Here is a 72,089-nt window from a genome sequence, read left to right as displayed (position 1 = left end):
GCAGTCAGGTTAATTGGCTTCACAAAAAATTGACCTTAGACTGTAATTAAAGACATATGACTATGGTAGGGACAGTATGGACACTCAAAGCTTACTACAAGATGCAGTTACAGAAGCACCAGCGTTTACGTGCAAAGTGCACAAGAATACCTGCAGTGCATGAAGCTGCACTTTTTCAGTTTGTTGTCTGGCAAATGAGGATGCCAACCACCAGTGCCTGAAAAAGAAAGGGCGGGGGTGAAGCAGACAGCCCCAGCTTTACAGGCAAAATTAGTTGTGGGGACTTACAACTCTCTTATAAGACTTTTTGATTTTTGACTCTTGATTTTTGACTAATAAATATTATTATGGCTATGAATATTATGGCAAATCTTACAAATGTAAAGGCTGGTGGGACATAAAAAATTCATCTCCTCACGTGCCCACCTGTGACTGAGCCATCCAGGGTCATCCTCTGAACATAAGTTAGAAAGGATCATGCTGCATTAATTCAGTTTAATTTTACTGTCTAGGGAATTGTATCAGGTATCTGGTTTAATGTCAGATCTTTAGCATCTGTCAATCATCTTGAAGTGAAGTGCAGTATACTCTTTCATTTCAACAACAATATGCCAAACTAACTAAAATATACTTACAGAGAGAAGAAAAAAAAATAGAATATAATATTATCAGGATGTTTTTTATAGTTAAAATTACAACCCCGGAAAAGAGATGGAAGAACTCTTCTCTTACCCAGATCAGTCAAGGGATTGTTAAAAGAAAGTTTAATATAAATAAAACTGGAAAATGGAAAGTGTGTATAAATTAGGTAAGTAACAAATTAAGTAACAACATTTTAACCAACCCTCAGGATGGAATTTCATTCATAAATAGAGTTTCCAACTACTGTTAGCATTCTGATAATTGCCAGCAATGTTAGCAGTTTGGGTATCCTTGCATTTGTCAGACAGTAAAGCCGTTTTCAGACTGGTGGATGTCTGCACCGATGCACTTCAGGCTTAAATGAGCTTCCATTTAACCGAATAGGAGTTGTTGAGAATTATTTTGTTTATGCAGTTATAGTGGGGTTGCAGAGTGGTTCCTGGAATATGGTTCTGGCCATTTGGTAGCTTTTCCTGCCACTGCAAACCCAAGGACAAAGTGTGCAAATGCATTAATCTGCTGTGCAGTTTGTTGTTCCTTGGTGCATAGGAGCAGTTTTCTATGTGTCTGGGAATGGTTAACCGTGCAGTTTTCCCAACAAGTATAAAAGGAGCCCAAAGGGTAAACTACAACAATTGCTACCTGTCAAAAACTGGCCATAATTTGTGCAGTTGATAAATATACCAGTGGGAACTGTTTTCCTGTCCATCCAGCCCTGGTATACAGTATACACAACATTACAAAATACCACAGCTATGTTAATTACCTGTCTTTTCCCAAGTACAGCTAAGCAACTGTCAGAATGTTTGTTGCCAACTAATTCACATTTCATAAGAGCTGATTGACTCATAGTGCCGTCCCTTTTTATTTCAGTCTGAGCTTTGCTGTACAGGGGATTAAAAGACATTGATACCAGATGAATGCTATTTTTATTAAATAACAGCATGTGTTTTAAATGCCTGAAGGTTAACTGCAAAATTTTATTTTTGGGTATAGTTACCCGAAAACTGACAAAACCATGATAGAAATTATCAGCGCTGGCGCAAGCTCCTTATTACAGGGATTCTGACCCTTTCACTGCCTACAGCAAGCCATTCCCAGTCCAAGCCCACACATACAATAGCCAAACTATCTATGATCACTTTTACTCCTTCTGTAAGGTTTGACACCTTATCAATAGGGACATCTTCCTGGCAGAATTGATTAGTAAGTGTAAAATGCGTTGATTCAGCCTCAGACCCCTGTAATGGTGTCATTAATCTCTGTAACTGGTTTGCTATACACTAATCAGTGTCCCCATCATAGAGGAGAAGGAAAGGGGGGGGGTTCAACATCGTAAGCATATTCAGAGGATTTCCACCTAACCCCAGAGGGGAAGTTCCATCTTCAGAAGTGACACATGAGGTGTTAAGGTGATCTCCCAGCACAAGCGGTTTCAACTCCTGCTAATAATTCACGGAGAAATTCCCTAACAGGATCAATCAGATGCAGACAGATGGCAGCAAAAAGGCTTTTACATAGGAAACGGTAAGATTAGCAAAAGGATTATAAATAAACTCTGGTCCATTGGATATTGCTTCAAAGATGAGGAGCTCCAGAAATGCTGAAAAAATGCATTAAATATTTCACCTTTTTTGTCATGGCCATAAATCTAATGTAAAATCCCAGAACGTAACACCATGAAAGTTTTGCGTATGGTACCCCAGGCGCTTTACTGACTGAAAGCACAGCCAACAGAGATCAGGGAAAGTTCTGGGACTGCATTATGTATATGTTTTTTTTTTAGTCTGGGATCTGATTTAGGAATAGCCTGCTGCTGAGAAACAGTAGGGTAACATAGGGAAGACAAACATTATGATGAAAGTGTATCCTCCCCAGGCCCACTGTATCAAAGTGAGAATAACCCCTTGTTATTTATATTTGAATTAGGACATATAGACACTGTAAGGAATATATTTTGCTGAGTTTTGAATTTAAGTTGTTTTTGTGTTTTTGCTATATTTTGCAGATAATTGAGTTGTGTCGAAACTTGTTATATCCTCCTTATCAGTAGGTCAATATTTGCTCCATCCTTACCTTGAATCTTCTTACCTTGAAACTTCTTGCTCAGCGAAGTTGTTAATTAAGTTTCTTGTTATTGACTAACTACTAAGTGTCTTCCACCTTGTTGTTTGACTATATAAACTGTGATGTGATAATAAAGTTTTGAGACGTGATATAACTACATGCTTCAGCTGCTTGTGTGTTATTCACTGCTCCCAACGCATTGAAAACAGAGGTCATGATCTGGGTCAGGTCTGGGATCAGCAAGAAATTGCCTTAACAGACACCTTGTGATTTTACAAGCTTCTGCTGGGTTTTATACTAGATACCTTGAGGGGAAATACAAAATTATTAGATACTTTTTACACCCTCCACCCCAAAGCTTGTTAGAAAAGCAGAACGCTTGGAAGCAAGAGGAAAGCCATTTACTAGCACAGTCAAGAATAAACAGACTAAGGCATTATGGTGTGTGATCACATAGAATCTGTTAACACGTCCGCATTATTGTTTGCTGGCACAGGAGCTTGTGCTACCTGGCCCCGAGGTCCACTGCCCTTAATTCATCCTTTAAGGATCTGCCACCAACAGTAAAACTTAAACAAATGTTGAGCCCTTATCAGTAGCGACACAGCTTAGGAGAGAAAATCTGGGAGCCCAACCATGAAAACCACAATGAAAGCACCTAGCCCGACAAACTAAGAGCAGCATTTCAGGCCCCACTGAGCAAAACATAGAATTTACGTGCCTGCAATACTTTGTGCTGTGTAGGAATAAACAGGCTGCTAAAGAAAATAACCTGCCAGGAAAAAACAGGTCTGCATTCACAATTCCAACAAACTACGCAAATATTGAATGATTTAGTATGCAAAAAAGAACTGTAGTCCCAACTGTCACTTTGCATAGTAGTTTGGACACTGCAATGTGTAAGCTTTATTTCAAACCTTTTTCAGCCAAAGGTACATGTTTGTGCTAGTGGCATTTATGCTGCATTGTAGCCAAATTTAAGGCACTTTTAAACTTGCAGAGCCACATTCCACTGTAATCAATAACACTATTTTGCATCAATAACACTATTTGCGTAGGGTTAATCTTTTGACATTGTTTTAGTGGGTTTCCAACATACATACTTTTGTTCCTCTAAAAAAAATTAAATTTACTTACAGGGTTGCTGGTGTCTGATACAAAAGACAATAAAATGTCTGACCTGTATGGCCCTAGATATACTGCCATGTCTTACAAAATTGAAATTCCCATTATCAATTATGCAATCAATTTGGGGGCAGGTCTTGCCAAAGTACTAATGATTTATTGGTCCCAATAATGGGTAAAAAGGTTTTTAAATATTGCTATGGTAAAGATAATGTTAGGGTCGTCTTCATATTATCACTATATCAAGCAAATGCTGGCAATAAGGAACAGATCTCTATGTAACATAAGGCACCCTGAAAAGGTGTGATTAGAAGAACCAGCACACAAAATGTAAAAAATGCAATAACTTTTCTTTATTTTGTAAGCTAAAGACTTTGCATCTTTTTATAGACAAATATATTTTGAAAGAATATGAATAAAACATGTGACTGCATAAACAATATCTTGCGGGGATGCTTAATATGGCTGTGGAATGAAGTAAATACTAGTTATTATATAGGAAGTGGGGGAATAGAATGTGTAGACAATAAAACATTTCTTCTGTCACCCGTGAATGGTCAGAAGAGGAGGACAGGAAATCATCTGCATGGGATGCAAGCCATCAACTACCCTTTATGGAAGGTTCATTGAAGTATTTCTACAAGCTGTATAGCAAAACCTGGTTACATTATGCAGCTTCAGTTTTCTTTGCAGCTCTCAATATTTAGTAAGAAGACAAAGAGCTGTTACGAGGTTTGAGCTGGAAGACTTCCTTTTTAATGTTATTGCAGGCGTGAACGCAAGCTAGATGATGCTCAGTAGCTGCAGATCCTGCTCTGATCAATGTCTTATTGTCAAGTATCTCCTTATCTCTGCCTAAGGTCGCAAATCCAACATATCTTGTTAGTATTGGCCCGGGGTAAATGTCGCCTTACCCCTGTGCTCTTCTAAAGGTTAACACATCCATGTCATTTATTACCTGCTTATACATTATCACATACATCAGAAAAGTTACCTTTTTGTCATCATTTCACAAGCTACCTCCTAGCTAATTCTATTTATTGTCTTACTTTATCAAAACTCTACAGCAAAAAATCAACGTAAATGGAACTGTATACTCTGGGTCTACATCAATGCAGATAATGATTAAAACAATGCATTCCCACAGAGAAGAACATGTTATTATAACAAGTAAATTGCAGAATATCTGCAGAATCAAAGAACAACCACTTAGCTAAGTATATAGAAAAAATACTTTTAGTGTACTCTATTTCCTAACAAAATATTTGTGGGTGATCCTGACATTTTCTGTTTCCAGCTTGCACTTTCAACATTAATTGGTCTTTTTCACACTGTTGAGGCACTTTTTATGCTTTTCTTCCTGCACTTCAAACTATCCCAATCTAATAACTATTCACTGGTCAGCCATCTAATCTTTACATGGTTTTTGTTCCTTGCTCTGTTTTTCCTAAAGGTTTCTCCCTGTAACAACCTCCAACAGCACAAACACCGGTTGCATTGGTGTTATTGTCTTCTTTCTGTCAGTAATATAATTCTGATTTACTGATAGGAAAAGAATGAGCAAGTTTACAGAGAACAAGAATGAACTGGGGATCCTTGACACATTCACCCAGAGCGTTTTATCTACCATTTAGATTCTAAGTACATAAAGAGAACATTTCTCCAGAGAAAAAAGAAAATGAAGATAGGATTAAATCGTCTTTCTCAGTCTAGAATCTTCAAGAATCTTCAAGTAAAGAAAAAAAACAATCAATGAGTACTTTTACAATCATTTCTACTCGTTTAGAGCCATGGCTTGATCCTAAAGGCAAACCTATAGGTGGGATTACCACATTAAAGGCCATCTGAACTCTTTGTGTGCATTAAATTAAACATAGATTAGCCAAATGACATCCATCAATGACTTTCTAGGGTACACTTCAAACAAAAGCTACAAATCAATACCAATTCCATAGATCAAGGGCATTGGTGAATGATGTGAAATAGAAATCAGGTGTTTCTATAGGAAGACAATTCAATGTCAGCAAGACCTGGACAGCCTCAAGAGAACCCACTGCCAATGGATCAGTTTAATCATATTAGGAAAGGTCTTACAGGTAATTTCCGACTCCATTAGCCAAATAAAGTGTATGAAGCTTAATGATTTGGGTAAAAAATCTTGTGTTTCTCTGGAATACATTTTATTATAAAACTCTTTTGCACAGTTATAATTTTACCATGACTAGTCCTATGATTGCCAAAAACAGAATGCCTTTCCACTAACATCTCATTTAAAAGGGGTACACAACTAGTTAAACACGTGTTTATCTCTAAATAACAAGATTGTTCGGTGCAACCTTGGTGCAAATATTTTAAAAAGAGCAAGGTGTAAAAGGTGCAAAAGGGACTGAAATGAGGTAAGTTGTTAAGAGTAGAGGAAACTGTAGACAACTAGTTTTTAGATGCCTTGGCCAATGTTGGTCCCTCCTTTGTCCTCCTATCCTTAAAAAGGACTACTCTATTAGTTTAGGCAATTCTATGTGACAGGGTAGATCATTGATAGGTGCCTTTCCAAGGTGTGCTGTAGGACGTATACTTCCAAATAAATACAAATGATTCCCATATTTTTGTTACAAACATTTCATTACAATACAAATAGGCGTAGGAGTGGTTCTCCATTCTAGCTAGCGATTCCATGCACATGTACTGTTAAGTCCCTGTTCCACAAAATTGCTTTTTCTTGTAAACTGACCGGCAGTTTCTAAGGTTTTCTCCCGTTTAAGAACAGCCCTTCTTTCTGCTGTTAAGAGACTTTAACTTTACTCCAACGTTAAAGTAGAGCAAATACTACACAGAAATTGAAGGGACTGCTGCCCATTTTGAAAAGGAACTCCAGGCAACAAAGTAACCTTACTTTCCCAGTCCACTGACCTCCACTTGAACAATGTGCAATTGTCCTACATTTCTAGATAAATACCTGTTTTTTTTCAGGAATTTAATGTAACAGTTCAGGCTGCTGTAGGTATGGCCATCCTGTTGTTTGGCACAATAGAAAATGCCACGGGCTGTGGTGGCTGCATAATTATGCCCCCTACAGAACTGAGAACTGGAGGGGGAAATTAAATAACAGCTGGCCCCCCACAAGAAGCATCTGTTGAGGCTGAGGGTCATTCAGCAAATTCTTAAAAAAATACTGCCAGAGGAAAATACACAATGTTTCCTGCCAGCAGAACATGGGGCTGCAATGCACATGAATAAGCAGAGTCGGGATCCCACTGCAGCAAAAATAAGAATCAAAAAATCTAATCGTAGTTCTGCTTTCATTTCTCTCCCACTGACAAAATTACTTGGGGCCCTACACAAAGTAAATTAGTTTCTCTGTAATGTAGGAAACGTGCTGAGAGAAATACTGAGATTGTTGTTGCTGAATGTAGCCTCATAGCTGTATATCTGCCATGTGAGATCACCTAAGGCAGGGGTCAGGAAACTCGGGCCTTTAGGCCAGATACGGCCTAGCCGGTAGTTTGTTCCGGCCTAACACCCCCTGGTTGATCTGGCACAATGCTGGCCGGCAACCCACGGCGGAGCCGGAACAAACTCCCGGAGCCGGAGCCACCAGAGCCACATGCGGCTCAAGCCTCCGTGTGGTGGCTTCCTCCGCAATGCATATGGAGGTAAGAGAATGTTTTCTATTTACCCCGGCGAAGTGTTAACGCCAGCTGTGGTAAATAGGGAACATTCCCTCTCCTCCGTATGCATTGCGGAGGAGACTGATTTCCTTTCAGGGGCGGTCCTTCTCCTCTGTATGTATTGTGGACGAGAGGGATTTCCCTTCAGCAGGCATTCCTGGCGAGGGGCAGAGCCATTAGGACGGGACTTGAGAGAGAATCCGGCCTAGTGTGCTCCTGCCTACTCCTGAAATGACCTAGTAACCAAAAAAGTTTGCTGACCTCTGACCTAAGGTACTGCTGATTGTAGGTAATGTGAGATTTGGTGATCAGTACTCTTCTCCTTGATGGAGAAGAAGTGGTACCTGAAGAAATGCAGTGCTAGCTTATGCTCTAATATGAATGTGCTACCGCCATACTTCCTGTTGTTTCTTCATCCCTACATTAGTTTGTAACTTCACTGACTTCACCCTTGTTCTTAATCAAAGACAGAAAGTGTGAAGGGTAGGGGCTGAGCATGAAAGTCAGACAACCAGCATTTTTAGGACCAGCATTGGATTTTCTGTCTTTCCTTTACAAGTTTGTTTTTACGTAAACAAATAAAGAAAACTATTTATTATAAAGTAAATATTTTGCTGACAAGAAAGTAATTTACTGTTGTCTACAAGCACCAAAAGCCTCTATTAAAGAACACTTAAGAATACAATAAAAAAAAAAAATCATTTTCTGAACTGAGTTTGAACTTGCTGCTGGCTATTTATTGCAGCAACCTGAGGGCAGAAGAAAAGCCTTGGAAAACAAAATTTTAATCAATTTGTTTTTATTTTACTATAGTGGCACTTTCGAAGACACGCTAAGACGGAGATGGAAAACAGAATGGTCTTAATGCAAATGAGCTATTTCATCTGAATGGCAAGTCGCTCATTTTTACAGTTTAATCAAATGGATAGTTTACAAAAAAAAATGCTGGAATAGTTCCCAGAATGCAGTGCACACCGACTCCTCTAGATTTCCAATGTCCTATTAAGCTGCAGCAAGCAGTTTAAAATCGACATACTGCAATATAGGCTTACATGAATATCATCTTCCTCATGCATTTTGCATGATTACAGCATTACGGGTATATTAAGCCACATGTGCCTTATGTCACGATATTTACAGGACACTATTGGATATGTACAGAATAGTTTTACGGTCCAATAAAATAGGCTTTGTTTGTGAATTTTAACAATCTACTAGAATACAAGGCAATAACACTTCCAGTTTAATAGTCAGGTTGGAATATTTTACTGGTTTCTACAGGTTGCTGAAGATGTTCTAAAACAGTATTAAAAAATGTACACTGGATACTCATGCTGCCCTTTATTTTCATGAAGCCATGCAGGGGAACACAACTCCCAGGGTTTGGAATCATCTCCCCATCCATTGTATTCTTTATATGCAAGGTATGAATTAGTCTATTCCAAGGCACATTTCACACGAATATAGGCAAAGTCAACATTTAAAGCTAATCTCTCTTAGGTCCTAAAAAAAAACACTTAAAAAAAAACCACTTCATTTTATTAATATCTCTTGAGGACTTCAAAATCTCCAGTAGGTTCTCTGGCTTCTTTATATAGGTGCAGCTGCCAAGAGGTTTGGCATCAAGGGACTGCATAGACTAGCAAGCACATAATCACTTAGATACATATCACTGCAGGATAATAGTTGGTTGGTATTCTGTTTTTATACCATGTAAACTCGACTTTTATATTTGTGTGGTCTCATGTTTTATTCATTTTTTATATGGAAGTGTACTTGAATGTTGTAGACCATTGACAGATATAGAGATTTTCAACACTAAGCATTCTTTAGATTATGTAACATTACACCAATGTAAATGCCTGGCATCGGCCAGATATCGGGCGAGAATCTGGCGTGTGTACAGTCGGCGTCGTTCATCGTCCGTGGATCCATCGTCTGGCGGATCCACAAACGATGAACAACGAGCGATCCTAATGCAAGGGAAGGGGGAGAGCGCGCAACAGGGTGCCGCTCCATCGCTCTCCCCCTCCCCTCTCCATAGAGCAGAACGGTGCTGTATGTACAGCACCGTTCATGCATCCTGCAGTCCTTTGTCGTTGAAAAGGATCGTGAAAGATCCTTTCCAGCGACAAAAATTGCAGGTGTGTACGCAGCTTTAGACTATTGAAGGTAATCCACACTCCATTTAAAAGTATAAAATGCAGGAAAACCATTCAGATTATCAACCCTAAGTGTTCAATGGTTAGTAACAGATGGATGGATTTTCAGGACTGCAATAATTCTCATCATACTCCATGCAGTTATAGCCACACATTATATAGGTGATTGCTAAACTGATTGGACCGGCAAAGCCCTCTGTTAACAAGGATGTGGAAGTACAATTCTTAGAAAAACAAAGCACACTAAGTCTATTATCATTCCATAAGCAGTGAAAACCCACTCTGAAGGCCTCAAATCGTTGTCTCTGATTGCTTACAGAGTTACAGAATGCTTGTAGTATACACAAAACACGTTGCTGCTTAATATTCTTTTCTTGTGATATTGGCTTGAGGAATAAATGCTTTCAAGGCTGCATACATTAAAATGATAGTGTGTGTAATTTAAAGAGACCAAAAGCCTTCCTCCTTCCCTCAGACCACGTTATACTCACTTTCACAGCACTCACTTATGTTTCTCCTTAGTCCAGCACTACACAATGCTCTGTGATTCTTGGTATGAATAAGCAGAAGGGATGACGTCACCATTCAGCCAAGCAATGATTGTGTGAAGAAACATTGAGGTAGTTCTGTGAAGGTGAAGAGAAGAAGAAGAGGCCAAGCTTTAGACCCTGCCAATTTAATTCATATGGGCAAAATGACAGGGTTTCTTTAAATGTATCTAGTCAAAACATTTTTCTTCAAATATATTAGGAAAAAATACTTACAGTTTAGACCCTTCTGAATGTAGTTCTTCTTCGGCTTTTCATGGCTACTGCCAATATGGTCCAGCAGGCAAAACATCACTTCTCATACAGCATAGTCTGTCTAGCTGGCAGGGGATCCTAATAGTAGAAGGGACTGGCTCAGGATCTGGTGACAAGAGCAATTTAATTTCTTCTGGTGCCTTTTTCTTTGCTACTTTAGCCAATATCAATGGAAAAACGTGAGTTTTGGCACATAAAAAATCTTCTCTCACTATCTACATTATTTAATGGACTTTCAGATACAGATGTTCTGGTATAATCTTTAGCTCTAGTGGATGTTACCTAAGCCGTATTGAATTATGATTTATTTTATATCTAACATTCTGTACAGTAATTATTCTTTCTGATTTGTATTTGAGGCAACAGAACCAAAAGTCTACATGCAGAATTGGGCTTATTTCTTATTACAGCAGTTCATCGATGAGGACTTGAGGAAGTGTGGTTTACTAATAAATTAAGTAACTGCTGAATAAAACCACCACCAATTTTTTGCTTGGCATGGAATGGATTTTCTGCTTTGTGAGCTGCTGTCCTTTAAAGTTGGTGTTATTAAGCTTCATACTTTGATGTTGTACGTCTGTCAGGGTTCGCATACAGTCACTGGCCACTGCATTCAATCTTCATCAGTCTTGGTTACGTAGCCAGTTTCTGTTAAAGTTGAATGCTGCCAAAAGGTTTGTCTTGAACCTTGGAAGAGACAACCTTCATGCTTGGCCTGTTTGACTCAAATCTTGTTGCTTTGTTCAATTTTCCTCCTAGTCCTAAGGCCGGTTTTCATGTTTCCTGTAAAAGAGCAAAATTGAAACTACATGAAGTCAACGTTGAAAAATAAAAGCCTGCTGAGCATGTATGCTGAAAAAAATCTATATTTTATTAACTAGAGTCACCTTTTTTGAAGTAGGGTAGCAAAGTAAATTGCAAAAAACATGTTCCCACATAGAAAATATTAGGTTTTAAATGTTTCACTACTCGTCTATACAATAATTGTGTATTACCATGATTTTTGTTTACAGGCAAGCCTACCTGTCTGGTCAGAAAAACAAAAGGCTCATTACACAAGTGAATGATCATATATTAGCAGCTGTCAAGCAAGGATACAATTTGTATTCCTGAATACAGAGAATCCGGGTATGAATTACAATTACTGATGCACAATAGCTGAGATTTATTATTGTTAAACATGTACGCCCCCCCCCCCCAAAAAAATGATTAATAGATCATGTGCCGATATATAAAGGATGTTAAAACCTTTTAGGCAAATGTGAAATACCTCCAACATATATTGTCACAGAAAAAAACACCTAAGTTTTCCTTTAATAACAGGAAATAGGCTCTAGATTTATAAACATGATACGCGTCACTGGCATTAACATGTGCCCCAAGTTACTAAGCAACTGGTGACTATCATGCAGCCAAGCATAATTCTTCATGTGAATTAATTTCCCCCACATGAAATTGGTATGTGTCAGCTTCCCAACACTCATATCTATGCCACATTTCCTCTATGTCCCCTGGACTTATGCTGGCCAACAAAACCAGGACAAGTTACTAGTTTCTGCATAGATGGCTACAGTCGGGCTGTGTAGAAGTGTGGTCAAGAGCAGAGTGATTATCAGATCATCAAGGCATGACGATTCTCTTTGGTTTCCTTCTCTGTGCAATAAACAATACAATATGCTTCTCTTCTAGATGAGCACCAACATACCATCGGTAATTTCTACTGAATTTCTTTTGAATAATTTCAGTCTGAACAGAGTGCACCACTGCTTAACAGCACAGCCTGCATGTAAATATAGATTCTTCCCTGTACAACATGTCTATAACATTAAAACCCAACAAATTATTTGAAAGACTGAAAAGAGTATTACTTGTCTTTAAAGGATAATGTATGAATTCTTGCATTTTGCATCATCTTGCTTCTGTTTGTTTCACCTTTCATTGTTCACTGTGTTTTGCTCTTTCGGGCCTCTGACAGCTTCAAGCAGGATTTGCATTCCCAGAAAAATCTGTAGTGGTGCAAAACCTGCTTGATGCAGGTCAACTACAGGTTAGACGAACCTGTCATTGAATTTTGAATGAACTCAGAAGCATCTAAAGCTGATGTCAAACTGATTTCATTGACACAAGCCTAAAGCCTGTTGTCACAGACCCTTAAAGCAGAACTAAACACGTCATGATCACCTGTCCCTGTTCCGTTGCAGGGTGCTGCTATCTCCTTCAATATTCTCTTCCTAGAGAAGATATTTGATATTTGGCTATCTTGATTGCTTGGGCTGGCATGACATAATGCCTACACGCTTGTGGGAGTTAAGTTAATTAATTCCGGGCACACTCAGGGGAAGCTGGGATTTCCAGGTATTCTGGCAACCAAAGCAGAGCAGCCCAAAATATTTTGACAGACGGGTGGGAGTGATTATTGCAGAATGATCATGCATTTTTAAAAGGGAAACTTTAGTTCCACTTTAAAAGACAAATACATCATGCTCTCTTTAGGAACAGGCCATTGAACACAAGCTGGCCATTTAAAAATGTATACATTTTGTGAAATTACAGTTTCATTTTGAGCCTGTACATTTCTCAAAAAGACAAATACTCTTTACTAATAAAAAAAGTGTGGGGTCTAGTAAAGATTTTTAAAGGGCAATATAGATACCATAAAGGAAAACAGCAAATCCACAACTTATTCATTACAACACAAATTTTTATATGTATTGTACAATGGGCTGCACTATAAATCAGTTATGTTAGCCAGAAATGTTTCTCAGACCTCAAAGAACATATTGAAACCTTGTAAATAATGTAGAAATCTTCTAGTTTTTCAGGACTCCTAAACAAAATTGGAAAATATTTTGGAAAGGAAAAACATTAAATGTCAAGGACTTAAAAGAACAATAAAGCACCTGTATTCAATACAATCCTATAACAAGATATTTACTGGACAGTCACTATGAAAGTAAAAGTATTTTACAGAATTTCTTTAAACTCTAGCTGTTCTTCATGAGAGAGCCAAATACTCAGAAGCTGAAAACACCAAATATGAGAACAAGTACACACATTTATCAATTTCTCTTGCAGAGAAGAAATTAGGCAGAACAGTATCTTGCCTATAATATAGCTCTGAAATATTCTGCAGGGCTTTATGGAAAACACAACAGTCCTATACAACAGTCTCTTCACCAAAGTAACCCCATAGTTACACCCTATACACTACACTAAATTATTATATATTTATATAGCTCTGACATACACTGCAGTGCTGTACAAGAAAATGCTGAACCAATCTTATCAGTTTTTGTACCAAAGAAGCTTACATTCCCACCACACTATTAATATGTATTCATAGAACTGACATATTTTGCAGAGAGCATAAAAGTCACACACTGAAGTCACACACTAATATTTTTATATATTTATATAGCTCTCACATTATCCGCAGTGCTGCAGAAAAGATTGGTTATGCACATCAGTCTTTGCATCAAAGGAGCTTACACTTTATTATCCCAACACAGTCAGAGAAACTCTGGAGGCAGTTTTAGATGACATCCTATCAGTAAAATAATTATAATAATAATAATATTAAAGTTTAATGTTTCAGTTCAGATAAAAACATGTAATGGAATTCATCATAATTAGGATTTAATTAGTTTCATCATAACTACTTGCTGGGTTTTTATATTTTTTTTTCTTAACTATTTTGTCATCTTATTGTCGCTAAGAATATTATCATTCTAACAGGATTTTTCTGGGGCCCAATTTTGGTTTAAAATTGCAAGATCTTGTATGGGGAATCAGTATAGTGCCAACTAACCCAACTGGAATTTCCAAGGTGGTGTGGAAAAAAAACAAGAACTCTAGGTAGTGCTGTTTATAAAAAAAAACTGTTCCTATTACTAAAGGCTTTGTCAGAGAAGTAACACCCCTCTCTATATTAAACATTAGTTTGGGTATATGAAACTCCCAACAAGGTATGGATATATTTTGGTCAAGATTCACCATTCACCACTTTTATTTCCTACCTGCTACTGATATTTACTGCTTGACAGAGAAAGGCCATACTGGGAGAGAAAAATTGTGGAGGTATTGGTAACTTCTCTTAGCACTCTGAGACTGAATTAGGAGAATATGTATTGGTGAGGTTTTAAACATAGAACGGTCTGCTCTAGCCATGTGTGAGGTAATACCACATGCCATTACATACAGTAATGAAAACATAATTCAAATATATGGCGAACGTTCAGATGACTTAAAAAGCCGCCGCAGCTGTAGTTTTTACTCTGTGCCATAATTTACGACTCTTTCCAGAAGTTTGCGTTTACAATAAATTACTGCAATTGTGTTTGACAAGAGCCTGTTGCCAGTATGAAATGTCTTCCACCTACATGGAGCAAGTTCTGGAATATTATGTCACCGATAGTGGGAAGTAAAGACACAGATTAACGAGGGGGTTATTAAGTAGAGTTCTGAAAGTGACAATGTGAGCAGCATATGGAAAATAGATGCTTGTTAATGTGTGATATGTTTTAATTACTTTTTGAGCTTCTTCAGTAGGATAATGTGAAGGTCAGTAGTGGTGTACAAAATGTAGTAGATATTATAGAGAGAGAAAGGAAAAAAAGTTAAGGATAAAAAAAAATGAAACAAATATATTAATATTAGAAAATCAAAGCAAAAGAGAGACAGAATGAGCATGGAAGAAAAGTGGACATTTTTTCTTTGATAGAAAAGATAAAGTAAGAGAGTAAGAGAAAAACAGAAAGAAAAGCGTAAAGACACATATACAAAAACACACATTTACACAAATGTACATGCCATCTACTGGTCAGTATAAAATATGCAGCACAGGCATAGTCAGGAGAATCCCTGGACCTCAAGCATAAATCTGACTCTGTGCATGAAAACAATGCCTAAGCACAAAGTTTCCACTCTTCCTACCCAACATGTTTGTATGCAATTTTGTAACTACTTTTGTGATTTTGGTTACAACCCTGTCTGCTGGATTTGACGTTGACTTTTCCCCCAAGTTATCCTTACCTATGACCCTTATTGTAAAGTCCCGACCATAGCATCCTTTACAAACACCCCTGCCTCCTGTGCTTCACTTTGGTAACTCACCTGCATGTGTCAAACCTGAGCACAGCAGCCTGAGGCTGTCACATAACAAATCCAAAACCTTCTTTGTTGGGGACAAAGTGAAAAACAGAATAGAATAAGTATTCTAACTAGAATAAAAACAGTATACTTACCAGAATGTACAACACCAAAAATAAAAGTTTACACAGGATGATCAAAGAATAAATGGAAGGTCACAGGCAAGAAAATAAAGCTTTGAAATCATGGTCGAGGACACAACAGTTTAGCTGTAGTCTATCTATATAAAAAATAATGGTATTCAAATATAAGTATATAGCATGGCTATCTAGAAAGTATGCAAAATATCTTTAATAAAGATATTAGTTGTAAATTAGTAATAGCAACAAACTACATATATAGTACAGGTAGAATAGACTGTCCAAGCAAATGTTTTTGGCACTTTGATCAGTAATACCCTGTGATTGGATCATTGTTGAAGAATACTGTCAATACTATTTAACTGACCAATCAGTTTCTCTAAAAATAAGTGTTTGCCAACTAGAGAGTTCTTCTGGAGGTGGCAAGGGGTTACTTGGATATTTCAGGTCCATTTACCTGACACCAATTATCTAATTGGCAATCTTTCCACTGGCCAATAATGTAAGAAGCATTCTTCCCACTAATGTACCATGAACTGGGCAGATCATGGATGTTACCAGGGGTTCCCTGAGATCTTAAGTTATTTAAAAAGGTTGAGAAAGTCTGATCTTAACAGCATGAAAGAGAAACATCCCGACCTGAGGCTCGTATGCAATAGTTTTAACCGTAGCTGTATTATACTCAGCCTTTTTGGTGTCATCCTTTGAGCTTGTTAGTAAGATTAGTGCATTGTAGAGCATCCTTTCATACAGTTTGGATCATGTACATCTTGCAAATGAGGGTACTAAGACATCTGTAGCAGAATGTTGGTTTATGAAAATGTGAACTGTGTTTAAAATAGATTTTGAAAGCTTCTAAAGCAAACTATTGGAGCTTGGAGTCTTTAATATATGTGCCCTAGCCAAGCATGTTCATACTCCTTAAGAATTCAGTTGGCATCAAAGGGAAAACCTCAGAAATATACACATCTTACATGCTTTTGCATAGCATATTACATGCATTGATTAGTTTTACGCTGAGGGTTGCCTTGAATTTGAAAGGCCTGTGTACAAAAAGCCATAACAGGCATTCAAAGTGGCGTACTGAGTAGGGACAAGTTTTGCACGAGCTTGGACAGAGAGAAACCGGTCCTAAAATCAAGTGAAAAAAAACAGAGAGAACCTGAGACAAGTAGAGGAAACTTTTTACCAAGTGGGACAGAATTAACTATAAATGTTTATCCAAGGTAACTTAAGAATTGCAGACTTTCCAATGTGATTTTATGGACAAGAAAATCAAATTTGGTCCTGCAGAACCAGCAATTGCATCCTTGTGAGTCTGTGGAAAGGAAAATCATATTTCATTTCAGTTACAGCAATGCACCATTACGATCAGCAATGTATCACACAGATACCTGTAAAATGAATGCAGAGAGGCAAATGGGCAATATAGATGTAGCTGCAAGCAAAATCATTTCTTTCTCAGCAAGATCTCATATTTGAATACCAGGTTCATTACAAGTTTGATGCAAATAAATTAAACGTGGACAAAACAATCCAGCATCCCAACAGGAAATCTTCTTCATGAATAAATTGAATCAGTTTACATTATTTGGATGTGCTAACTGCAATTTAGTAGACCTTAAGGGCTGGGAAGAATGACAATGCAAAGAGTCACAATGACATTTATTCCAGTTTGGGATACTTGATCCCTAAATGGCTTGAGAATAAAGCCAAAAGCTCTGTTTTTTTTATGGATAATCATTTATCTCATACAGTGAAGGTAACACCTCTGCAAAGCCTTGTTGCTTAGCACAAAACACAGCATGTGTACTTTGTGGTGTTGTACAAGGTTTGCTGCTTACTACTGTAATAAATCATTGTGGTGGGTTTTACCACCCAATACTGCAGTATATAAAAAAGAAATTGAATAACTTGCATTGTTCATGCATTGCACAGTAACCAAACAAAATCACCAAGATCACTGGCATAAAAAGGAGAATACCAATTGTATTACACCAGGAGAACATATCAGTGTACACAAATGAGCAGGTTTTTAAATCCTCATTTGTCAGCTGTGGACATTCTAGTGTGTGCACCATCAAGCAGGCAAGATCTAGCGTGGCGAGGATTTCACGGCAACTAGTTAATCATTGGTAAAAATATTGATTTTCCAGGTGGAAATGGCTATTAGATGTCTGATATAAAACAACATATGGCAATATGAATACAACAGGATCTATATTTCCTATGGTTGAGAATGAAGTCCAGTCCAGATGTAGATCAAAATGCTGGCGAATCAGACAGTGAATGTATCTTCTATTAATTCAGCAAAGCTTTCAAATTGCATATCACAGAAGTAAAGTTCTAAGTGATTGACTTATTGATTGCTTTACAAACATGCACCATTGTACGCCCATCAGTCAGTCATCAAGCTCTATGGTTGTTGGCTACTGTTGATTGATAAAGTTGGTGTGCTAGAAGATACCATGATAAATAATGGTTTCCTGGATTTATTCTGCAGTCATATATTTCAAATTGTGACATGAATTCTGTATATGTAAAATGAATGAGATCTTGTGGGGGTAATATTTATGTGTTAATTCATTTATGTTGCACTCCATTCATATTTATTTTGGTAAATAAAGAATTGTAATTCTAGCCATGCATGTATTTTCCATGTAAAAAAAATAAACTGTATATTGGCAATAACAGAACCCCTTGGGAAATCATGCTGCAGTAGGCGTGCAACAGCTGTGAAGGGACTGAATATTCCAAATTTATATTAAAATATTAGTTTCAAGACATGGTTGCTGAATTGAAAATAGATTTTTATAGTATACATACTGAAAAAAAAAAAGATTATCAAATGTTCAGTTTGGGACACTTTAGCGGAAAATTATTATTATTATTATTATTATTAAACAGGATTTATATAGCGCCAACATATTACGCAGCGCTGTACATTAAATAGGGATTGCAAATGACAGACTGACATGGTTAAAAAATACTCCCCCTGCCGCTCTCTCCGCTCCTCCAATGACCTACTAATGACTTCCTCACTCATAACCTCATCACACGCACAGTTACAAGACTTCTCTAGAGCTGCCCCAACTCTCTGGAATGGTCTTCCTCGTCCTATTCAACTTGCTCCTACTTTCTGCTTATCTAAAAGAGTACTCAAAACCCATTTTTTCAAACTTGCTTACCCGTCTTCTTCTGTCTTTTGAAACCACCACTACTTCCCACCACTACATATCTCCCATCCTTTTGTGTGTGAAATTCTCCCACCTACTAGATTGTAAGCTCTTGGGGCCAGGGTCCTCTCCTCCTGTATCACTGTCTGTATTAGTCTGTCTTTTGCAATCCCTATTTATTGTACAGCACTGCGTAATATGTTGGCGCTATATAAATCTTGTTTATTAATAATAATAATAATAATAATATTAAAAACATAGTTTTTTTCTGTCTTTGTCCTATAGGGTTGATTTTCCTTAGTTTTCTTTCACATTCAGAGGTGATTTTCCAAACAGAAAACTATTTTCATGAGAACAAGTGGTCCGCATTTGCAAGAGTCCAGTTCTATTCTTGACCCAGTGACAATTCAAATTTCACGTTTTACTTCATGTTCCATCCCACTAAAGAATCAATAAAGTTGGGTTTAGATCAGTGTTTCTTAACCAGGGTTCCTGCAGAGGTTGCTAGGGGTTCCTTGAGCTCCAAGTAATTTGTGCCTTTCAGGTCCGTTTAAGCAGCACTAATGGTCTTTTTGGTTGTCTGTAAGGGTGACAATCTTCCCAATGGCCAGCAATGTAACAGGCATTCATACTAATGACCACCACACTAATGTACTGTAAGTTGTAGATATAGTGAATAAAATAGGGGTTCTCTAAAGAGATGAAAGGTATTTTAAGATGTTCCACTATGTTAAAATGGTTGGGAAACCCTGGGTTACATCTTCACATCAGGAACACAGTTTGAAATAAAAATAAAAAAAATAAAAACATTTCCTGCCTTATTAAGGTGAAATTTATAATATCATACACTATATCTATATCTATAGACTATGTTATAATTGTAGTTTAAGTACAAATAGGAATCAGGGTGATCTTCCTGGCTTGGAGACATTCTCAGTTATTCTTTGAGTGTCTAAAGTTAAAAGTATATTGGAAAGTAATTTAACTACTACCTGGGAGGCTCTTGGGTGCTTCTTAGGCTTAGGAGCCTTTTCGTGAAAAGGGAATGCGCAGTGAGATCAGTAAGTTTTTTTCCATCCTACGTCACCAAATCTCGTGCCTGGGTCGGGTGACGTAGGAAGAAGGACTCGGAAGAAGAGGTGAAGATGGCGGCGCCTGGCACGACAGCTCGGAGGGGGATGCCGGGACGACATGTGACCCGATGGAAGTCACCTCCGGACCAATCAACTGAGCTGCAGGATTGAAGGTGTTTTTTGGGCATTTTTCAGTTTACTTTCTATTTAAGACTACCATGTCCACAGCTTCCTATTGACATAAGGCATGTTAATGCATTCAATATTCTCTTCTGAAGAGTGACATTGACTAGATATATCAACAAAAGCCCTTTTAAAAGTAAGAACTTATATATTTAAAACTATAGGACCAGTCAGGTGCTGTAAAAATAGTCATCCTTTTCTTCAAAAATGGTGTACAAAGTTGTGCTTTTATAATTAATGCATTTCAAGCATGTCATTAACTTTGGTCCAAGTTACTTGTAATACTCATGTGATTAAAATCACTTAGGGCAACATTGAAAACAAAATATATTTCTCACATAAAAATCTGTATAACACCTTCGAGGCTTCACTCACCATAGGGAGGCCGGTAAACTCAGTGTAATAAATGCTCTAGTGATTGCTCAACATGGCATAATAATTAATGCTTGTAATTAAAAATAGATGAAGCTAAGCTTTCATGCAAATGCAGTTCAAATCTATACTAGATCCATATAATATGGTTACTGTTCTTTTTAAAGGGTAATGGGACTTTATGAGGAACACGGATATTTGCTGAGCTGTCCAGTGCTGATCTTCTTTTTCTACTTTACACTCTATTGTTCCTTGCATGGTTGCCTTTGGGTCGGAATACCAAACATTGGCTATTTGTCACATCCTTGGAAACATTTGTAATAAAAAAAGTTTTCATAGGAGTATGCATGTTCTGCAGAAATTCCTCTTTACACACTCACAGCTTCTAGCAGTTCCTGTTTTATCCCCTTGTCAATAGAACCCAATATGCTTTTGTCAGTTCCATCCTTTGAAAACTGATTTAAGCTGACATACAAAAGAGAAATAATCTAGCATGGAGATTCATTCTTGCTAACACTCAAGATAAAGATTTAAAAATCCACCTCTATTCCTGTGACATAAAAGTGTAACACTAGCTCTTTAGCTGGTTGTATCTGATGGAAAAATGGACTTCTAGCACTCCAATTTCTCGATTAGAATTTTCTTGAAAATTTGGGGGAGATTCAATAGAACTGGGGTGACATTTCTGTCATCTATATCAAATAAACAGAACTGCAGACCTGTCAGAGTGCTAATGCCATTTAGAATTATCGCACACCTTCAGAGTGAACAAAATAACTTGAAAGGACATCTAAGGTATGTGCTAATCATTATTACTGATTAAAGCCTCAAGTCTCCGAATATTTCCAGATCACCTTGGATGTCTTTGGATTGAGTATTAACATGCCTTTTCATGCCTGGGTTCCATAGCTGAATATTAGACACACTTCAAGATTTGCAAATGCTTTTTTTTCCAGTAATCCCATGTGATATGTGCATAATAGGTGTCTAAGTGCCTGGAGCTTGGAAATCAACCCTATTTCACTCCTGTTTTCTTTATTTCAGAAGACTTCGTTCAGCTGAGTTAATATTCAAATCTAATCTTTTGCAGCACCAGAAATGCTAAAGATTGCTGGTTATTAGAATCAGTATTAAAGGTATTATATGCTTGTATTGTGAGTTCAGCTTTTGACTTTCCTATTCATTATACTAACATTTGAATTATATGTCTGATTTTAAGGTAGCCATTAACCCTAACTAGATGAAATTTAGTTTTTAGTAAATCGTTATATATCATAGGCATCATCAGTTATTGTATAATAAAATTGTGTTTTGTTAATTTGCACATACTTAAATGCAAACCTAAACAGAGGCATTGATGTAGTCTGTGCACCTCTTATTCTGAAAACATTTGGCTTTCATGCAGATCCAAAAACTTCAATACTTTACAAATCACCAACAGACAAATAGGATTAGTCTAACTACAAGATAACTAACAAAATAATAAGTAAGGGGTCAGCAAAGTTAGCCTCAATATTTCCAGGATCAGAAAGAGGTAATCTGGGTAATTCTAAGTGCCCAATGAGGTGGCAATAGACGTATTTAGGTGCCTAGGGTGCTGCTGGAGTTTACATCCTTTCTATTATTACTGACTCACTCTTTTTGTCATTTGCCAAATTCTCCTAACAGTAAATGTTGGGCTTTTATTATACGTCTAAAAGCATAAAGAAGATCCTGACATGAATGGGTAAAATCAGGGTATTAATTTTGGTTGTGATGAGGATAGTTGCCATGGAGACACTTCAAAAACACTGAGAAATTCAGAAAATGTTATAAAGTATCTGCTTATATATCAGTAGTTGGCTACTCTCTGCATTTCATCCATGGAATGCTACACAAAAGAAAGAAAAGTACAGGGTTCTGTTTGTATGAATTGATGGCCCCTTTTTAGGTGGACATAATACAGAATCAATTGGTTCATTACTTTAAAATACAGACATTTTGGTTACAGCTACAAACATTTTCTAAAGTGCCTTGAAGCTGAGGATATAAAATGCAGATTTAGGGCCATTTCAGACTGGGGATTGACCACCATATTCTACTGCGGGCTGAACTGGGCTTCCAAGCTAATAAACCAAATGAGAAATCCTTTTGCAAAAGCGTTTGAGCTGCAGTTACTGTTGCTACTAAAAGCAACAAATTGCCTCTGACCACACAATTGCTTCTCTGGTGCAAGCACCACAAGGTAACACATGCGAGTGCATTAATCTGCAGTACAGTTTGCTACTTCTGAGTGCATATCAGTATTTTTTAACCACAAGCTTGAAATGTGCCCAGATGATGCCAGCCCACATTCTTAGTGTTGGATTTTGAGACAGTTTCGACAAATGCCCAGATTCCCTATCTTCTTTAGGGCTCCAAATTACTAATAAGAAAGAAGCAGGAACCGGCCCACCCTATGGATACATTTGCTTTAAAACGATACCCGACTCTAAAAAGTGGCTGAAGTCTTTTTCTAATGCAGTAAGAACACTGAGTCGTCTGGAGAACTATGAGGAAGATTGATTTATGTCATTGCCTGCAGTTTTTTTAACGTCAAACCCTTGGACTTCACTGAAAAAAACAGCAATGCAACTGCCAACTAAACAAGGGGTGGGCAAATTTTTTGGCTCAGGGGCCACAATGAGTTTTAAAATTTGACAGGTGGGCCGGACCAGTATCAGATGAATGGAGAGTGTTTGTATGAACTTATATAAAATACGTGTAAAAGCTGTTAAGTGAAAGAAAAAAAAACATTCAAATTACATTCCATTTTTATGAGAACAATGTTGTTGGTCACCCTTTTTATCCAGTGGACAATTTTGTACCAACATTTGAAGGGCCGGATTGAAGAGCCCAGCGTGCCGTAATTTGCCCATGCTTGAACTAAACAAATGACATACCATGTTTCCTTTTATTCCACCAAAGCATTCACATAATGTGCAGTGCAGGCTGGGAAATGTTGTTAAATTATTATACCTAGTGCACACACTCTTTGCCAGTTTTAGGGCCGACTACACAGTCATGAATGCTTTGAATATTTGCATATGTATAGACAATTAGACAAGGACGAGACAAGGAACAAAATATCTGGAATGTACAAGCCGTGTAATAAAGTTGCTGAGATGCTTGTGATAGGACACCTTGACTATAAATTTGCATTCTAGAACATCAATCTAATGCAGTGCTCTTTTTCATAGGGACAGTGCTTGTCTATCTCTTATAGCTTATATGTACACAAACCATAGAATAGATTGGACAGCACTGCCAGCTATGCTGCATTCATGTACTGGGAGATACAAACCATATGGGGGAAATTCCTTCAGTGTATTGCAATATAAGCTATTACAAAGTATATTTAAACAAAGATAACTTTGCTTTCTGAAGATAAAACATTTATGATGGGGAATCATCCTGCATGCCAGTAGTTACAAATTTTAAGTCCTCTGCCTGGACTACGTTGATGTCATTCTGAATTGTCTAGATTCTAATCTCTTTGTCATTTACTTTCAGATATGTGATTTGCTACATTATCTACTTTCTACTAAAAGATTTTGACTTGGAAATTAAGGTTTAGATCAGGGGTGCCCACACTTTTTTGGCTTGCGAGCTACTTTTAAAATGACAGTCAAAATGATCTACTAACAATAAAAACCTGGCCTAATAACTCTGTGTGCTGTAGGATTTATTTTGAAAGGCAGGGCTCTGGGATCTACTTGCGTTGCCTTTGCGATCTACCTGTTGGGCACCCCTGGTCTAAATGAACAGGTTAAAACACCGTTTTGTGCTATATTATTTCATAAATTTGTAATTCCCTCACCCCAGCCAGACTACATAACTATGACGGTTACACCTTTATTGTTGCAGCTTGCTTTCTCCCTTGCTTATTGGACTGCAAATATCACCTCCCTGCTGACATCCCTCTTGTGCAGGAATACTTCTGTAAACTGCCTAAAACATCTCCACCTCCAGCCCCTAGTGTCTGAACCATGAAAGAACATAGTGCCTGGTTGGATCATTGTTCAAAATGTACCTTTGGTCCACTTACAGCTAAGGGATTGTGAGCTAAAATACAAAAAAGCATTTCAGGCAGGTACAGCTTACTAACAATATGTTGTTTCTATAGAATGATCTAAAATAATTTAAGTTGCCAGGAGTTAGGCGTTGTTTTCCATACAAAGTACTGACTTTATTATGTATTTTTTTTTTAAAAGATTAGTGTAGCAGTGGCTGTCAGCCTGCAAATATTTACAGCTGGCTTTAATGCAGATTTACTAATTTCTGTATCTTACAATGTAATGGTGGTGTCCACTGCTGGATTAATGGGAGAATGTTTTCCATATTAGATTAACATATAAAATGCAATACATTTGCGGCACAGAATCATAATATTTACATGTTGTGTAATAAACATTTATATAAAACATATATTCAACATAGATATTTAAGAACAGTGTTTCTCAACCAGAATTCAGTTGAACCCTTTGGAGATTTATAGGAGTTTCTTGAGCAATGAACTATTCGTGCCTCTCAGGGCAGTTACCACTGGCACCAGTAATCTTTTTGGCTGTGAGGGTGACATTCTTCCTACTGACCAGCAATGTAAGAGACATTCCTCCCTCTGATCTCCACACTTATGTGCTGTGAGCTGGGGATATAGAAATTATAGCAGACCTAAGGTATTGTTAAAAAGATCAAGCAACACTGCACTAGAATAATAGTCATGAATAGTAAACCTGCGGACAATTGCAGACAATTATTATTATTACACAGTATTTATATAGCACCAACATATTACGCAGCGCTGTACAAAGTCCATAGTCATGTCACTAGCTGTTCCTTTGAGGGGCTCACAATGAAATGTCTCTATCATAGTAATATGGCAATAACACAGCCTAAGGTCAATATTGGGGGTATCTAATTATTCTAACTGCATGTTTTTGGAATGTGGGAGGAAACCCACAGAAACACGGGGGGAACCTGCAAACTCCATGCAGATAGTGTCCTGGCTGGGACTCGGCGCTGCAAAGGCCAGAGTTCTAACCACTGAGCCACTGTGCTGCCCAAATGTCTGTTTAGAGCCTACCCTAGACTCCAATCACATGAACAGCTGAAAACACTTTGTGCTACCAGTTTACCCCTTGTGAAACCATCATCTGCCATTAGGAAAACCTCTGTCTATATTTGTTTTTGGGAATAGCAAAGACATTTACATGGGCAAATGTATTGACATTTACACCTTGGATATCAAGCTCTAGAATACTGTTGCATGTGGTGTCTCTTCAGTGGCTACATCTGTATGGTGGTTGTAATGCAGGATAACTGCTGGATGTATGCCGAAGAACCAATGGAGTAATACTAAAGCATTAAAATAGCAGCAGTTACTGATGTTTTTTTTTAAACGTAAAGTACAAAGAAGCATTAATTTTCATGGTTTGTAGTCATCCGAAACTTTATAGTCTGGGGCAGTAGTGAAGTAACTTTAGACAAACTTGCTAATTATTTAGCAGGAATGTAACTGTCAATGGGGATAGCAGAGAGAAAGCTGCAGCTTAAAGAAAGGATATTTAGATACATTTGTATGTGTATTCTGATAAATGTCATGTCAGAAAGCAAAACTTTACTACAGTAAAATATTACACAGGTTCTGGTTATATATTTCCCCAGCAGAGTTATTATAGCTTTATTCCTGGTTTTTGTCCATGTAATCCACACAGACTTAACATGCCCTGTCCATCAAATGTATATAATACAAAATGTATGTTATGATTAACAATACATACCATAAATAATGAAGGTGGGCAGCATAATGGCTCAGAGGTAGCACTCTTGGCTTTGCAGCGCTGGGTCCCAGGTGCGAATCTCAGCCAGGACACTATCTGCATGGAGTTTGCAGGTTCTCCCCGTGTCTGTGTGGGTTTTCTCCCATTTCCTCCCACATCCCAAAAACATGCAGTGAGGTTATTTGGCTTCCCCCTAAAATTGGCCTTAAGACTGTATAAATGACATATGACCATGGTAGGGACATTAGATTGTGAGCCCCTTTAAGGGACAGTTAGTGACACAACTATGGACTTTATACAGCGCTGCGTAATATGATGGCGCTATATAAATACTGTGTGATAATAATATTAATAATAATTAAAGGTAAAAAGTGGTAAACTTTTTTTGTTTTGGTTGTCTTTTTAGCTCTTTTTAAAAAATGTGATTGTAACAGAGGTGGCTCTCATAATAAAGTTAAACGTATTGCCAACTATCCCTGCCAAGGGTTAATATTCTGCGTCTTGAACAGGCATAGCCTGCTATTGTGAGCAGTCTGTATTATGAAGCATGCTGTTCTTCAAAGCATGGCCATCATCACCTTTTGCCCATTTCCATTAACTATGTCCATTGTGAAGAGCCAGGCAATCAGACTGGACTGCACAGAACTTAATTTACTGCTGGTATGGTGGGGACAAAGCGTCCCACACAGAATGCAATTCTTCTGATCTTTGGCTCTTGGTTTTTTGTGCTGCATCCTCTATTACCCTATACATTTTCAATCATGAGTTTTTTTTTCCTTTATTTAATCTTGACATGTTGTGTCAAGGACAGAGGAGGTTAACCTTACTTTAATGGCAACTGTAACTTAGTAAAGAAATAAAATATGGAAAAACTGTTAAAAAACTAAGTTTGTGAATGTATACACATATCTGTCTTCTCACTCCTGTTATGATATGATCAGCCAAAACATTGAAACTACCAGCCTAATGCTGTGTAGGTTGCCCCTTTACTGGCAAAACAGTCCTAACCAATCAGACATGGACTCCACAAGATCTTTGAAGGTATCTTGTGCTACATGGTACGAAGACATCCACAGCAGATACTTTACATGACATTGCCTCCATTGCCTGCCATACAGTACCAGGCCATCTATATGATCACAAGACAACACGATTCATTGGTTCAGGGTTCCTTCTTCCATTGCTTAATTATCCAGTTCTGACACTTGCATGTCAATTGCAGGCAATAATAGCAATGGATAAGGTTCACATTAGCGCTTTAATAGGTCTGCAGCTACACAGTCCCATATTCAGCAAACCGCAGTGCACTGTGTGTTCTGGCACTTTTCTTTTATAATTGGCATTATATTTTTAACTATTTTAGCTAAAGTGGCTCTTTTGTAGGATCAGACTTGATAGGTTTGACAACACGCCCTAGCAATAAGGGGCCTATGACCCTGTTCTAAAATTCCCAGTTTGTCTACTTTTTATTGGTACTAACCACTACAAAACGAAGTAACCCTCAAAACATTTCCTTTTTGGAAATAAACTAAACCAATCCTCTAACCTTCACAATTTGGTCCTTGTCAAAGTTGCGCAGATCCTTAACCTTGCCCATTTGTCTTTGTTAAAACAAATCACCTTCAAAAACTGTTCACTTGCTGTCTAATAAATCTCAACCCTTGACAGGCACCACTGTCACTGGAAAATCAATGTTATTAACTTTACCTGTCAGTGGCTATAACAGTTTGGCAGATTAGTATATACTTTAATAAATTTTTTGGGCCTGGAGATTTCTTGTAGAACTAAAGCATATGATAAAGTGGTCAAAGCAAACCAGGGCAGCTGGATAAATTAAAGTGTCATCCAATCCTTGTTTTGACAAGCAGGTGGACTCATAGTAAATTAAAATTCTCTTCTAGCAGAAAGTCTTAACAAAGTCAGGACAAAATCTATTGAATTAAAAGTATTATATAAAAAATATGTTTAAAATACCAAAAGAAGAGAGGCATGTGATCAATGTATAAAAAAGCCATCTGAATGTTCTAAGGCTGCACTGTGTGAAGTTAGCTTTGTTTTGTGTTTTGTATTACTATAACATCTATGCTACAGTTTTCGTGCTACAGTCCAAAAACATAGAGGAAACCTACCCAGCTTGTGGACAGACTGGCCCTGAATGGTGTCTGTGGTAGGGGCATTGGCCTTACCAATGTGTGTAAATATATAGTTATATATGTGTGTATATATATATATATATATATATATATATATATATATATCTCCATAAAAACTAGTGAAAACAACTGACATTTGTGGCTGGCATTTCGATTTCAACTGCTGACTGAATTAAAGGAGCAGAATGCCTCCACACTGAATAATAACCACGTACAGCACTGCAGACATGGATACACTCATAATTGTTCTTCATGGTAACGCTCCTCTATTTGCAATTACTTTGTGAAGGAGCCAATGATTTCATGAATAGATGAAAGCTTTAAATTAACCGATGTGAAAATCTTTATTCTCAAATCCTGCATCTCTTCACAGTCAGGAGCCAATTTGCTCACTGTACAGTGCAATGTCCTGTCCCTGCTGCACAAGACTTCAGAATAAAATCATGGGAGTTTTGGCTGAATCGGTTATGTAGTCTCATTAAACGTTAGATGCTAACAATGGAACGCTGACAGCGGGGTCTGCATCTGTTGACATCCTAGGTGGTAAAGCAAAGATCTGGATGCCAAGCACAACAGGGAACAAAGTAAGATGCTTGAGAGGATCTGAAATGCCCCAAGCTGATCAGTCAGATTTTATATTAATCCAACAGTTGTCTTACAAAGAAAAACAATGATTCTAAAAGCATGCAATAGGAAAATGTAATGATCTCTAAAGGTAAAGTGACTATGTTGCATTTATTGTTGCATCCACCTTGTTTGAAGTGAATCCCAACAAGCATTTGCCATTAGTACTGTATATATTCTGACTCTTTTTGAATGTCTATTTTATTTTATTTTTCCAAATGTAAATCTAAGCTCTATCTAAATACACAGGTAAAATACATGTATAAGAATGCTTTTAATTGTCAAATGATTTATTCTTCTGTTCATCCTGCCCTGAGATTTACACAGTTCTGCCACACAACACAGCCTATCTGGGAGAGCGCAAACATGATTTTTGTCTGCTTCGTTTAGGTGACATTTACATGTCCTGTCCCTAGCCCTGCCTGTGATTGGATATTGAAAAGAAATGCAGAGAACTGAGAACTTATTTCTCTGTCACTCCTATCTCCCACTCTATAAGTATGCTAGCACTTAAAAACATAGCTGATTGGCTCCTTGTGCATCTTCTCTCTTACTCCCAAATTGAACTCTGCAGTACAGGAATTGCAATAGGCAGATAAGTTGAATTCATGTACTTACACTGCTTGTAAAAATACATTTATTGATGCACTAGGAAACACATGTCTGCATTTATTTGTGTTCTATCTCTCCCAATGTTTAATTTTAATTATAATAGGAGGTTATACAGAGGACAAGATCTACTGCTACAGTGAACTACCATTGCAATCATATTGTAACATTTACTTTAAGTCTTCAGGAACCTCCAAAATATCTGGGGGCTTATTGTGGGTCTGGATCCATAAAGTAGGTACTTCTGTGACACAGAATTTAGTTTGCATTATATTACAGACAGAATGTTCCTGTGCTGATGTGTACGACCTATCAATAAAATCTTGAGTTTTGTGGCTATCACCCAAAGAATCTTGGCTTACTTATAGGTGTAATAAACAGATTCATCTAGACAGTAAAAATGCTCCTTAATACTTTTTGCTCACGCTAAAGGTGCGTACACACTTCCAATTTTTATCGTTCCAATCGAACGACGAACGATCGATTGGGCAAAAAATCGTTCGTTAAAAAGTAACCAATGACGCCGACGAACGAGGAAAGTCGCTGGAAACGAACGACCGGACCGACGGATCGGATTGGACGACGATCGTTGAACATCGTTCGTGTGTACGGTCGTTCGTTGATCGTCCATGTTCAGAGCATGCGTGATGAACGAACGTCCGTTCACTTTCCTGTCGTGCACATAGTTCCTCTATCGTTCAAACGATCGTATCTATTGTGTGTACAATATCTACGAACGATCGTGTCGTTACCTCTATGTGCAGGATCGGTGCTATACGATCGTTCATATATATCGTGCAGGAACGTTCGTCGTTCGTTTTCCAACGATAATAATTGGAAGTGTGTATGTAGCTTAAGTATTTCCTTTTATCTGTGTAATTAGAGTGCTTTATGAATAGGGCTTTTACATCTCCTATTCTGTAATAATTTACTTTAATGACCTAAAGCTATTTCTGTTGTATTTTTTGTTGCTGTTTAGGTCAATAGTAGTCAGCTTCTTGGTCACAGGCTTTCTTCTTTCTCAAATGCAATCCCTTAGCAGCAGGGAATATGATGTGTAAACCCTTCTTGGGGACAACTAACATAAATGCCTATGAATGCTGCTGAGCATGTTGGCTTTGTATAAATATTACAAGTAACAAAAATTGCTCTTCTCATTTCAGAATTCTCCCAGGAAAATCCCCACAGGATGTGATCCCAGCATTATGACTCTTCTCGGAGGGGAAAATTCAGACTATGACTATAGTGCGCTAAGTTGCGCCTCTGACACCTCATTCAATCACAACTTCTTCACAGAAACTGAATCTTTAAAAGGAATATTTTACAAAAGGGCTAAGCTCATACAGCCAGGGGAGGACCTCTTTAAAAGTGTCCACCCAGATGACCGTAAGCACCATGCCATTATTAATGTTGGTGGAATTAGGTACCTGCTTCCATGGACCACTTTGGAGGAGTTTCCATTGACACGGCTAGGACAGCTAAAGTTGTGCAACAACTTTGATGAAATTCTGAGTATTTGTGATGATTATGATGTGACTTGCAATGAGTTTTTCTTTGATCGCAATCCTGGAGCCTTCAGGACTATTTTGACATTTCTGCGTGTAGGAAAACTGCGACTCCTGCGAGAGATGTGTGCACTTTCCTTCCAGGAGGAGCTTCTCTATTGGGGGATTGAGGAGAACAGTCTGGAGTGGTGCTGTAAAAGGCGATACATTCAAAAGATGGAGGAGTTTGCTGAACTCAACCTCCGGGAGGATGAGCTGATCGAAAATGACAACAATTCTGAGCCAGAGGATGAGAGTCGGTTTGACATGTGCATGCGACACCTCAGGGACATGGTGGAGAAACCGCAGTCTGGACTTCCAGGAAAAATTTTTGCTTGCTTATCGGTTTTATTTGTGACAATCACAGCAGTGAACCTCTCCATTAGCACTATGCCAGAATTGCGGGAAGAGGAGGAAAAAGTAAGAACTTTTGCCGATTTAGAAATTTACAATTCCATTAGAAATTACTGCTTTTAATAAAATGTGGGTAATCCCACAACACATTGCAAGATTATTAAATGTTTAAATGATTTTAGTGAGAATACTTAATAGGAAACAATCTTTAGCAATATACAATCAGAGTTTCACTAAAAGGCACCATACTAAAAAAAAAAATGAACAAAGGTTTCAATCAGCCCCTACCTAAAGTGGGCCAAAAAATATTGTATTTAGTATGACCACTAAGGAGGAAAATGAAGAAGTGGGTTGTCTCAAAAAATATAGTTTTTTTAGAACAACAGTCCAATAATGCCAGCCTATGTGTTTCCTATTTTTAATTTTGTATTAGGCATAACTCCAAAACAACTTGTGCTGGAATAGAGACGTAGAGTCGTGGTCATCAGAAAATTGTATGATGTTCAAGCACAATCCAATCATCCCACAATGAGCCTGATTTATTAAAGCTCTCCATGATTGGTGATGATAGACTGGAGACCCTGGGTAATCCAACAAACCTGGAATGGATTTCTTTAAAATCACTTGCTATTAGTTGTCAAATCTTTCCATGTTTTCTGGATCACCCAAGTCCTCCCATGATAGTCTATCATCGCCAGGCTTTGAGAGCTTTAATAAATCAGACCCAATGTGTTTTGGATTGAATTCAGTTTGAAACAAGAATGGCCTGGTCATATGAGTGTGAGAACATGAGTTGGGATGGACATGCTGCATATAATCCCGCCACTGGATTTTCTCATGGAAAATGGGTTTAGAATGCTTAAACTCGGCCCAAAGTGCATTAATCCATAGGATTTTACTTTATATACACTTTATCCTTACTGACTCGTTGCTGTAAGTTTATAATATTTTAGGGATGCATAAAGTGCTGACATGTTCCACAACACAATCCAGGAAACACTGAACCTTTTTTGCCAGACTCTGCCACGTTACACAGTAATGAATTTAACCACTATCTTGTTTTATATTGTTGGAGAAAATCAAAACACACGCATGACAGCTACATATACAAGGAGAGGGCATCAAAAGTCTTTATGGATAACAATAGGACTGAATTTGGGATCCAATTATTGGGGATTTACTGGGCTTCTACACATTCCTTTTTTAATTTTATCTTGCTTGCATGAATGAGTCTGTCTTAGATCAGTTACTGTTGAAACTGCTGTATTTTCCAAACACAGCAAATTAGTTTTAAATATTTTGTTCAGTCTTGGGTAATAAGTCTCCACAAACTGTACTGCATGGCCATTTTCAATGCCAAAGCTTGATTAGGGTTATTGGCAGATCTGCACCGTAGAGAAAGGCTTTAGCTCAGCGGATGTTCCCTTCCTCTCTGGCTTAACCAGACAATCACAATTAATCACACTGTACAGAGTACAAAAAAATCATCATTTATTGCCTGAATGTAAACTAGAGCCATCTGTCTTTAATTAATTGAAAAAACAAAGCTGTATAGCCAATGTTAAACCAGTGTACTGTTACCTGGAAAGAGAGTGTACAACAGTGTTCTACATCATTCTTAGGTCATCTTCCCACATAAAGGATTTTCCTTTTTGTTCCACTTTTCTCATTGAGTCCACACATGTCCCTACATGCTCAATTTGTGCAGACATCATGTAATGTTTGGTTGCATTTTACCAAAAATAAAAAAGCTGGAATAAAAGATCATGGTGGTAGGGGTGCCAACTGAGTTGTGCCACAAGAGCCTTTGCTGCCAGGCACTTTTCTGAGAAATGGTATGAGGAAATCATTACAATCGCTATCCAATACAGTGCTTATGTAGGATAAAAAATCTTAAATCTGATAGGACAGAGAGCTGTGAAATTGCAGCAAAGTTAGGGGTCAGTGGTTGCTGTTGTAGGTAGTTGGGAACTTTTGCCTGGAACTTGGGAACGTTCCATTCTGAATAACTTTACTTATGACTCAAAGTAATCCTAAACTGTTCTATTTTCTGTTGTTTTGGAAAATCGAGTTTGACAACCTCTGTAATATATAAAGTAGAGTTACTTACTATTATACTGTGATGTGTGAGTATATCATCTATTTCTAGCTTCCTAGGTTCCTGATCTTTATCACTATGGGTCTTCTTTTTAATTAATTCTTCACACTGGGACAAACACATTATTTATAATTGCCTAAGTTGAACTTTTAATGTGCTTCAATGATTGTTTTATTCAGAGTTAATGGGCCAGCGATGTCTTTTATTCCACAAGGTGAAATTATGCTTCATCGTGAGAGTTTTTTTTTAATTTATTGATATTTATATATACACACACACAATTTTGAAATATTTGATGATTCCACCTATCAAAATATCTTCAGTTGCAAATTGTTTATAAGTTTCCTTATTTAAAGGAAAAAAATTTTAAAAGATCAATTTCAACTTCAACTTTCAGACAGATGGCCTCACTTAAGCAAACTTTGATATGATGCAGAATTCCTAGTTGACTCAATGACTACAAGCTGCCCAGATCCTGAAGTAGCAAGCAGCCCCAAACCATAACATTTCCATCACCATGGTTTACCGTTGGTAAGAGGTTCTTCTGACACATTGTCTTCAGTTTGCACCAAACATGTCTACTGTTAATGGTAGCCAATATTAGCCAAGTAAAAAAATTATTTGACTGATCATTTCCCTATATTTTCAATGACAAAATGTATGCCTTGGCATTATGTTTATTGTGTTTTTCAAATTTAGTTTTGTATGCCATATAGGTTAAGGTAGGGCAATCTCTTTGGAGTGTAAATGAATGCCCTTTCACGCCAACTGCTGCTGGAGTTAGCAGCAGACTCCACAATAAAAATTTGGGGTTCTTGGAAACTTTTTTTAGCATCAACCTGTCAGCCCTTGACTAAATTTGTGGGCCTGTAGAGTCCGGGACAATTAGCAGTTGTTTGAAAAGAAAGTTATTTCTGAGGACCTTATAGGGTGCTTCTGATCACGGCATATTGGTACTACACATGATATGATGACATGATAGATATGTGAAATTTTAGGAAGACGGGTTACACCTGAACACTTCTTAAAGAGGCTCTAATCACTGACAACTAATCTGGAACAATTTCAGGGTCCTTTCACTTGTGACAACTTTTTTATCAGACAAAATATGACAATATGATCAACTAAATTAAACAATTGATATTGACCTGTAAAGCCTTCTTAAAAGTCCACATTAACATTACCTGGTTTTATTTTCTCATTGGATATCAATGCCATTGTTCCATGCATTGTACTGATAGGCACTGTAAGCTGTAACTTTCTTACAATCATTATATATTTCTCAGATTACTTCTTGCTAACAGTTCTGGCTTCAGTTCTCCATAGCAGTCGGTGAGATCTGAATCCTTGGCAAAAATGGCTCCTTGGCACCTCAACATGCAACAACAAAGGCAATTGATCCAGACAAATACTCCTAGAGTGGCACTTACATCCTTCCCTTATTTCTATAACATATTGAGCCTGTTTTTTAAAGCTGTCCAAAACTGGAGAAGATAGAGTATCATGGGTGAATCTGAGTTATCCAGCAAACCTAAAATGGATTTGGGCCAGGGTCGAAAACAGTTGCCAACTAATAGCACATGATTTTTAAGAAATCAATTCCAAGTTTGCTGGATCACTTAGGTTCACCCATGATAGTCTATCTTCTCCAGACTTGGAGAGCTTAATTTAAATTAGATCCATTGCGTCTCAAAGACAGGATGTGAAAGGAAATAGGACCTAGCCAGTTAAAAAAAAGGAGAGTGGCAGAAGTGTACAATTTACATCAAGAATACAGGTCAAATTTAAATTCTAATACTCACACTGTGTTTTATTTTGTTTTCCAGGGGCAATGCTCCACCATGTGCTACAACATCTTTATTGTGGAGTCAGTCTGCGTGGGCTGGTTCTCCCTGGAATTTGCTTTGCGTTTCATCCAGGCACCCAGCAAGTTTGCCTTCCTGCGGCAACCACTGAACCTCATAGACATTGTGGCAATCCTGCCCTACTACATCACGCTGGTCGTGGACAACACTTCAGTGGGACAGAAAAAATCAGGAACTGGAAACATCTACTTGGACAAAGTAGGCCTTGTGCTACGTATACTTCGTGCCTTGAGGATCCTGTATGTGATGCGTCTGGCTCGGCACTCTTTAGGGTTACAGACTCTGGGCCTTACTGCTCGCCGCTGCACCCGTGAGTTTGGCCTGTTGCTTCTCTTTCTCTGTGTAGCCATAGCCCTTTTTGCCCCATTGCTTTACCTAATTGAGAATGAGATGGCAGACTCGCAAGAGTTCACAAGCATCCCCGCTTGCTACTGGTGGGCTGTTATCACCATGACAACAGTAGGGTATGGTGACATGGTACCCAGGAGTATACCTGGCCAGGTGGTGGCGCTGAGCAGCATCCTAAGTGGAATTTTGCTTATGGCTTTCCCGGTGACCTCAATCTTCCACACTTTTTCCCGATCCTACATTGAGCTAAAGCAGGAGCAGGAGAGACTTATTTGCAGGAGGGCACAGCTGCTGATGAAAAGCAAGTCGGAGCTAAGCAATAACTTACAAGGAAGTGACATACTGTTTGGAAGCATGTCTTCTGATGCAAAAGACTGAGAGGGAATGACAGCCTGGACATTACTGGTTAAATGGACTTGTCTACCTACTTAAATGAAGTGGTACCCTAAATTATAAAACTGAGTATCAACATACTGAGCTAAAAATACATATCCTCTAGAGCAGAATTGATGGAGCATTGGAAGTACACATCTTTTTGAAGAATAACTCTGTAGAAAATAATACTATGGAGTCAGCTATGAAATCATTGACAGAGTTATGCCACCAGCAGCCTGAATGTACTGCAGGATTATTTAGGAAATATGAGTATAATTTGAGACTCTCAGAAGATAAAATGTAGAAATAGAAATAAATATGAAATTTAGGAAAACTGAAAAGAGTATGGTCTTGTGGAGGATTGCCTTAGTCTAATCTGTGCACAAGCATCCATTGGAGGTGAAGTGTGGTTGGAGCAGTGTCGGTGGGTGGTCATATTGTAACAGTATTTGAGGTGCTAAGACTTGCAGAGGTTACAAAGTTAGACTGGGGGACATTATAAAGCTGAATCAGATACACTGGAAAAGTTCATTTGGTGCCCTATTACTGCTCAGTGGCAGTTTTATAGATTGAACCCAGTAAATCTCAAAATTGAAGGACATTTTTACAAGGTAGGCCTGTAAGCAAATGTCTAATGCAGGGGTTGGCAAACTCCGGCCTTTAGGCCAGATACGGCATAGCCAGTAGTCCGTTCCGGCCTAACGCCCCCCCTGGTCGATCGGGCCTAATCCTGACCGGCAGAGGTCGGCAACCTGTGGCTCCGGAGCTGCATGTAGGGGTAAGGGGACATTCCATCTCCACCGTATACATTGTGGAGAAGAGGGATTTCCCTTCAGGGGCATTCCTGGTGGGGGCAGAGCCATCACACGGCTACTAGAGAGAGAGTCTGGCCTAGTGCGCCTTCTTGACCTCCTAAAATGGCCTAGTAGCCAAAAAAGTTTGCTGACCCCTGGTCTAATGCATCACATGGCCTTTGTTGAACCACTGACAAAAAAAACTTTTTCTGCAGTTTGAGTCCTTCAGATTTATTTACAGACACATTCCCAATGGAACATTGCTTGAAGTTTTATTCTTTACCAGAACCTCCAGTACCACGTACTATGGCCCGCCAAGTAAAAGCTATGTTGTATGGAAGTCCATTTTTCTAAAGTAGATTTGCATTCACTTTCCCGCAAACTTTTTCTGACATCTCCCCGATTGTACTTTGTACCCTTAAAATGGTAACATGTAGTTATAAGTCCCACAACTCCTGCTTGTAGTGAAGCCCCATAGTCAAATGTGTTCAAATGAAAATTAGATTGTTTCTATTAGCAAACAGGTTTTATATTTTCTTGTTCTAGTCTGCCCTTGAATACTTTGGATGGTAGATATGGCCAGACTAAGATCAGCACTGGATTTCTGCATAGGCCATGGTAATGCCACAAAGCCACCCACTCATCATGTTGCCGAGTCAGTACCGCACTCCTATGTATATTGGAGGTAGTAGACTACCACAATATGATCATTATTGCTGTTCCTATATAGTCTGTACAATACTGTACTTCACTTGGGTACAGTTCACCCAGCCTGGTTCTGTATACTTAGAACCAAACTGCTAGCAGAGCAGCGCAACAGATTGCCTTACTCTTCTAGTCACCAGATCCGGGTAAGCAGGCATTTTATTCATTTCATATCTTAGACTTGGTATACTTTGTGTAGAAATGACATCTTAGGACATGACATGATGCAGTGTCATACTAAAGGTAGCCAGCTAATGGGGTAGTGAGGAAATAGCATAAGACAGTGTTCTTAGGGGGCAGGAAGTATAAATATGATATACTTACTCTAAGACACTTTATTAAAATACTCAATATGTTTTATCAATCATGTAGTGTGTTGATTAAAGACCACCAGCACACAGTTCCACTGAAATAAACCTTGTATATGTAGTATTTGGTGTTAGTCTCTCGAGGCAAGTTATGTAAAGCCAGGTAAAACTCGACTGACTTCACAAGGAAACATGAATAGGCTGTCTCTTATTTCTGAGTAGTCAAGATTATTCTGCAGCATGTATTTCCAAAATTCCATAGCTAAGCACGGCATGGCAAATAACACTGATACCTTGCAAGTGTTAGAACTATCTAACAAGTTGCCCAGAAAACCCTTTACTGCTGCTAGAAATGCCATACTGTGGTCATGACAAGTAATGTCCTCTAACTACAACCAATTGTTAAAAAAAAAAAAAAAAAAAAAAGGAAACCATTTTTGATCAGAGACTCTCTGAGCAGTCAATAGCTTTAATATAGCATATTTTTTTGTTCCAAGACATAGAATCCTACTGCATAAAAATATATATCATATTTTTGCCATAAATGTTTTTATTTATAAGAGATTATTTGTAAACAGATGTACATATGTGGTAACCAAGACCGTGTTAAATAAAGTGGTAAAAAATGAATGCATTTTTGTGCTGTGTATGTAAATATTTCACCCTGGGTGGTCAGAATGCAAAGCAGTATAGGGAAGGGTACTGTTGGGCTGCAATATAATTTCCTTTTGAACATCCTGCGGAGCCGCTCCTCAGTACACAGGCCTCCATATGGAGGATTAGAAGCCAGAGTGAGTCATTTGAAAACACAGATGTTCTCTAACTGGTTAGCAGGGGGATTGGAATGTTTGTGACAATTGCGGCAATAAGGGGAATGTTTGTTTCACCAGATTGAAGGGGGCTTTGTGCTACAAGAAATGGTTTTCAAACGTTGCAATGAAATACTTTCAGCACTATTAAAGTGGAACTGCAGTTCCCTTAGAGAGCAGGGAAGGTTTATTTCTGTCTCTTTTTGGAAGTCTTACCCTCATCCTTGGCCCAGAAACAGCACAAAGAGAAATAAGCACTGTCTTAGGAAATATGAAGAAAAATCTCCTATTCACTATAGATAATTGGTGCTAATTAAGTGGCCAAATACACTTGGCACAAGAAGTGATGTCATTTGTCCGGAGGGCACTGTGTGACACTTTTCAATAAACAATTTTAGGGAAAGTATGATTTGCCTGGGTTTCAAATAATTTATGGTGTTCCTCCAAAATTCAATGGCTCTGATCTTGAATCATGTATTTTGTGGCCAATGAAATCATCGTGCCCAGGGACGGATGGGAGGGCGGACGGCGACGCGGAGAGTCCCCCTTGCCGCTCACAGAGGGCAAGAAGAGCAATAGGTCTGAGTGAACAGCGATGAGGTCAAATTCCCCGGCCACCTAACAGTTCCAGAAGGTCGTGCTCCCGGGGCGGTTAGTCCCCTGGGGTGTCCCCCGTGCCAAAAACGCACACGGAACAAATGGGAGGGCAGACGACGTTGCGCAGAGTCCCCCTTGCCAACCTCAGAAGGCGAGAAGAGTGATAGGTCCGATGAAGCCAAATGGCGATGAGGTCAAATTTGCAGGCCCCAGCACCTGACGGTTCCAGGAGGACGTGCTTCGGGGGTAGTTAGTCCCCTGGGGTGTCCCCTGTGCCAAAAACGCACGCAGGACGGATGGGGGGGGGGGGGGCGTCGACACGCAAAGTCTTCAAAAGTCTTTATTGATGGTAAGTGCTGATGTCAACAAAAATCAGAGCTGCAAAGGTTTATAAACAAATTAGGTTAAAAAAAAAGTTCTAAATATGTCTGTGGAAAGGGACACAAATGCTCATGAGAAATTTCTCTCTTGTTAGGAAAGGGGGCCTGTGGAATAATTTATGTAGCAGCAGATAACTTTCATTACCATATGATTGTACAATGTTTCTACAATGAACTCTGAAAAAGAGCAAGTTTGTGCAATCCTAATCAAAACAGTTACTCCATGTACTGTATCTGTGAAGAAGCAACGTTGTCACTGTAGGACATAACTATATAACACCGGAGGAGGTGTACTGTAGTCCACAGAAGAGCACTAAGAAGATGCGTAACATTTGAGGTTTAGGTTTATTGCGCAGAAAGTTAAAAATACACAGGGATAGCTGGTGGGATTACATGGAGTTATGTTTTATGCAATGGTAATCTGTCATAGGAATGAGCCTTTTTGAAATCTTTTACTTGAACCTTGCTACCGTATCCAAATGATTGCTTGAATTTAACAAAACACCTGGAAACATTAATTCTGAATCATGAATCCAATGTGGAACATGGAAGCAAACTGAAAGCTTTTTCCTAACACAATTGGTACAATAGCTGATAAATTACATCAAGCTATTTAGCACAAAAATTATAAACAAAAGATTTGTTTTTCCAGTATTATTGAAAAATCCCCATGTGCAGACATATTAAGTGGTATTGACCTTCTGACAGTTTTTAATTCATTTAGCCCATGCATGGGATATTTACTGCATGCAAAATATTTTAATTAAACATGGCACCACACCTGAGCTGCTGTAACTTGTGAGGTTGGCCCTATTCATTACAGAAATGGACAGAAATGTGTGCAGTATTTGTGAATTAGACTTTCAAAGGACAAAAAAGCAAACCTGTCATCAACAAATCAAATATGAAATAACAATTGTATATACAGCAAGAACCCTCCAACCTTATAAATGACATGTAGCAGTGCTTCTGTTGGCTGTCAAGATGTGCATGCAGTCTTATTTGATAATCAGGCTCTGTGTACATGTATAAGATACACTTGTTTGCTCCTATGACCTTCCACAATGCATCACTCATTGAGTAGACACACTTGCTGGTGAAATTATGTCCTGCAGCATGCATGCAAAAATCAGCTTAGGATAATGTCAGTATTAGCATAGGTGCTTTGACATGGCATGCAGTTACATAGTCAAGTTGAGGGAAAAAAAACAATCAAGCACTTTTGGGAGATCAGTAAATGAAGTCTTGGAGAACTTGGGGAATGGTTTTTGTTTTAGATACCAGTGTAGGCAAGATCACACAAGAGCTTTTTTTTATCAGCATGATTATATTGAAAAATGCAGAATTATTATTCTTCACTGGACTGATTATCCCTGCATCCGCTCAATGTAGAAGTCAATGGAAAGCGCTTTTCTTCTGACAAGCACAATTTATTGGGGAAATGTTCTCTTATCTGACAAGGCTACAAACCCATAGAAGTCTGTGAACCACAAACGTGCCTGCAATGAATTGTCTCTGTCACAGGATTTTGAAAAACCGTGACACATATTTTATTAGCATATAAAACAAATTGTCGATTACCTGTACAGCTTATTTATGTTCCATTTTATGAAACACAAATATTGCTGCCATCTTGTGGTCATTGTAAAAACTGCAATGTGAGCAAACAAGACAGACACTAATGTTTCACATAAAATACAAGTAAAACGGAATAGAGGAGATTTGGCTTTAAGGTATTTTTCCACCCTCTCCTCCTTTCTTGTTATGACTGAACGATTATAGTGTGTATATATATCAGGAAATAGGGCAGGGTTGTCAAACTCAAATACACAGTGGGCAAAAATTAAAAACTTCAAAGTCGCGGGCCAAACTTGAAACTGAAATAGCACTGCTACTACAATTCCCTACGTCAAGAAAACAGTCCAATGCGGGGCTACGCATAGGCAGAGAAGCCGCTGGTCTATAGATGCGAGTGATGCCGCTACAATTCCCAGCATTACTTGCATATATAAAACAGTCCAATGTGGGGCCACGCATAGGCTGCTGGTCTATAGACATGAGTGATGCTGGGAATTGTAGTAGCGGCGGTATTTCAATGCAGTGGTGGGCCAGCAGCAATTCATAATTAGGATTCCTTTGGGGGCCAAAAGAAAAACACATTGTGGCCCCTGAAATCGGGAGTAAATAAAAAGAAAAGTCAGGAAAAAAATTTTAATGTGTCTCAGTGACAGAAGAAAGATATTAAAGTATCATGAAAATGAAAACTAGGGAGGGAGGCCTGAATATAGTAATATCTGAGGAACCACCAGCATGAGGAAGGAGGACACAACTGCTCCCAACAACCAAGTCTTTTGCACCGATAAAGAGCACAAGAATCCTCTTCAACCTGACAGACTGGCATCTGTTGTTGAGATCTTCCAAATGATGAGTGTCACAGATTGGCAGCAAGGCAACTAGAATAGTTGGTCATCCTTAAGTGCTGGTTAATAAAGCTTGTACACAACCAGGCCCCGCTCATCTGGTAAATCAACCTCATAGTTTAAGCTGTGTTAAATCAAACAACCCCTCATACATTATTCCTGAATTTTGCCCCAATCCTATATACCTGTGTGTTCCTGCCTTTCCTGTGCCCTTGCCTTCAGGAGCTTTTGTGTCTTCCATGAATCCCTTTATCCTGCTTCAATGGTTCTGATTACACTGCTCACACTATCTCTAGTTGCTCATAGCAGTTTTGCAAAGCCAGCTTGCTACTGAACCTTTCATCCTACAGCCACCCTCGGTCACATTGGACTATATATTATCCTCTTGGATGTTATTTGTTTAAATTAAAAGATACTATTCTAGACCTGGGCAGCTTTCTGCTTGAAGATTCTGTTGGGATCCTTGAACCTTTAGCCTGTGTATGACTAAAGCAGTGTGCACCCCAAGCAGTTCAACCAAATGTTAAGCTTGTTTCTAAAGAGGGTGAATAGCCCTTGTTTCCCTAGTCTGAGAGTCAGCCTCCTGTCCAGCCCAACTCTTCTGAGTTCTGGAGTGGCAGCTCCTAGTAATGAGCAGCAGGACCCTGATTGCCCTGCTTCCCATTTGCAGCGCCCTCATCCTCCAGCTTTTCAGTCTCATTACTCTGATGATCTTTGACTTCAAAGTTCCTGTATCCTCACCCTCCAGTTTCCAAGTTCAATCACCCAATTCTCTGGCTCCTATATTACAACAATGTAATACACTCACCTCTGAGACACATATGGCCTCTGGTTTTTCAAGTTTAAACATTTCTGTTGCTGGGGACTCCTCAGTCAGTTGCTTCTGTATTAGAGACTGGGTCAAATAAATTCCCAATCAGAGTCCTAATCTGGTTCTTCTATCATGGAAACAGTCTTTTCAGTACATACATTCGTTGTGCCTGAACTTAAAGCGTACCTAAACTCAGACATTTCACTTTACGTAAAAGGGTAGACAACCCTTTTATGTAAAGTAAAAATTCAGTTTATTTGATTTTTAGGTGCAGCACCCTTTTTTTTTATTAAAGCCCTGGTGGATTTCGCACCTGGGTCGGGTGACGTAGGAAGAAGAACCCTGAAGAAGAGGGCAAGATGGCGGTGCCCAGAGCACTGGCTTGGAGACGGATGCTGGGACGACGCGAGACACGATGGAAGACACCTCTGGACTAATCAATTGCGCTGCAAGATTGAAGGTAAGTGGATTTTTTTTTAGTTTTCAGCATTTTTCCTCTTTAAGACTTTTTCAGTGTGAAACTCACTACTGACTTTGCTAGTCCCACAATCATCTGATTATTTGCCTTAACATGCCTACCTGGTGCTTTAGTGTTCTCCCACTTTCTCGAGAACCTGCAAGTGTCTTACTCACCTGACAACCTGTTAGCCAAATTTTTGGGTATCTTTTCTGTTGCTGAGTAGCCCATGTTTCATCCAGATACCTTGTTCTGTCCCAGCATGTCCATATGCTACTTTTGTCCAAGTGAATCCAGATTCCTCCTTTGTCTAGATTTGCTTAGGTGTTGCTTCTCTTCAGGCAAACTCTAAGCTGTGCAAAAGTAAGCTCTGATGTTGTCTACAGTCTATAATGCTGGGGATTGCTTCAGCAGGATAGATTTTGAGGGGTTCTTGGAGGTACACTGGGTTTTCAATATGTTCTTCTGTGCCCCACAACTCGTGAGTTATCTTTAAATCTCAGGGGAACTGTTTAGCCTTGGTCTCCAGTGGGAATTAATCTGCTGCAGTGAATATTTAGGCTCTATTTAGTGGGTTCTGATCTTTGTGGGCTTAGTTTTGCTGGGCAATTTTCTGTAGCTTTCAAATCCTCTGGGTATCACTGATCGGACTGTGGTTCTCTTGGATTTCAATATGGTGATATAGTCTTTTAGTATTTTAAACCTGGTGGGTCGCTTCATCCAATACAGTTTTGTTCTTTTGTTAAAGAATCTTGATATACAAAATTAACAATATTGACAAACAAAATGCTTTTTTTTTGCCTGGGAAATATGGGTAATATTAGGAGCCAGTCCAAGGAGATGCTGTCCCTCAAAAGATATTTGTAGAAAGGTTCCACTGTCCATCGTTTTGACCGAATTGTTTTATACATACACACCGATGGAAGGTACAAACAAGAAATAAGATGGGAGACTGATAACAAACCATCACAAATTGTTGCAACTGGTAATGTACAGACACGGGCTTCACATGCTCAACAAGCAGTAGTTTGATCCAAAGCAATTTTTTACAAAACAAAAGTTTGCCAATATAAAGCCATGTCCAGAGTTGGGTGCAGGATGGGAATGGTCAGCAAAAACTCTAGAAAGGGCAGCTACTCTGCCTCCACCCACCTTAACTTCCAGATTTTTTTACAGACCCGCGCCTGGTTTGCTAATATCTTTATTGTATAGCCTGCTCAATGCAAATGTCAGCAAGGACATATGTAAAGATATGACAATTCAGAGGGGTGCTAGAAAAAAGGTACTGGGAGCCTATTATGCATAATTATGGCTATGAGAAACTATATTTATTGTCTTGATTTTATATTAAAATATCTTTACACAACAAATTCTTATAATCAACCTTTGCTTATGTTGTTCAAAGAAATAGGTACCATTTACCGACTCCACTCCAGCGAAGAAGTGTTAACCATGATTAAGCTCCAAGTCATGACCTGGACAATATCTCACTTTGATATTACACTAAAAGCACTAAATGTGAAAGCAAAGGAAATGATCTGTATTGCATGAATCTGAGGAAGCAAAGGGGAAGTTAGTAAATTCAGCTGTAAATTGTTGCTTACAAAAAACTTTCTTTTCCTTCCCAGCCACTGAGCAGAGCTGAGGGAGAGCTGCTGAAAAGTGATAAATAAAATAAAAGTTTGCCTTTTTGTATGTGCTCAGACATACCAATACAGAACTAGTAAAGAAATTTACACTGCTTTGTTTTTTTTTGGGTCATTGGTCCTGTTGGATTATTACTGCCTGCAGACACTGACACTTGTAAGCCAGGGTAAAAACACAGCCAAACATGGTAGAACTGAAAGAAAACTGTTTCAAACAATACAGAATGCAGAAAACCTCTGTAAACTGTTTCTGCAGCTCAGGTTTGCAGCGGAGGCAAGACACGGAGCTGTGAATTTATTATTTATGGGATAAGTACAGAACAAGCTCTGAAATAAATCTCCATTGTAAGAGGGAATCGGACACGGCGTGTACCCTTACAGGAACATCGAGACTTTCTGTCAGCCATATAAATGATCCATTTTCTTCTGTAATACTCCTTACATTTTCAGTAAACTGCTGGCACTACAGCTTCCAACATTTTTGGGTATCTCAGCAAGAGACTTAAAGGTACATTGCAGTCAGACATTTCACACTTTAGTTATCTATTTAGTTATGGTGGTCAATGGGGTGAACATCTCTTATATTGTTAGGCATTTGAAAAAAAAATGTCACCCCCAAAAAGATCATTGGTGTCGGTTAAACTGACCTGAAAGGTACACATTACTCATTGTTCAAGGAACCCTGGTTAAGAAACACTACAGAATGGGGAGGGTCCACTTTTTATTGTAGCATTTATATTCGCCTATTCTGCTCTCTATCTTATCCATGTTTGTAGGTGGACTTATGCCCATTAAAACATATATGGTACTTGTGAATTACTCCCAAATTTGAAAGCATGTACCAATCATGGATGGTTTGTTCATCTTCAAAACTGTATAGACTACTAAATAAGTGCATCCCATGCCTACTACCCACGAGGTCCAGCACGGAGGGGAAACCATGGTCTCCATCGCCAGTATGGTACCTGTTTAGGATTGTACTGAGAGAGATTTTAGTTTGTGAAGGAATCTGATATTACCAGTCCCTGGAGAAAGATGTAGGCCAACTTCAAATTCTGCAAGTGGTGTAGCAAATCCACTCTGCTGAGTTATAATGGTAGCGAGCTACATATTTGCTCCTTTTATATATATTGATCCTCCATGACCACACTACATCTATAAAGACTTCTTAGTTCAAATGGAAGGCCCCAGCTGGTCTGCTAACTAAGGTGCTGCCAGGATACATAAAGCTCTTAAGCTAACCAGGTTCTCCTGGGCCTAAAACCATAATCGAGTTCATTTAGCGGTACCTCACTCTGCATGCCTCCATGATGCTAGATGTACGCCACTGCCAACCTGTTGTCTATTTGCAATAAAACGTTTTGAAACTAGATCAGAGAACCCAGTGCCCACAGGGGCGTAAAGTGATTGAGAAGATTCGTCAGACAAAACCACCATCACCGGGACACCTTTACTGCTGGTAGGAATCACATTAATTGGTAAAATTGATAAGTCCTTCTTCCTCCATTGATCCCGATTTATTAAAGCTCTCCAAGTCTGAAGAAGATACACTGGATGATCCAGAAAACCTGGAATGGATCTGGTCCAGGATTGAACACATTTGTTAACAAATGGCAAATGATCTTTAAGAAATACGTTCCAGGTTTGCTGGGTCATCCAGGTTCACTGTGTAAATCTCCAGCCTTGGAGAGCTTTATTAAATCAGGCTCATTAATTTCATGAATTTCTGCTGCTTTTGCCTAAAATGCCAGTGGATACACTTTACCTTAGGGATCTTTGATGACAGTGTACCCAGGAGGCTTAGGCATTGGGAGTCTGAGGTATAAAAACTCCCCAACAATTGCTTGATTTAGTACTGCATACCTGGGACCTTCTCCTCTAAGACTTCAAAGAAACATTTTGTGGGACAGGATAAAGTTCCTTATTTCAGAAATTATAAAAGGATAGATCACTCATGAGTTATGATCTCCAAGTTCTGAGCTACAAGAAGTATGCCATTGAGGTAATGACAAATACGTTTTTTCTTAGAATTGCTATCAGTGGGAACAGCACCTTTGTGAAGATTTAAGGACATTTTGAAGACACCTTTGTCCTTCTGGTGGAAGGCCAGAAAGTTTGACATAACTATCTAAATTCTCTGTACATCAGTTGAGTCAAGGACAGGGTGCAGGACCCCTGTCTTCCTTTGGAACCAGAAAGAAGGGGGGGATAAAAACTCTTGAAGGCGTCTTGCTCTGACACTTCCCATATCACCTCTTTCTGACAATCTCCACATATTCTAAATTTTTTTTTCCTCTTTTTTACCTAATTTAGCCACCTTGTGCCAGGAGTTTAACCTGGTCCTGAGGAGATGGCATCCACGGTTCAAAAGTCCTTGCCCACTGGGACTAGAATATGGAGCTTCAGACTTACTCTAACTGTTATAGCCTGGGTGGGTGCACCTTTCAAGGGGTCTGTTGCTGAAGACCCTGATGACCCCCTTGATTTTCTGTACTTAAACCCTTTTCCAGGATGATAGGCCTTACACTTTTGGTACTTTTTAGGAGTCTGCCTTCCATGTCATGATGATCCATGGGTGTGCAGTTTGATGGGATTAAGCCGGACCTACCCCTTCCCTGTGAATTTTGTAATTCACCTCCACCAACAAAGCCTTTAGCCATAATACCATTTGAGCTGTAAATAAGCCCTGTATTGTCTTAGCTGCCCCCCCCCCCCCTTACATTGTTTAGGCTTTAACTACAAAATCTACCACCAGTTTGAGCTCTTGCAGGGTAGTGGTAATTCTGGTAAGTCCACATAGCCTCCCTAACAACGTCTGCAAAAGGGTTGCTACTGGCTTTGACAAAAATCAAAGCCAAAAGCAACAGGCAGTGAATTCTCACTTTCTAAAGATGGCCTTAAGACCTCAGTGTGTTCCTTTCTTAGTTGAAGTGGAGTTAGAGGAGCTGAAGTTACAGCCCTTGGAAGGGAATGCTGGCAACCAATGAAATAACAGAGACTGTTCCAGTCCCCTTTCATCCACTTCATAGTAAAACTGAAAGTGAAGGTAATGTGTGCAGGCAAAGATAAGAGAGGATGGCAGATGGACCGGCACCAGCACTGGCAATAGACATGCGCAGTGCACTTCTCTGAGAGTTTTCTAAGAGCCTTGACAAGCAGGTCAGCACCGGAATATAGAGGAAACTCAATAAGGACCATCATCTATTATGCAGGATAACTTTTAGAGTTCATGAGGCTTATATGCCCATCATAGGAGAAATTTGCCCCCCAAAAGAAGCAAATTGGGGGATCCTGGCATGTGTAGGGGCCTTAGTCAGGCCAACCTGATTGGTTAACACTGACCTTAAGGTAGGAGACTGCAATTCTAAACCTATGATGAAGACAACAAAAAAGAATAGGGGTTGACATTTAGAGGAAACCAGACCCATAAGGTTGTTGGGGGGGAAGAGCTGTCATCATGCCCAGGAAAATCTTTATGGTGAAGGGTATATACCGTAGGTAGGATTTTTGAAGACCTGTAGCTGAGCCTGCAAAATGTGGCCACGTGTTCCCTGCTTCCAGATATGCCCTTTGTAATAGCAGAAAAAGGTCCGAAAATACTGCAATAAAAGCAACATAGGAGCTAACACTCAGTGAATCAAGTGACTTTCCAATGCAATGGAAATTCTGGGACAAATGTGTGATACAAAGACATCAATGATCCCCTACACCAGGGGTCAGCAAACTCAGGCCCTTAGGCTAGATACTGCCTAGCCGGTAGTTTGTCCAGGCCTAACGCCCCCTGGCCGATCTGGTGTAACGCCGGCTGGCAACCCGCGGCGGAGCCAGAACAAATTACTAGGGAATGTTCCCTATTTACCCCAACGGCAGAAGTGTTAACGCCGGCTGTGGTAAATAGGGAACATTCTCTCTCCTCCGTATGCATTGCGGAGGAGACTGATTTCCTTCCAGTAGCGGTCCCTCTCCTCTGTATGCATTGCGGAGGAGAGGGATTTCCCCTCAGGGGGCGTTCCTGGTGGGGGGCGGAGCCATTAGGGTGGGATTCGAGAGAGTCTGGCCTAGTTTGCTCCTGGCTACCCCTGAAATGGCCTAGTAGCCAAAAAAGTTTGCTGACCTCTGTGCTACACCATACATGTGCTGCAAAATGGGGTGTAGTAACCTAGAACGGCAAGTTATAAAATTGTCCCAGCAACAAGTAGTAAAAATAGTTGGTGCTAATGTACTTTTATAAAGACTTAGAGCTACAGTGCAATATTCCAAGCACTATTGGTCTTTGCTGCCATCAAGTGTCTATTTTATAATATTACAATAATTCATTAAGCAGAACTCTGGCCAAATTTAGGACGAAATGGAGGGTCACAAAATAATGGGTTCTTATTGCTGCCTGTAAAATCATTTCACAATAAAAGCATAAAGTTTTCAAATGATAAGTTGTCTAAAATATTGTAAAATCTATGGAAAAAAAATTAAAATCTACATTTTTGCTTTCCCGATTGTGTAGCCAGTCTCTGACAAAGCTTTTGGGGAATATATCTGACCTTTCCCAGAACATCATGGGTATTGGTAAATTTTAAAAGACTGCATTAGGTTTCTAAAGATTTAAAACTGTCATCCATCTAGGCTGAGTATCCTGTCTTTTAATGCAAAGGAGATTCATGTCACCAACCTCTCCTCCTTTCTAGAAACACTATTTTGAAATATTTCGTTTTTGCTCATTGCCTAACTACAACTCTACTATCAACTACAACACAGTACATTCTGTTACTATGTATTGTTACCTTGGTGTGTATAGGCCTTCACTCTTTCTGCACTGGTTATAAAACTAAAAAATGAAATGAAAGGCCAAAACTCTAACATTAAATAAATATAAATGTTGCAGCAGTGTAAATTAGGGCCCATAAGACTGATATTTAAGGGCATATATTTATATAACATATAAAGAAGAGGGGGTGGTTATTTTCTCATAGTTTTACAGTAAATGTAGACAGCCCTAGATTATAGAATATATAGAAAAGACAAACAAGTAGAGGGTTTATAAGGCTACTTATATTGTACACAAATATACATCAGTGGTATCTATTAATATATAGTATGGAATACAATGATTTAAGTTTTCTATTTCTAAACCTCTTCAGGCCTTATAAGACCTTGTTGGAATATTGAACTACACATTTATTACTTTTAAATTGCGTGTAAAGACCATAGAGTCTATATAGAGGGATTGGTTGCATGAAAATAAATGTCTCTGTTATTCTCATAAGTTTGGTCTTAACGGCTTCCTCAGGGTAGCTTGAAGCGGAAAAACTAATCAGTTCAAACATTATACATTTAGGCAGTTGTATATGTAGTATACACAGTAATGGAAATGTACATTCACGTTATACAAAGCAAGATATAATAACCATTTAAATACATTAAAGTGTTCTATACATAAGATATGGATCAGCTGTCACTTGGACTGTTATATCTAAAGATTTATTTGTGTTTCAGATAATACGTATCAGATTGAGTTGGGTATTAAGATAAGGATGAGGATTATCAGTATCAAATGTGAGAATATTAATAGAAAGTGGAAAATAATAGCTACACAAAAAACTACAGGTATGAAAGTAATTATCAAATAAAGATAAAATAAGGGAAGGTGAGTAGGAACTAATTTGTAGTTATAGTTAGTTGGGTTGTTTTTCAACCAATAACAAATATAAAGTGATAGACCCTTGAGGTTTTAATCCTTGTTAACAAAAATCAACTTTTAATTACATTTTGAATTTAGGTTTTCCAGCTATACACCTGTGTGAATAACATTAAAAAGGTCACTCCTGTGCATGTAGTGACATTATGTTTCTGCTATTACACTCAAATGACAATACAAGATAAACCAATATCATGCATTATACTGCCTCCTTGTGGTTGTTTTTTATTATTGCGATATAAATATTATTCCTATTCTAAATCAATATTTTGTATTATACTAGCCTTTCTCAAGCTTTTTAACATAGAGAACCCTTGAAATAACTTTTAGATCTTCGGAGACCCCCTGCTATAATTACTTCATGAACAGCTCACAGTTTATTAACCTGGTGGTTAGTAAAAAAAAATGCCACCTACACTGTTGGTCAGTGGGAAAAATGTCACCCTTACAGATAGCCAAAAAGATCATTGGTGAAATTGCCCATTGCTCAAGGAACCCCCAGCAACCACTGAAGGAACCCTGGGTTTCTACAGAACCGTGGTTGAGAAACATTCTCACCTGATGGTTTTTTCTTCAAAATGCAGTATGCAATTTCCATTGTAAACCAAAATTGAGTATTATACCGCCATCTGGTGGTTATTTTATGTAATAGCAAAGTACACTATTTTCTTGATAGTGCCAAATGTTTTTTTTTTAAAAATTATTCCCTTTTCTTGAATTTCACAGCAGTTGTTGGAGTAACTTGAACAAGACGTCTGCCATAAGTTATATAGAGGAAGAGCTAGACATTATATTCCTTAAAGAGACAATTTGAAATTGTGATCAAACTTTTATATAGGCACGTAGTTTGTAAAACTGACATTTTAACAGGTAAATTGTCCTATTAGAGTTGTGTTTTATCACATAAGCCATATAGGCAAACCCTTACCAGATGCTATAAAGCAATGTGCTGATATAAGTGTCAGTCGGTGCTATGCTCTGGCCTTATCTCACAAGACGACATTTCATACCTGGAAAATTGGACAGAAGATAAGATTATCATGTAAAATAAAAGGTAGTCACCTCATTGTAAGAGGAGTCAAAAGCTGGAATATTAAAAGCAAAACAAAACAACTTTATTTACAATAATTCTAAAAGCTCAATGTTCAAGGTAAATCAACCTTATCACACTATCTACATAGATGGCTTTAATATATCTCTTAGGCTCTATTTATAAATGATTCCCCTGTCAAATCGTCTGAAATTCGCAGAGTGTGCGAAAGTGTTAGAATCTCTCCTTTCAGTTCCTATTAAAACAATGACAGGTTCTGCCACCTAGTGGCCACTTATCAAAGTGCAAAGCTGTGCAACTAGAAAAAGTTATGTTTAAACAAAAACTATGAGCAAATTTAAAGAGTGGAATAATTTATAAATAACACTATATGTATTTCTTTGTTTTATCAAACTAGTCAGAAGAATTCTCCATGTATTTCGCGGACAATTTCTCTCTGCTTCCTTACAAATGTTTTCTTGAGGGAAAAATATAATATCTATAAAAATAGATATTATCTATAAAATATCTATAAAAATATATATATCATATATAAACCAGAATAGTCATAAAAAAATATAAAGTTATTTCTCTATCTTAGATCTCACTTTATTTATTGGGATTGTCTACATTAGTGAGGATGAACCTTTTCCCCCCACCTGGTTCCTAATTTACCCATACCTTTTTTTTTTTGGACTAACGTGCCACCTATGCATAATAAATCTTGAGAAAGTATTCATGTTGTCTTTACAATGTTATTTGTTTTCTAAGCAATAAAGGAAACTCGTTCATATCAATAAAAGATACTGGAACAATTATAAATATAATAAAATTAGAAAATAAATAGGAATACAATTAAATAAAATGTATGTGTCTCTTATTGCAATTATCTCCCAGTTCTGATCTTCCAGTTTTTTTTTGTCTTTTTTTTTCAACTAAACTTGATTAACACTATTGTGTGAATGTGAGAACATTAGATTGTAATCTTAGTAAAAGGTACATATGATTCTGACTCCACAAAAGAGTGAGTGTGCCATATAAATAAAATAAAAAAGTGAGTGTGCTATATAGATAAAATAACAGATTGAGAAGTACATTGCAGGGCCACATTATTAGTTGTGGTTGACAATGACATAGCCAGTACATGGGGTCCAATATGCTTTACAAGTGTGACAACTAAATACAAAAAGTAATCCCGCTAGTCATGTGACCCTAAAAAGTACGGTAGTTTGTGATTAGTTGTGCTGTAATAATTATAATATATTAAAATATTTGCTCATAAATACATATGGGTTTATCTAATCTGATACTCAGAATTAATATATAAATAAATATATAAATATAAATATATATAAATATATTTATAAATAATATAAATAATAACTACATTCCAAGTGATTTAGCCTCTTCCTACCCAATTATATTATATAAGACATTAATGTCAGCTTATTCATTGCTGGGGGGAAACTGACTAGGAATTGATATCTAATTACACCTATAGATCTTTCTATTACCGCCAGCATCTTACAAAGACCCCTGGTGTACAACCCACAGCCCAGGGGCCACATGTGGCTCTTTACATTTCTTGTACCGCCTTCAATGGTCCTGCAAACAATAGTCTCGGTTTTCTTTAATCAGGTGCATAGTCACACCAACTTAAGTCTGGATTCTAATACTTATGATGCTTACATTTATTTCCTTTGCACTTTTTCCTCTTTTTTAGCGGTCTGTTTTATATCTTTATATTGTTATGATGCATCTTGCATAGAGAAAAATGAAATGTTGAGCAAGTGATTTTTAGGGGATAAAGGTAGCATCATCGTGTAAGTATTGATTTATGAAGGGGCCATAATATTTGTGATCTCTAGCAGTCTCATATAACATTGTTCTGGTTTCTATATATATGATAGAACAACAGGGTTTATTACTTCACAAGTTGTTTTGGTGTTGTTTGCTGGTGTTAAAAAAAATAAAAGGATTTGTGTTCTTCTTGGTACTGTGGTCTTTTTATTTGGACATTTTGGAACAGTATGTGATTAATTTTTGAATTATCAATAACTTTTGTTCTTTTGGTTGAGTTCTGGCCCTGACACCTTTATCCAACACTGGGGATATGTTCTAGATGGCGGTGAGGTTATGGCGCCCCCTGAACTGCACCCTGTACAATTGCATCTTACTTGCAGCTGCCCATAGAGTTCAGTAAAATGTTCAAACACTGGTTCTTTAGGAATAATTGGCAAGGACCACCCCAAGAGAACCATGTGTGTCATGTGATTGCCATGAATTTTGCTAAAATAAAAAAAAAAGGATTTACAGTGAGGGGACAAGTAAAGTTCCATGTTGAACAAATCAGGATCAGGCAGGATTTACAGCAGGGTGGTTAAAGAGAAACTAAACTGAAAAGTGACAAAAAAAAAATACATGTAGGGCAGTCTGATCAATCCGGGTGTGTCATGCATCGGGTCCCGCGTCGTCCTGGCATCCATCCATGCGTGAGATCTGCAAATTTTTCCTTTTGTGCGAAAAGGCTCCTTCTGCCCATGCCTAAGATGCTCAGGCATGAGCAGAAGGAGCACCCAAGAGCCTCGTGGGATGCGTGACGTAGGTATTCCTGGAGGCTTTGTGCTCCCATTCATTGGGAAGAATTAGGGGGGAGGTGCTGTACCCTTTTTTTAATCAAACAACAGAATTTTTACATTACATAATATAGTTGTCTACTCTTTTATGTAATGTGAAATTTCTGAGTTTAGGTACGCTTTAAGCACCCTAGGTGCACTTCCCTGTAAACCAAAGCTGCTGTTTCCCCTACTTCCCCCAAAATACAGGTAAGATTGGTATAAAAGCCATTGTCTACCTGGCTGATTCATCTGTGCAATTCGATTTGATGTCACATTACAAAAACCCAAACTGAACCTTGATGAATCTGCTGGATGCTGAAAAAAGTATGCTATAGATATTACACCGCCCTTATGCTTTTCTGTATGAAGGGGCAGCTTTGGTTTAAGAAGGTCAGGCAGACACATGGGCACACAAATGTTTCCCCTCCACTAGGGGGCACCCTAAGAGGCTCACTCATTTTTACCTAAAAATTAGAAAACCTCATCCTCACGCACATGTGCACTTCATGACCCTGCGGATGGCTACTTCCATTTGCCAGCCACAGCAGCTGAGGCCAAAAAAATAAAAAGGAGCCTGCAGCGCCATCTGGTGCCGAGACGCAGGAAGCACAACTTTAAAGGAAGACAATGCTGCCTGTGGGCAGGCTGGGACATTTTCCGGATACAATGGGGCCAATTTAGCCACACCCACAATACATGCTGCTGACTCCACCCCCTGTGTTTAAATTAATACAAATTGGGCATCCATTATTTTGTTTAGTAAATAAGGCTTAACTGTGGTCACTTCAGTCATGTACACCATTTTTCTTTTTCTACTGCACAACATTTGGCATTATATTTATATTTCATTATTATAAAAAAAATATATCCATGTCAGGCTTTTCAGGCCACAAAGCTACAATGACAATGGGGTTCATACTAAAATTCTTCCAATACATTGAGGAAAATATAACACAGTTACCTTCTTCAATTGTCTGGCACTACAAGGAACATAAAGAGGAGTTTGTGGTGAACATGGTCAGGTATTATTACAGGTGTCATCCCAGAAGCTAGAATATGAAAGGAAAGCAGACATTGGTAAATAAAGTTTATGGGTAAGCCTTAGTTTTGAGGCACAAAAATACAACACTACCCCCCTTCCAAATGCTCGCCTCAGCTGTGTGAGGAGATCTGACTGAATTCCCGCCCGCCAACGCAGACAAACACAACTAACCACGCCCACTCACTAGCGAAGCCAATAGCCTCAGTCCTACACGCCTCATTTGCATCCCGGCTTTCATTGGTTAAACCCTGGTTCTGTTCCCGGAAGCGGACGGAGATTTTTGATTGGTGGAAAGTAATGACGTGCCGGTTCCATGCCAAGCTGTCACTTCCGGGTTGGCCATGGCGGCTGTCAGGGAGCGTAAGGGAGCCCGGGATGGGACAGGGGACATGTATTCGGTGCTGCTGCCCACCTATAACGAGAGGGAGAACCTGCCTATCATCGTCTGGCTGCTGGTCAAGTACTTCGGGGAGAGGTGACTGCCTGTGAAAGAGAACCTGAATCATTTAGGGGGGTCACGTGACATGATTGGCTTGCTTAAAGAGACCCTGTCACCTGTATTTATGGATAACATCCATATGTTCTTTATATTTGGCTAATGAATGGCATGTAGGAAGTGTTCTAGTCTGATACATAGGCCTTGATTATTAAATATCTCCAAGGCTGGAGAGGATACACAAAATCAGTGAATCTGGGTGATACAGCAAACCTGGAATGGATCTGCTCCAGGATTCCAAACATTTGCTAGCTAAAAACTTTCAAGAAATCCATTCCAGGTTTGCTGGATCACCCAGATTCACTGATAAAAGTGTACCTTGGAGAGCTTTTATATATTAGGCTCAATGCATAATAGACCCAGTCATCCAATCAGCAGCACCCAGGGAATGTCATACATATATAGACCATTGCATGTGTTCAGTGTGTAGGTTTAAAGAGAACCTGTTATAGAAGCACTAAAAGCAATGATCACTTCATCATTGCAAACATGCAACATTTTCCCAAAATCCCACGTTTAGGAGAAGAACATAATTGTAAATGATAGGATGATGCTTAATATATCCCTGGCGTGATGTGAGGAACCACTGAGGAATGCAGAGCCGGGGAAATCTTGCAAGGAGAATCTCCTATCTATTGCTATAACACCTAAAGAGAAACTAAACTCAAAAACAGCCAAAAAAAAAAATGACTTACCTTCAATCCTTAGTTAACCGGTCCGGAGGTCTCTTCCATCGGGTCCAGCGTTGTCCCGGTATCCATCTTCAGGCCAGCACTCCAGGCGCCACCATCTTCTCTTCTGCTTCCTATGTTAAGTGACACAGGCGCAAGATCGGGTGACGTAGTTGGGGAAAAAAACTTGCCGATCTCTGCACTTGTGTGCAGAAGTTGCACCCAAGAGCCTCCCGGGATGCATGATGTAGGTATCCCGGCGAGGCTGGGTGCTCCCATTCATTCTTTTTAGGGGGCAGTGCTGCACTATTTTTTTTTTTAAAAGGGTGTTGCACAAGAAAAAACCAAACACACAGAATGTTTACTTAACATAAAAAGGTTGGATACCCTGTAAAGTGAAAACTCTGAGGTACGCTAAGATTTTACCTGCACAGGACTCTTACTTGGACTCCTTCCCTTCCTCCGTGCAGGTGGAAGAGCTGGGTAAGGTTAATTTATTTGTAACTTTATCCTATATAGTTTGGTTTTTTCACAAATGTTGGTTTTGGTGCTTATGTAACAGGTCCTCTTTAAACTTACACACTGGACATATGCAATGGGGTATATATGTATGACATTCCCTGGGTGCTGATGGTTGGATGGCTGGTTCTATTAATGCAATGTATATAGTATAGTAGGTGGTTTGGGACCCAACCAGCATAAATAGATTTACCATATTAGTGAATGGCTTGCTAAAAAAATAATAATACATAGGAGGGATATGGAATGTCCTAAATTTGTCATGTTTTAATTGGTTCATCCCAAAAGGCATTAAATCACCAGATTGGCATAAAGATTAAAAATCTCAGACTTTTCTTCCCTATTCTTTAACAATTTATAACTTAAAATGCTCCTACACATTACAACTGTACTGTACAATCCTCTGTAGGATTACGAGGACTATGCTGTATGACGTCTTACCTATACAATCTAAGGGGGTTGTACAATTAGATTGTGAAAGGCTGGAGACTTAGCTTGGGGCAAACTTGAAATCAGTGTATTGTGCATTCAGACCTTACTGTTATTATTATTAATAAACAGGATTTATATAGCGCCAACATATTACGCAGCGCTGTACATTAAATACTGTGACTTTATTTCTTTAATTGTGGACTTGCTGTTGAATCCAAACCTTCTGAAATCTGTAATCCATCCAATAAAGGCAGCTATGGGACTTCCACATTAATAAAAGCGGTGTTCTCTCCAGACCCTATTAGCCGGGCGCACCACCCAGCACTTTTCAGTAACCACCCCGCTGTTTATAGATGATGAAAAAATAGGCCATACTAAGGGGGTTGGAATAAAGTATAGGGGGTGGTAGAAAGTTCACAGAATTATAATGGGAACAGCAACCAAGAAAACAAATTTGGCATGTATTGCCCCCATCACCCACCTTTAATTTCATACCGTAACACTGTAAAAGCTTACTAGCTTGAAACTATTGGTTATGTTTAAGCGTGCCCTCCTGGTACTAATAATTTAACTCTGGATTTGCATTTATTGATCATCTATTTACCTTTAAAGAGTAGACATGATCACATAAACAAACTAGTGGTGCAGGTTTTATGTTTCTGAACACTGACCTTTTTATATGGAAATCATCATTTTGATGATAAGTAAACGTGATTTATTTCCTCTTCAGTGGCTATAAATATGAGATTATTATTATTGACGATGGAAGTCCGGATGGAACGTTGGAGGTAGCCAAACAGCTGCAGAAGATCTATGGGGAAGACAAAATAGTAAGTGTTGTTAAACTCATTGCTCATTATTTCTAAAACGTATTTTAAACATATAAATAAATCTGCCAGCACAGTGGCTCAGTGGTTAGCACTCCGGCCTTTGCAGTGCTGGGTCCTAGGTTCAAATCTTTGTCCGGACACTATCTCCATGGAGTTTGCAGGTTCCCCCCGTGTTTGTGTGGGTTTCCTCTGGGTACTCTGGTTTTCTTGTACAAAACATGCAGTTAGGTTATTAGGCTTCCCCCCAAATTGACCTTAGAATGTATTAAAGACGTATGACTATGGTAGGACATTAGATTGTGAGGGACAGTTAAAGACATGACTATGGACTTTGTACAGCCCTACCAAATATGTCAGCGCTATATAAATACTGTGTGATATTATGAAAAGGTCATACTATATTTTGCTTATTTTTGGCCCAATATATATTTGAAGCACAACTACGAGTAAAAATACTGCTAAAGCTGAACTCCTGATTAAATATAACCCCAGACGCATGTGTGTAATGCTAGTTGAAAATTTGTGTTTTTTGTGAATATCTTCCAGATCTGGGCAGTAATCCTGCTTCCTGTAATGAAGACCAATCACTGCTTCTCTCTCCTTGCGCAGAATGACTGGTCTTGTATCCACCCTCTGCTGTAGTTTTCTGTAGGCAACCTGCAGGGCCTTTTTTTTTCTTTTTATCTTATACATTCCCTCTAGTTTACTGTTGCATCTTCTTTTAGCTGTCTTCTCTCCTAACAAATTGAAAAGTTTTGAAACAATCTTTTATGATGCTGTTTTTTTTTCTCTAATAAAAAGTTATTTTAAAAAAATATATTTGTGTTTTCAAAAGCATTTGATGCTCACAAAGCAAATTATATCAAACTATTATTTAACTTATTTTGCTAGAAAAGAGTTACATTTTCATTTTTTCTTCTTTTTGCCAGTTACTCCGACCCAGAGAAAAGAAATTGGGACTAGGTAAGTTTGTTTCCTTATTCATACATTGGAGCAAGACAAGTAACCTCTATCACCTAATCTATCATCGAAACAAATTTAGTTTGTTTTATCCTTATTGAGTTGCTTTGTGTTTTCTTCCCCAGGAACAGCCTACATACACGGCATGCAGCACGCTTCCGGAAACTTTATCATCATCATGGACGCAGATCTCTCCCACCATGTATGTATGTGCTATAGTTTTCAACTGGTGATACTGTTGCAAGGGAAGTGTGTTAATAGCAGGATCTCCTTGTAGTAGATTTGACCACCTTTGTGTTTAGTTTTCCTACTTAATTTTCATACAAACACTACATTTTTGTTTGAGACATTTGATTGTTATATTCTAGGGCAAGGAGGTGTACCATTCACGATGTTAAAGCGGACCTAAGCTCAACATTTTCACTTTACATGAAAGGGTAGATAGCTCCTATATGTAAAAGAAAAATTTTAATTATATTTTATTTAACCTCCCTAGCGGTACATTTCTTTCCGGTTTTATATGTCTAAAATCGGTACGTTGTTTTTCATGAAAATTTATTTTACAGTATAATATAATAGTATGAGTATAATAAAGTTTGAAACACAAAATCATTTAAAAACAATAAATTGAATGAATTAAAAAAATCTATATATTGAAAAAAAAAAATTGAATTAAAAAAAAAAATACATATTATACTCATACTAATATATACACTGTAAAATAAATGTTCTTGAAAACAATGTACTGCTTTTACACATAAAAATCCAATGTATTGCATTCAATACAGTTATTTTGTATTGAATTCAATACAAATGGATTTTGAATTTCCCGCCCCGCCCGGCCGGGATGTACGCATGCACCGACGTCACTGGGAACTCCCTGGGTGACTCATCGGATGCAAAGCAGGAAGAAGATAGAAGAAAGAAGACAGAGATTGCGGCGCTGGACGGCGCGGGACCCTGGCGGATCAGGTAAGCGCTCTATTTACTAACCTTCCCTAGGTGTTCCAACCCCCAGAGTGACTCGGGATTACCACTTGTGACAACTTTTTCCTACCCCGAGTCACTCTCAGGGTTACCGCTAGGGAGGTTAATTATATATTTTATTTTTTTAAGTGTAAACACTTAAAGGTAAGTGTCTTTTTTTTTCCAGTTTAGTTCTGCTTTAGGTAATCCAGCACATCAGATTATTAAATGACTGACTGCTAACACCATCTTTTGTTTATTGGGGAGGAGGAAGTAGAACACCTCCAGTTCATCCTCTCCTTCCAATAGAACAGAACAGACTGTCTGTACCGTGAATTTTTATTCCATTCTCCAATTAAATTTTCACAAAAGATAATTTAAAGTAAGATTAGGTATGCTTTTGTACAGAGCTTTAAATTCTACATAGTATGTCCTTTCACCATGTGACAATATTTGTGTCTGAGGATTGGGTCCTTCATCCCGAGTACTGTCACATAGCTAAAGTTTTGTGTTTCCCCATACCCAAAACCCTTGCTCTGGTAAAAAAAAAAAAAAAAAAAAAACAGCAGGGTGGTGGTAGGGGAATGTGAATCAGTGGGTTAACCTTCCTGGGGGGTAAAAGCTATGAGGAGGCAACAGACAGTCTCCCTGTTTAGTTTGTAGGACATAGTGAACTGTGTTGCTAAACCTGATTTTTTTTTTTCTTATTTTGTAGCCAAAATTTATCCCTGAGTTTATAAAGTAAGTATTCTTATCTAAAATGGTATTATTATTATTTATCAAATTGAGCTTTTGTTTAAATTATTTTACATTGATGAAAAGTGAATATGTTCAAGTGTGCATAAGGTGACATTGTACAGAAATTGTAATGTCTCCTCAGTAGAAATACCATCTGCTTGTCAGTGGGTAATTAAATTTTGATTAGAACCATTGTCAACGACAGAAAACTATTTAAACCACAAAATGTTATACATGTCACAGCGACAGCAGCTAACAGTAGGACATTGCAGTAGATTCACATAAATGTTTAGGAAAAGAAAGACGTGGACATTGGAAATTGGAGCTGTAAGTAGCAAGAACAAGCTACAACTTTTAATATATTTGTAATCATACTGCTTTATCTCTGACCTCCAGGATAACCAAATATTGTATAAATACAAGAAACAAGTAGATATGTACTCGCATCCTGGGGTGCTTTCCGTATTTCTGATTAATGCAGTATTATGAAACTTTGTGACTGTGCTTCCTGTTAAAAAAGACCGATCAGTGCTTTCCTCCTTATTAGTGCAGGATGACTGGTCTTGTATTGGGATCCACCCCAAGAAGGTTGTTGGATATGATGCCCTCCCTTATAGTTCTGCACTCAGCACAGGCTGTGTACAGCAAAACTATGTAATTTCTTCTTTTGTAATATTTAGGTTTGCAAAGGCATTTCCTGTATGCAAAGTGGATTTTTTACACCTCGTGGCTGAAAAAAATATTTACGTTTTTGCACCACAACCTAAACTTTAAATTGTTTAGCACCTCTTAATTTATTCAAATTGATGGGTATTGTAATTAGTATGTCTCTCTGATTTATGGAGGGAACCTCATTTTCTCTTTTTTTTTTAGAAAACAGAAAGAAGGGAACTTTGACATTGTGTCTGGCACTCGCTACATTGGTAACGGTGGAGTATATGGCTGGGATTTAAAAAGAAAGCTGATCAGGTATGTAAAAATTTTGGGTATTGTTTTAGTATATACATCACTAAATACATCACTGTAAAAAATCTTGTCAATGTTCATTAAAGTGGAGCTAAAAAAAAAAACCAATAGTGTAAACGGACAACTTCTTTATTGTAGAAAGGACAGGCTATGTATTTTTAGCAACAAAATAAACTTGCTGGCCTCTTCACAATATCCCTGCTCTTTTTTTGTATTTAAATTTTTTGTCCATTTTGACTGGCAAGCCCAGAATGATTTAACTGATAAACAAACTTTAATTTCTAGCAGAGAGGTATGTGGGTATACACAGCTCAATGTACATTATAGAAAAGACTGCAAAACAGCAGGTACGTTTGTTTAATTGCAGAAGAGACATTTTCTGTCCCTTCTGCGATAAAGAAGGTGCCTGCTTGCAATTTTTTCATTTTTAGGAATCAATTTGAGCAAGCTGTGAAATTAGCTTAATAATTTTGTTATACAACCCCCAACTTATTTTTCCATATGCATATTTGAACAGGCACTGTCGCTGACCATATTCTCCCACTCAGATCCTGATCTGAACTCTGATTCATACTGTGCTGGCTAGCATCATTGATGTCTGTGTCTCCATTAGGAAAATTTGTTACCTTCTGTTGCATCATTGAGACCAATGAGGAGAATCTCTATTAAAAGGATGTATTTATAAACACAATCATTTTTTCCATTGGCAAGTATTTTCTTAGATCACTAGGACAAGAAAGAAGTGTACATTTTTTTATATGGGACACAGACTGGTCAAAAAAATTGTTTTTTCTAAGCTACTAGTAAAAATACATTTTAGATTTCTTTTTTTATAGGTTTTTGGAGGTGAATTGGGATTATCGAATACCTCCTTAAATAAACTTAAACTTGCCAAGAGTCTTGTTGAGATAGATAGATATTACCTTTCCCGACAAAAAAATACGGAATCAGATGCTCAGTTCTGATCCATTGTAACAAAACTCAGTCTCATGATATCTGAATCGGAAGGTTAGTGAACAACTCCAACATGAAACAGCGGTTCCACCAAATGGAAAGGTTTTATAAAACGTGATCAGAACTGAAGAGAAACCTAATCAGGATTTTTATAACATACTATAGCTAGTGTTATGACAGACTGCTACATTATATTAGGGAATACGTGTCAGATCTGTGAATATTGGTGGCACTAACCCGCACTGTGGATTTTTTTTAATTGTGACAGCCGAGGAGCAAACTTTCTGAGCCAGGTCTTGCTGCGTCCTGGAGCCTCTGACTTAACAGGAAGTTTCAGGTGAGTCAAAACTCATCCTCGTCTCAATGGTACGTGAGCAGAACATGAGCTCAGCTATGGTTTGCTTCACCTATACCCCAATTGCTAGCATCCACTGTTTGTTTTTATTTTTATTATTTTACTTTTCTTCTATTTAGTTTATAGTTTGGAGTGGTTAAAGTACATACTGAATTTCCTAATGCCTTTTGGCAATAGACATTCAAAAATGAAATGTTGTGTAATTTTAGAAAATCCTGGCTGTGTGCTAGAAAGATAATTTTTTTAAACAATAAATTACAAAATAACTTGTATTACAGGGTGGAGTTTTCCTTTGATTTGTGTCGTATGGGGGGAAAAAAAATCTAAATGAGTTTTCTGAGGTGAAGGTGTTATCAATTTTGTTCTTCTTAATTGAGAAAAATGACATCCAATGAGTTACGAAACTATCAGTCAGTTAGGTTAACCTCTCTTTTATCCAGATCATGTTGGTGAAAGAGGAACCATACACAGTACCTGGTGATACATAGGTGGCACCTAATAGCTTCCCAGTCCTACTGATCACACCTAAATTTGAAGGAGGAAGAATTACAGAGAACATGGAAACATTAAAACCTTACCTTGGCCAAAATATTTAGGAGAACTTTATTGCTGTGTTGGGCAGATTATCCCACTTCCTGTCCATTGATTGCCATAGAAATAAGAATTAGGGTTAAACTCTATGTACAGGCAGCAACCATTTTGGTAGAGGGGGAAAGAATAAGAAGCTCTTCACTGCTGTTACTGTAGGGAAGATTTCCTCTTACTTCCTGTCCAGGTGGAGAACAGGAAATCAGGGAATCTTTCCAAAGGGAACACTGTTCAATTGCAAAACATGACTTTAAAAAAAACAATGCTATTGTTTTGAGTACACTGGAAGAATGTTTCATTTAATTACTTGTCTTATTTTGGGTACATTGCCTGTTAAGGTGATTCACATTCACTTATCTCTTACCATTACACAGGTTGTACAAGAAAACAGTCCTGCAGAAACTGGTGGATAACTGTGTCTCCAAGGGCTATGTCTTCCAAATGGAGATGATCGTCAGAGCCCGACAGTTTAATTACACAATTGGAGAGGTAATAATCCTTTTTCCATAGCCTCTGATTAAAGGGACACTGTTTATCCTGTCCCTCAGCAGTGCCATCTGGACAGGGCCTGCCAAAAAAAACAAAATTAAATAAGATGGTTTGATTGGTTTTTCCGGCCAGATTATGAACCCACAAATCATCGGAGGGTGGGCTGCTGGCTTTTGTTAAACTTAACACCTAAACTCAGAATTTTCACTTTACATTTTTATTATTATTAAACAGGATTTATATAGCGCCAACGTATTACGCAGCGCTGTACATTTTTAGGTGCAAAAAAAAAAAAAAGGGTGCAGCACCGCCCCCTAGGCGGCCGAGAATGAATGGGAGTGCAAAGGCTCATGGGCGCTCCTTCTGCCCATGCCCAACCATCTGGTGCATGCGCAGAAGGAGCCTTTTTGCTCAAAGAGAAAAATTTGCCGATCTCATGCATGTGCAGTGATATCTGCAAATTTTTTTTATCCAACTGGGACAACTGATCTCGCGCCTGGGTCTGGTGACATAGGATGAGGAAGACGAAGATGGCGGCAACGGATGCAGAGACGACGCGGGACCTGAGGCCGGACACCTCCGGAGTGATCACACTGCCATGCGGGGTTTAAGGTTTGTTTTTCTTTTGTTTTTTGAGTATAGTTCCTCTTTAGTGCCTACTAAATTTAGCAGGGAACTGTTGGACCCTATATTAGGTTTTTATTGTTGTCTGTGTCCCAGTTAAGGTAATAAAACTTTGTCCCAAGTGTGACGGGCCATTTTTTAGATGATCCCACCCTAAATGATGCAGTATTGTCCTAGGTCAGCACTACTGCAGTACGACCTGCAGGTGGCAGCATTCAGAACATAATTCATATTTGCACAGACACAATGGCCATGATTATAGTCATACACAGAAAGATTTGTAAGATCTCCCCCTTCCATGTTGTATCAGATCAAAAATCCTGTACAGTTTTACATTTAGTCACCAGAACAATATTTTTTTAAGAGATTATACATCTGAAACTTGCACACATAGCGCCCACTACTGAATTCTGGGAATTCCCCTCTGTGTAGGAGGTTAATTTTAATTACTTTGATATGCCTGGCTGATTACAGCAAAAGGCAGTCGTGCATGTGATAGAGTTGTATGCTTATCAAGGTAATATCATTACAATTGTTATATTTTGGAGATTTTACAAGCTATATACACTAAAGTGAGGAACACCAATGCTAACACCTCACAGGGGTTTCAAGCTTTCTTCATTCTATCCATAACTAATATATTTATTTGAATAAACAAATTCATTATAATGTCCATTTTTTTTGTGTAGCATCACCTAACTCTCCTGATGTCTTTTATTCCCAAACAGGTTCCAATATCGTTTGTGGATCGTGTGTATGGAGAGTCCAAGCTGGGGGGAAATGAGATTGTTTCCTTTTTAAAAGGCTTGTTAACACTTTTTGCTACCACATGATCCAAGGGCAAAGTATCTCTACAATCCTTATTTCCCCTATGTACCTTCCTGTATAATATTGATATCTGACCAGTCAAGTCACATGGTTTTGTAGAAAAGAACTGAAGATGTAATAAATACTTTTGTATATAAATGAATTGTATTCTCTCCTCTTTTATTCTACTGATAATACTTCATAATTGGGTATCTCATACTAGCAGTAAAACAATAAAAAATACAAATGTTGGATTTCCACAAGTTGGGAGGGGTAAAATATTCCCTTGCAGACAGTTTACTTTAGTGTGTATGTAGTACAATGTTTCTTGACCTTTATAACATGGGGGAACCCTTTAAAAAAACTTTCATGTCTCGGGTAACCCCTTCTATAATTAATATATCCACAAGTCAGGGTATATTAGTGTGGTGGTCAGTAGGGGGAAATTTTTTACATTTCTGGCAATTGGGAAGGATATCATTGTTACAGATAGCCAAAAAGATTTATTTCACAGTTTTTATATAGCGCCATCATATTACGCAGCGCTGTACAAAGTCCATAGTCGTGTCACTAACTGTCCCTCAAAGAAGCTCACAATCTAATGTCCCTACCATAGTCATGTGTCATTAATGTAGTCTAAGGTCAATTTTTTAGGAGGAAGCCAATTAACCTAACTGCATGTTTTTGGGATGTGGGAGGAAACCGGAGTACCCGGATGAAACCCATGCAGACACGAGGAGAACCTGCAAACTCCATGCAGATAATGTCCTGGCTCGAACCTGGGACCTAGCGCTGCAAAGGCTGGAGTGCTAACCCCCGAGCCACCGTGCTGCCCATTGTTGTCACCTATACTGACCTGGGGGGAACAAATTGCTCATGGCTCAAGGAACCCCAGGCAACCGCTAGAGGAACTTGGTCAAGAAACACTGGTTATTTTTATTATTAAACAGGATTTATATAGCGCCAACATATTACGCAGTGCTGTACTTTAAATAGGAGTTGCAAATGACAGACAGTGACAGAGGAGGAGGAGAGGACCCTGCCCCGAAGAGCTTACAATCTAGGAGACACAAAAGATCATTTTGACGGACAGAAATTTGAGAATTGCACAGGGTTTAAGGTGTTTAAATGTGTATACAGCAACTTTGCTTTCCCAAGTTTCCCACCTAATCCTGCAGTTTACCACAAGTCAAGAGGGCAGCACATCATTGTGATGGACCAAATATGAAAATCAGAGGAGCTTACAATCTAGGAGTTGGGGGAAGTAACACACAATAGGAGGGGAGATCTAACCTCTATTGAATGATTACTATAATATTATTATTACACACTATTTATATACTGCTGACATATTACGCACCGATGTACAAAGTCCATAGTCATGTGACTAGCTGTCCCATAGGAGCTCACAATCTAATGTCCCACCATAGTCATATGTCATTATCACAGTCTAAGGTCAATTTTGGAGGAAGCCAAATAACCTAGCTGCATGTTTTTGGAATAGTATACTGAAATCCTTTAATGGTAAGCCTTGTTAGTAGATTGTACAAGCTTGGGTACATTAACCAGAGCTGAAAACATCCAGTCTGTGTATAACAAAGCTAGTTTGTCTTTAATGATGGGCTGCTTTTCCAAAAAATACTTAGAATATTGTCTCCAATCATGGCTGCCTGTACAGTAATAAAGTGAATGTAAATGCAATGTCAGAAGTCATTTTCAAACTCTACAAATCCGAAGCTTTCTTTTAAAATAATTCTTGGTGATTGTGCCAGGAAGCTCCTTGTTCAGACCGTGTTATAGGGTAACAATAAATTGTCCCGGTTTCCTAATTGTCTTCCTGTGTGGACATTCTTTGACTTGGGCTTCTAGTGGAGCTTACAAGCAAATGTGGTAATAAATTCAATCCTCTGGAATGCCGAGCAGCCATGTCTGGTGTGCATCTTAACAGGAAGTGGCTGCAAAGGTTCAAGAGATGAGGAGTACAGGGATAAACCAAAAGATAAAGGTTAAAAGAAGTATTAGAGTCTGTAACAAAAGCAACTTTGTATCTACAAAGGGAAGAGGCAGAGAGCTTAAACCCTCACTACTTACCCCCATTCCAGAGGATACTTACCCCATTCCAGAGGATTCCATATCCCCCTCCTATTGTGTGATACTTCCCCCACCTCCTAGATTGTAAGCTCTTCTGGCCTCTCCTCCTCCTGTGTCTGTCTGTCATTTGCAGCCCCTATTTAATGTACAGCACTGCGTAATATGTTGGTGCCTCGTCCTATTCGGCTTGCTCCTACTTTCTGCTCATTTAAAAGAGCACTCAAAACCCATTTTTTCAAACTTGCCTACCCGGCTTCTTCTGTCATTTGAAACCATTACTACTTCCCAGCACTACATATCTCACATCCTTTGTGTGTGAAATTCCCCCACCTACTAGATTGTAAGCTCTTCGGGGCAGGGTCCTCTCCTCCTGTATCACTGTCTGTATTAGTCTGTCATTTGCAATCCCTATTTAATGTACAGCGCTGCGTAATATGTTGGCGCTATATAAATCCTGTTTATTAATAATAATAATAATAATAATAATAATAATAATATAAATCCTGTTTATTATTAATATGACATGACCTGGTGGACTACAGGGAAGATAGGCCTGTTGTAGCTAAACAGTGCTACAGATGTTGGGGACATAACAACCGTAAGGGTGTTTTATATGTTTGGTTGCTTTTTCAAGCGTTACTATTAGTTCCAAACAAGGATGGCTGTGCAGCATTGCAAACTGTATTATATTGCAAATTACACGTCCTTAAGTCCTAGTCCTTCTTGTCTGTTTTTACACATCAAAACTTATTTTTTGCTGTATGCAATTGTATTTTTAACATTACACAAAGGGGAAAATATAGAGGACCTATTTACACTTCCGTGGTGCTATACATAGAACACACATGGAACAGTGTTGTCACTTCACCTTTTCACCATTACATGGGGGAGGGGTTGTTCTTTAGTACCAACACGCTTCCTGTTAACACTGCAGAATATAGAAAAAGACAGGAAATGTCTGCAATAACTTTTCTGAAACGTACAAAGAAGCCTCCTAATATATAAATACATTTATTATGAGACTATACACGTAACGTCATGTTAAAGGGCAGGATTTACAATTAAACAGGAGTTAGCAGAATGGCAATAATTAAATGGTATCTACACCCTGGTGATCCTACTGGATGCCTCTGATGGCGAAGCTCCCAGGTGGCCGGTTTATCCCAGCAAACCGATTCTGTAAAGGTGCACAAGGGGGCTTTGCTATACCAGGAGATAGAACAGGGAAGGTGGTAATTAGGACATGTCCTATTTTCTTTGCTTCATCTCCGAGCAACTGTCTCCAGGAGCTCAGAAAGCAAAACATTTGTCGTCCATGATGGCGTATAGAGAAACATAAAGCAGCACAAAATATAATTACTGACCTCGTTAATGGGTGCATAGAATATTAGTGGAATTCCTCAGGCCAGTTTGTACATATGATAATATTAATTATACAATAATCTACAGCTATAGCTTGGCATACTTATACTACAACTTTCCCTTTGATGAAATAATATGCCATGGCAATTATGTGGGGAAGTATACACTAGCTGTAGCTTACATGCCTTGAACAGTAAGTATATATGGAGTATTATGTTTATTTTATTACATTCAAAAAGTCAGGACAGAAAAAGAAATCTTTGGGAATGAAGCAAATTTGTGCTTAAAGCAATTTTCTGGAGGGTATTTAATTATTTTGCATACACGGAGTAAAATGCAAAGTTAATTTTTTTGGCTAAGGCTCCTCAGCATGTTTTAGCTGAGCAGGAATAAATCTGGTTTAAAAAAGCCTCCATGTAATGGCAGCTTTGGTCTTGGGTTTATGGCTTATTCTCAGTGCAATGGTAATCACAAAACATGCTACAAAAACACGGCAAAGCATGAAGTATACGTACAATGCAATGTGTTGTCATTTATAGTTACACCCCAGTGCACATCAGCGCACCACAACATGCTTAATGCAAATCTACTGTCTTTATTATTGCTGAAACATACAAGAAGCTGCCTTTCCATTGGCTTCCATTTCACCTTAGAATCAAATTCAATCTCCTGTGATTTACCTTCACTTACCTTTCTAACCTGATAGAAAAATACCCCCCTAACCGCTCACTTCGCTCCTCCAATGACCTACTAATGACTTCCTCACTCATAACCTCATCACATAGTCAGCTCCAAGACTTTTCTAGAGCTGCCCCGACTCTCTGGAATGGTCTTCCACATCCTATTTGGCTTGCTCCTACTTTCTGCTCATTAAAAAGAGAACACAAGGCCCAAATTTTCACAATCACTTACCCGTCTTCTTCTGTCTTTTGAAACCCTCAGTAGTTCCCACCATTCTATATCTTCCCTCCTATTGTGTCAGACTTCCCCCATCTCCTAGATTGTAAGTTCTTCTGGGTCATCCCTCCTTCTGTGTCACTGCCTGTATCTTTATCTGTCATTTGCAACCCCAAATTCATGTACAGGGCTGCGTAATATGTTGGCACTATATAAAAATCCTTTATTAATAATAATAATAATAATTTTAATCTTTAAGTGCATTTGGTTGTGTTTATGGCCCATTTAAAATAATTGGCTGCTTAATGCAACATGCCTTAGCACACTGAAACGGAATGCATTGGGGTGTGAACAGTCCCTTACCTTCATATGGCAGGGCGCTCACTTTATTCATCTCTGCTATTAAAAACTACCAGAGGACCATATTTACTTCATTCTACTTAATTGGGCAGCATGGTGGCTCAGTGGTTAGCTCTCTGGTCTTTGCAGAATTAGGTCCCAAATTTGCATCTCGGCCAGGACGCTATCTGCATGGAGTTTGCAGGTTCTCCCTGTGTTTTTTGCATGGGTTTCCTCCAGGTATTCTGGTTTCCTCCCACATTCCAAGAAAACATGCAGTCAGGTAAATTGGTCTTAGACTGTATTAATGGCATATGACCATGGTAGGGACATTAGATTGTGAGCTCCTTTGAGACACAGCTAGTCACATGACTATGGACTTTGTACAGTGCTGTGTAATATGTTGGCACTATATAATTACTGTGTAATAATAATTCTATGATTCTCTGAGCAAACAAGCATGATGATGAAATATGTAAATGAATCAAAATTCTGCCAAGTAAAGGAGTTTCATAAAGTGAAACAAATATTGGAGTAGACTGTTTCCCACAACAACTTTCAACACAGTTACGTGGCTTGTCGCCAATGGGAAGCTTCTAGGAACTACTGCAGAGCAGGCGCACTTTGGTGTCCGTATGTCAGATAATGATGAATGAGGCTGGAAAAGTACTACAGGATTTTTATTTTGCAATGTATGGGTGTATTAGTATACCATTGCTTGCAAACATTTGGATTTAATGTCTTAGCTATGCTGCCTTTAAAATTATCATGCAGATCAAGGCATTTTAAAACTGGATACAAGAAGAAGAAAATGGAAAGAAAAACTTTTGGTGACCAATCAGTTTATAACATAACTTTTCTAGGAAATGCAAAACTTGATCTTGCACCACAAGTCAAAGATTCCGTGCACCCCCTTTTTTTCTTTTTAAATAGCACCCTTGCTTACTTTGATCTTGTCCTATGTATTGCAAGCAATTTGCAGAAATGGTGCATGCAAAGGCTTTTCTGTAAAGTGCTAACTACACATTGGTGGTTAAATTAGGCAATATTTATAATTTTTTTATTTATTTTTTGCTTACTGGCATATAAAATTTTTGTTGCACTTTTGTAAAAAATTCTACATTATGCTATCTTGCCATACTTGATATGGTCTGATATATATATATTTCAGATGCCTATTTATTTTTATAACATTGCTTACATACCTGACATTTGCCTTAACTTCAATCTGCAAAGCACTGCCGCCTGTGAATTTTATCAGTTTCACCCCTTCTGTATACACTCAGAAAATGTTTTATTTTTATATTGTATTACTTTATTGCAATACCTGGTCTCACCACTGGAGAGAGGTGTAAGAAATGAATCTGTGAAGTCATTTTCACTGTTTATTTATTCTAAAAAGTTTCTTAAAATAATAATTTTTGAT

At 38.4% G+C, this 72,089-nt stretch overlaps 2 protein-coding genes and 1 long non-coding RNA gene across 3 annotated transcripts; 2 read left to right on the top strand and 1 right to left on the bottom strand.

Annotated features, from left to right (window-relative positions):
- Positions 1-30,804: 30,804 nt before the first annotated feature.
- On the top strand, positions 30,805-38,707 carry KCNG1 (potassium voltage-gated channel modifier subfamily G member 1). Its single transcript, XM_072414155.1, has 2 exons — positions 30,805-31,650; positions 35,509-38,707. The coding sequence occupies exons 1-2, from the start codon at positions 30,892-30,894 to the stop codon at positions 36,271-36,273; spliced, it is 1,524 nt and encodes a 507-aa protein (XP_072270256.1). The 5' UTR covers positions 30,805-30,891; the 3' UTR covers positions 36,274-38,707.
- Positions 38,708-51,269: 12,562 nt separating this feature from the next.
- LOC140332907 (uncharacterized) lies at positions 51,270-58,507 on the bottom strand. Its single transcript, XR_011921247.1, has 3 exons — positions 58,369-58,507; positions 55,499-55,586; positions 51,270-51,899 (listed from the first exon to the last, which is right to left on the bottom strand). It is a non-coding gene; the product is annotated as an uncharacterized lncRNA (long non-coding RNA).
- Positions 55,892-66,133, top strand: DPM1 (dolichyl-phosphate mannosyltransferase subunit 1, catalytic). The gene is made up of 9 exons (XM_072414156.1): positions 55,892-56,054; positions 58,428-58,527; positions 59,457-59,490; positions 59,613-59,689; positions 61,169-61,194; positions 62,065-62,160; positions 63,380-63,448; positions 64,429-64,543; positions 65,896-66,133. Exons 1-9 carry the CDS (start codon positions 55,921-55,923, stop codon positions 65,998-66,000), a joined length of 756 nt encoding a protein of 251 aa, XP_072270257.1. The 5' UTR covers positions 55,892-55,920; the 3' UTR covers positions 66,001-66,133.
- Positions 66,134-72,089: the final 5,956 nt, after the last annotated feature.

The sequence above is a fragment of the Pyxicephalus adspersus genome, chromosome 6, assembly GCF_032062135.1.
Source record: "Pyxicephalus adspersus chromosome 6, UCB_Pads_2.0, whole genome shotgun sequence".
Classification (NCBI taxonomy): Eukaryota; Metazoa; Chordata; class Amphibia; order Anura; family Pyxicephalidae; genus Pyxicephalus; species Pyxicephalus adspersus.
This window is presented reverse-complemented; position numbering and strand designations above follow the sequence as displayed.

Excerpts from the sequence above, each read along its gene's own strand:
- KCNG1 (XM_072414155.1), top strand. The coding sequence starts at position 30,892 with ATGACTCTTCTCGGAGGGGAAAATTCAGACTATGACTATAGTGCGCTA. Across the intron at positions 31,651-35,508 it reads TGCGGGAAGAGGAGGAAAAA|GGGCAATGCTCCACCATGTG; the intron begins GTAAGAACTTTT and ends TTTGTTTTCCAG.
- DPM1 (XM_072414156.1), top strand. The coding sequence starts at position 55,921 with ATGGCGGCTGTCAGGGAGCGTAAGGGAGCCCGGGATGGGACAGGGGAC. Across the intron at positions 61,195-62,064 it reads TTTATCCCTGAGTTTATAAA|AAAACAGAAAGAAGGGAACT; the intron begins GTAAGTATTCTT and ends TTTTTTTTTTAG. Across the intron at positions 62,161-63,379 it reads TTAAAAAGAAAGCTGATCAG|CCGAGGAGCAAACTTTCTGA; the intron begins GTATGTAAAAAT and ends TAATTGTGACAG.